The 72089-nt window shown below is 43.4% G+C and overlaps 2 protein-coding genes across 2 annotated transcripts; both read left to right on the top strand.

The window, feature by feature from the left end:
- Positions 1-24861: 24861 nt before the first annotated feature.
- Nlrp9 (NLR family pyrin domain containing 9) lies at positions 24862-49374 on the top strand. The gene is made up of 9 exons (XM_012952019.2): positions 24862-25145; positions 29368-30903; positions 34803-34958; positions 37241-37408; positions 41462-41629; positions 44787-44957; positions 45507-45677; positions 46484-46654; positions 49224-49374. Exons 1-9 carry the CDS (start codon positions 24862-24864, stop codon positions 49372-49374), a joined length of 2976 nt encoding a protein of 991 aa, XP_012807473.2.
- Positions 49375-49611: 237 nt separating this feature from the next.
- On the top strand, positions 49612-61824 carry LOC101610406 (vomeronasal type-1 receptor 4-like). Its single transcript, XM_004671795.3, has 2 exons — positions 49612-49646; positions 60867-61824. Exons 1-2 carry the CDS (start codon positions 49612-49614, stop codon positions 61822-61824), a joined length of 993 nt encoding a protein of 330 aa, XP_004671852.3.
- The last annotated feature ends 10265 nt before the right edge of the window (positions 61825-72089 follow it).

Here is a 72089-nt window from a genome sequence, read left to right as displayed (position 1 = left end):
TGTATGTTCAGGTAGCTATAGCCACCTGATCTTCAACAAAAATGCCAAAAATACTTATTGGAGGAAAGATATCCTCTTCAGCGAATGGTGCTGGGAAAACTGGATATGAATCTGTAGAAGGATGAAAATAGATCCTTATCTCTCTCCATGCACAAGAATTAAGTGCAAACGGATCAAATACCTTAATATCACACCGAACACTTTGAAGCTGCTAAGTGAAATAGTAGGGGAAACCCTTCAACATATTTGTCTTGACAAAGACTTTCTGAATATAGCCCTAATTGCTCAGGCAATAAAATGACAGATTAACCACTGGGACCTCATAAAATTACAAAGCTTTTATACAGCAAAAGATACTGTAACTAGAGCAAATAAGCAACCTACAGAATGGGAGAAAATTTTTTCCAGCAACACATCTGATAGAGGATTAGTCTCTAGGATGTATAAAGAAATCAAAAAGTTAAATAATAAGAAATCAAAGAACCCAATTAAAAAATGTGCAATGGAACTAAATAGAGAGTTATCAAAGAAGAAATACAGATGGCATATAAACATCCAAATAAATGTTCCACATCCCTAGTCATTAGGGAAATGCAGATTAAAACTGAAATTGAGATTCCATCTCACTCCTATCATATTGGCCACCATCATGAAAACCTGACCATAAATGCTGATGAAGATGCAGTAAAATAGGAACCCTTCTACACTGTTGGTGGGAATGCAATCTGGTCCAGCCATTGTGGAAATCAGTGTGGAGCTTCCTGAGACAGACAAAAATAGATCTACCATATAACCCAGTTATAGCACTCCTAGGCATATATCCTAAGGACTCATCTCATTTCCTTAGAAGTACATGCTCAACCATGGTTATTGCCACTCTATTCACAATAGCTAGGAAATGGAACCAGCCTAGATGTCCCTCAACCAATGAGTGGATAATGAAGATGTGGCACATTTACACAATTGAATTCTACTCGGTGGTAAAGAAAAATGAAGTTGGGCTGGAGAGATGGCTTAGCAGTTAAGCGCTTGCCTGTGAAGCCTAAGGACCCCAGTTCAAGGCTCAGTTCCCCAGGTCCCTCGTTAGCCAGATGCACAAGGGGGCGCACGCGTCTGGAGTTCGTTTGCAGAGGCTGGAAGCCCTGGCACGCCCATTCTCTCTCTATCCCTCTATCTGTCTTTCTCTCTGTGTCTGTCGCTCTCAAATAAATAGATTTAAAAAAAAAAAGAAAAATGAAGTTATGAAATTTGTAGGAAAGTGGATGGATCTGGAAAGGATTATACTAAGTGAGGTAACCTATGCCCAGAAAGCCAAACATCACATGTTCTCTCTCATATGTGGATCCTAGCTACAAATGATTGGATTTCTGTGTGAGTAGGAATAAAACTCAGAAACAGAGGCCAGTAAGATTAAAAAGGGATGTGATGGGAATAGAAAGGGCAGGGATTTAACAGGATGGTATTGTATATATGTAAGTAGAAGAACAGATTAATGGGGATGAAAAGGCCTAAGTGAGGCCAGGGGAAGAGATTGAGTAAAGGAAAGGTGGAGGGAGGGCTAATCAAAATCTAAGAGGATATAAATAAGTTATATGGAAACCTACTTTTTTGGACAATGGAATACTTAGGAGTCACAGATTGTTACTAGAAAATTTTCTTTGCCAAGGATGGTGTTGCAGTCAGGTTCGCATTGCTGGTAGAAATCACCCAACCAAAAGCAGCTTCTGGGAAAAAGAGATTTATTTTGGCTTACAGGCTCGAGGGGAAGCTCCACGATGGCAGAGGAAAACGATGGCATGTGCAGAGGATGGACATCACCCCCTGGCCAACATAAGGTGGACTACAGCAACAGGAGGGTGTGCCAAACACTGGCAAGGGGAAACTGGCTTTAATACCCATAAGCCTGCCCCCAACAATACACTCCCTCCAGGAGGCATTAATTCCCAAATCTCCATCAGCTGGGAACCTAGCATTCAGAACACCTAAGTTTATGGGGGACACCTGAATCAAACCACGACAGATGGAATACCTTCCAGTGAGTTGTTGAGCAGGGAGGTCCCTGATGCCCCCAAAACATTACAGGCCATTGCCGAGGCCCTTGGCTTCCCATCAGGAATAGATGGTAATACCCTATTGCTGAAGACTCAACATACTTGGGCTGCAAGATCACTGAGAAATCCTGCTGGAACTGAGCTGAAAACCAACTCCACGTGGACCAGCTGACAGAAAGCTGGAAAAAGGCATGCTGTATGCAGTTCAACGGGAGAGAGAGATCACCAGTGACAATACTCAACAGTGGACATGGCAAGCCTTATATTTGACCAAACAGGCCAAATGAGTCAACTGGTGCAACTCTGGCACATCTGTTATGGAAGACCTATCCACCCTCCAATTTGACTGGAGGCTACATGGGAGGGAATCCATACCTAATACTGAAAAACCTACAATAGGGGTAGTCATGAATCCTAGGGGTGTAACATCTGCTGCTGTCTGGCTAAATGTATATACTATGCCCATCAAACTGTCCAGTAAGCACTTCTCTTAATGTTTATACCCTTATATTACTGCTACTCTCACTTTTGGTTTGATAAGCTTCACTTTTCAGACAGCAGTGACTTCTGGGATGACTCAAAAGGCACCACAGGGCTGAGAAGTGGCAGGAGTGCTCAGCACTGAAATATCTCGATCACACCTTATAAGGCTCAGGGTCCATTGTGGAAGAGGTGGCAGAAAGAATGTAAGAGCCAAAGGAAGAGTAGGACTCCTTACAACGTGCTCCTCCAGACACAAAATGGCCTGGATATCCATGACCTCACAGTGCCTGATACTACCTACACAAGACCATCATAATAGGAGAAAAAGATGATGACATCAAAATAAAAGAGAGACTGACTGAGAGGGGTAGGGGATATGAAGGAGAGTGGAATTTAAAAGGAGAAAGTGGGGGCAGGGAGGAAATTACCATGGGATATTGTTTACAATCATGGACTTTGTAATAAGAAATTTTTTTTTTCTGAAACTAAGGGGCCATTTACATAAAAAATACCACAAGTTCACTTACCTATCTTGATAGGATCATTTGATTTTTTTATTGCTTGGTTTTTTGAGTTTTTACATATTCTAGATATTAATTCTATGCCAAATGTATAGCTGATGCTGTTTACATTTTCTCCCATCCTGTTGCTGGTTGAGTTTCCTCAGGTGTACAACAGCTTTATGGTTTCAAGAGATCTCATTTGTTGATCATTTGCCTTGTTTTCTGGATTACCAGAGTCCTGCTCAGAAAAACCGTCTCTGTGACTAAATCTTGAAACTGTTTCCCTATTTTTTCCTCTAGCCATTTCATTGATTTTTGTGCAAGGTGAGATTCATTCTGCTTCCCTATAGGACTGATTAGGTTAACCTCTGTGTGTGTATCTTTGGGGGATTATCTAGATTAGGTTAAGGTATGGGAAGATCCACCTTATCTGTGCACAGCATCATGCCATGCACTGGGAACTTGGACTGTATAAAAATGAGAGAGCTGGGATGAAGAGATGGCTTAGCGTTTAAGGCACTTGCCTGAGAAGCCTAAGACCTATGTTCAACTCTCCAGATCTCATGTAAGCCAGATGCACAAAGGTGCAGCAAGCTGAAGGTCTCACATGCCCACTAGGTGGCACAAGCATCTGGAATTCAATTTCAGTGGCTGAGGCCCTGGCTCGCCAATTATCTCTCACTGTCTTACTCTTGCTTGCTCTCATTCTCTCTCTAAAATAAAAAAGAATCTTTTAAAAATAAATAAAAACAAAAATGACAGAGCTGATTGGGCACCACATCCATTGCTCTCTGCTTGCTCACTGTGCTGAAGGTAACCAGTAGCCTCAAGCTCCTCCCACCGCGCCTCCCCCACCATGATGGACTGTGACCTGGAACTGTCAGCTGAAACAAACCCTTCCTACTGCAAACAGACCTTTGTCTGGTACATTGTCCCATCCATGAGGATTGACTCAGGCGGGAATTCTCGGGATGATATAGCCAGGACTCTTCTATTCAAAACTTGTGGTAAAAGTGAATATAGATGTTTCTTACACTCAGAAACATGGGTGTGAGCTTTGATAATTCATGTAGCTACTTCATAATGAGCTTTTAGAGGGAGTAGACTAATGTCATTCCCCTTATATATGCAACACAGTCAAAATTATTGCTCCTCCAGGGGCACCAGTAAATACTGTCAGGATACAAAGTTCAGACTTCATCTTTCCCCCCAATCACCACAGGTGTTTATGGATCCTGGTTTGACCACACCCTTGGATGGCTGAAGAAGAGAGACACAGAGTCCTTCTTATTAATGTTCTATGAGGAGCTTCAGCAGGTAATTCCATTTTATGTGCTTCCTACATCTTCCACCTTCCCCTCTCCCTTCACAGACTCCTGTGAAGTTCTCCAGACAGAGACCAGCATGAAAGGCATCTTGAGGTCACGCTTGAGATCCCATCTCTTAGAATCAGGCTTCCATCCATGGCCTCAGAAAGTTCTCCACTACTCTGTTAGTCAGTCTTCCCTTTCCTAACCCTGACCAGGAATAGGAAATTACTGAGCTGGGATGAAATAGAAAGCATCTGGAGTAATGCGTCTCATCATTTTTGTGGTTTATAAATGAAAAATCTGTGGCACTACAGACACGTGCATTCTAAATGTCCTCTCACTGAGGACGAGACATCCTCAAGGAATGAGTTCAGGATGGCACCTGGGCACATCTTCTCTGAGGCTCTAGGTTTTGCACAGTCTCCAGCATCACACTATGTGCTCTTTAGTGGAAGCTGTGACACAAAACTGATTCTAACCTGACAACACTTGGCCTCCTCAATACCTCTGATGTCTTCAAATTGGAGAACACCTAAAATGTAAAGATACTCTGTTACTAATAACCTAGGCAAAACTATTACACATGAACTAGGAGACACTGTTCAAGGCTATAATCCTAAAAGTGGAATAGGGGCTGGAGAGATTGCTTAGTGGTTAGGGCACTTGCCTGCAAAGCCTAAGGACCCGTATTCAATTCCCTAGTACCCACGTAAACCTCTCTGTCTCAAATAAATCAATTATATACTAGAGGTGGAATAACCAAATGAACAAGTCAAGCAGACCTTAGGGAGTGGCCTAAGGGGACTCTAAAATCAGATGTTGTTCTATTTATTTAGTTATTTGAAAGACAGAGAGAGAGGGAGACACATAGAGAGGGAATGGGTGCGCCAGGGCCTCCAGCCACTGCAAACGAACTCCAGATGCATGCACTATGTTGTGCATCTGGTTTACCGGGTATTGGAGAATCGAACCTGGGTCCTTAGGCTTTGCAGGCAAGCGCTTTAACCACTAATCCATTTCTCCAGCCCCTTGAAGGGTTTTTATATGAAGCCATTATGAATTCAGTCACAGTAGGCAATGATCTCACCATTTCTCTATCCCAGATGTGTGGATCTAATGCAGTTCCAGTGCTGGATAGCTGACCATGGAAATTTCAATACCTTTTTGTAACACTGAACTGGTGTTTGGGAAGTGCCCACCCATGTCTATCATCCATTTATGAGCCTCCTTTCTAGCCAGATGTGATCAGGTGTCTTAGTTTGGCCAGTGGAAATTGCAAGTAAAGTGACATCACTACAGCACCGAATTCATACATGGAAAGGGATTTCTTCACTGTGATGTATTCCTCCATGTACAATGGACAAGACAAGTGAGAACAATGGTTAACTATATAGCCATTAAATACATAAGAGAGTGTTAGAGAGCATTAAACTAGCAATATCCACCTCATCCAATATGTGGCATGGGGGGTGTGTAGCGTAAGTGTTGGACATGCAGAGAAGTAAGTTTTGTGAGTGTATGTTATCTAAGTTTGTATTAGCTGCTCCAGAAAAACCCTTATAACAAGTTAATGCATTAGGTACTTTAATCATCTTCATTTTACATAGGGGTATAGGTCTTCTAATACTGGCAGAAACCATGAAAAGCAGCAGGTGTTAAACCTTAACTAGAACTCGAGTACCTGGACTGGACTGGTAACCACCCTGTGCTGATCCTCTCTGTTCTCCAGGACCTCAGAGCCAGTGTGCAGAAGATCTGCCAGTTTCTTGGTAAAAAGTTGGAGCCAGAAGAGATTGACTCTGTTTTACAAAATAGTTCGTTCCAAGCCATGAAGGGCAATAGAGTTTACACCTACTTCACAATGAGAGGTCCAAGCCATGGCACCACCATCAAGATACCCGTGTTGAGAAAGGGTGAGGAGAGCTGGTGTGGAGTGTCACGCGCAGGACATGGAAGCAGCTGTGTCTGAAGCTTGACATCCCTGTATTCTATGTTCACCTTTCACGGGACCTCTGATATATTCATCTGTTACAGCATATCCACACAGATTCACATAGTGGTTCAGAATCGCAGACAAGATATCAAGAAATATCTTTGGTCCTCCATGGCTTCACATAAAGTTGTCGGAGTGGCTGCTTCCTAGTTCATTAGATGATGGATAGTCATTCTAATATGTGTTAACATCTCTGAGAGTGTGCGGATTACAAGGGTTGACTCTTGCAACTTATTTTGTTTTTTTGTTTTTTGATTTTTCGAGGTAGGGTCTCACTCTAGCCCAGGCTGACCTGGAATTCACTATGGAGTCTCAGGGTGGCCTTGAACTCATGGCAATCCTCCTACCTCTGCCTCCCGAGTGCTGGGATTAAAGGCGTGCGCCACCACGCCCGCCTTGACTCTTGCAACTTATAATAGCCAACAATCATTGTGAAGTAGACAGACACAGAGAAAAAATTATTTATTAGATTATTCTATAAAGAAAAGAACTGGGCTGGAGAGATGGCATAGTGGTTAAGGGCCTTGCCTGCAAAGCCTAAGAAATCTTGTTCAGATCTCCAGGTACCACATAGCCACCTTCAAAGTGATACAAGTGCACAATGTCGCACATGCACACAAGGAGGTGAAGTTCATTCACTGCAGGTTGAAGGTCCTGGCATGCCCCTCCTCTCTCTTTCTCCTCTCTCTCTCTCAAAAAATAAAAAAAGAATGTAAAAAAAAGAACTATCTACTGACAAATGCAACAACTGGCTGGACCTCGAGGGCTGCGTGCTGTGTGAGTCAAGCCAACACCAACACACATGTTGTAATTCCATCCATTTAACATTGTCAAATTGACAAATTCAAATCCAGAGAGAGCTGGAGAAACGGCTCAACAGTTAACAGTGCTTCCTGTGCAAGCATCAGGGCCCGAGGGGGCCTGAAACCAAGTCCCCAGAAGCACTGAGGTCAGTTCCCCACAACCCATGTTCTGGGTGAGGCTACACATATTTGTATTCCCAGTCCTGTGGGGAGTAGAGATCAGAGAATTGCCAGGGCTCATGAACATGTCAAAGCTGCAGAGTCAGATACTCATCTCAAAGAAATAAAAACATGAATGATGGAGAGGCACACCATACATTTTCCTCTGGCCTGCATGGGGCCCTGTACATGCACATACATGTGCATAAACACACACACACACACACACACACACACACACACACACACACATCACATCACACCTACTATGCACATCCCCCAAAATACAAACCAAAAAAAAAAAGAAAGAAAAGCCAGAGATGGACATACTCTTGGTGTCCAGGGACCCAGGGTGTTTGGGCTTGTCAGCATAGCTATAATTGAAATGTGACAACATTGCAGTGATCTGTATCATGCTAATGGGTTATACAGGTTTCAAGTTCACATATGGGACAATATAACAGTGAATAAGCCTACTTGATCAATATCAAATTTCTATTCAAGATATGGTTCTGTAGTTTCATCCAATATAATATTGATGGATAGCTGGGTTAAGGTACATGAGACTTCTGCGTTAGTTTTTTTATTTCTTTCTTTTGAGGCAAGCCCAATAGACTGGCATTTTTACATGTATGTGAGAGAGAGAGAGAGAACTGGCATGCCAGGACCTCCAGCCACTGCAGTCAAACTCCAGATGTGTGTGCTCCTTTGTGCTCATGTGTGTGCTGTGTCGTTGTGCATCTGGCTTACATGGGATCTGAAGGATTCAACATGAGTCCTTAGGCTTTGCAGGCAAGCACCTTAACTGCTGAGCATCTCTCCAGCTCTCTTTTATGGTTTTTCTGAGTCAGTCATCACATGGTTAGACTGGCTTATAGCTTGTTAGGTGGCCGAGGATGCCCTTGAACTCCCAATCCTATGCCTCAACCTCCTAAGTGCTGGGATTACAGACATGAGCTACCAAGCCCATTTCATGCAGTGCTGGGGGACAGAACCAAAGGCTTTATGAATGCTAAGTAAGCTCTCTCCAAACAGAGCTACACCCCACACATCTGGAACTCACCATGTAGCTATACCTCAACACTTAAAATGTTTATGCCATTGTCTCATATTCTATTATGTGAACTACTTCATTATCACTTTGCTAACTCTGACTTTTCCAGATTTGGAAATGACATTCAAATGGGAGACATACATTTCTTAGTATTTTTTTTTATTTTTAAATTTTTATTTGTTTATTTATTTGAGAGGGAGAGAGTACTAGAAGCAGAGAGAATGGGTGCACCAGGGCCTGCAGCCATGCATGCAAACTCTACATGCATGTGCCACCTTGTGCTTCTGGCTTATGTGGGTACTGGGGAATCGAACCCGAGTCCTTTGGCTTTTCAGGCAAGAGCCTTAACCTCCAAGCCATCTCTCCAGCCCCCGTTTCCATTTTTCTAAGTCAGTAAGTGGCAGGGCTACAATTTTCAGTGTAATTGCACTGATACTCATAACCACACCAAACCTTTACCTTTAACCCCCTCAACTCCTTGCACTTAGGCTTTTGCTAAGACACGTGGCATAGAGAATTGTAGACTGCGTTATGTGAATCTGGAAAATGCTGACCGGCCTGACTAGGCTGGGCTGACACAGACTGGCATAGCCTTGCCTGCATGTCTGGAGGTTTCCTCATTGTTCTGATGTGCTTTCTTCCCTGTCTGTTTGACAGGGATTTCTGGAGACTGGAAGAACTTCTTCACTGTGGCCCAGAGTGAAGTCTTTGACAAGGTCTATCGGGAGAAGATGTCTAGTCTAGATCCTGGGATCTTCCCTTGGTCCTGAGCGTACAACTCTCTTAGGGTCCATGAGCATTATCTACTTTTGTTTTTATCCTATCTACATCTTCAAATTACCTGGTGGTTTAATTACTGAAGCCATCAAGAAATCACTTATTTTCAGTGTTTGAATCTTACCTGAGTAGAGTTCGAGCAGTTTATAATCATCACTAAAATGAAATTAAAAGCAGTTAATAAAATTTTAAATTTTGAGGTTATCTTTCTTTTATTAATATTTTATTTATTTATTTATTTGAGAGAGTAAAAGAGGCAGACAGAGAGAGAAGGAGAGAATGGGCATGTTAGGGCATCCAGCCACTGCAAATGAACTCCAGACACATGCATCCCCTTGTGCATTTGGCTTATGTGGGTCCTAGAGAATCAAACCAGGATCCTTTGGCTTTTCAGGCAAATGCCTTAACTGCTAAGCCAGTTCTCCAGCCCTGAGAGTATCTTTCATATCACTTCAATGATAACACTATATTCTTTGTATGGAGGGGGTGAATACAAAACTCTTTGGTTTCATGTGTTGAGTTAGAAGCAGGAAAAAGAAATATAATCATCATGGGCTGGAGAAGATTGCTTAGTGGTTAAGGCACTTTCCTGCAAAGCCTAATGGTCCTGGTTTGATTCCCAGTAACCATGTAAACCAGATGCACAAGGTGGCACATGTGTCTGGAGTTAGCTTGCAGTGGCTAGAGGCCCTAGCATGCCTATTCATTTTTTTTTTCTCTCTCTCTATCTATCTACCTCTCTCTCTCTCTAATAAATAAATAAAATAAAAACATTTAAAAACAAAAGAAATATATGATCAAACCATGAACATTACAGTTAACAAGCCTGATGCTAGGACTTGGGGGTTTAGTCTACAGAATGGCCCCACCGTGTACATGAGCAGTGAGGTGGCAGAAGTCTGGTCCGCTGAGAATAGAACCTGACTGCACGTCATTTTCCATAGCCACAAAACAATGACAAATTTACTTGCAAAGAATATAAATGCATAGGCATTTTAACAGTATTCTTCCAATCCACTAACACAGGTTATCTTTCCTTTCACTCATGTGTTCTTCAATTGATCTTGTGACTGTCATAGGTTTGGGTACAAAGATCACTCACCTTCGGAACGGGAGATGGCTCGGTGGATAGAACACTTACCGCGCAAACATGAGGGCCTGAGTTCATAACCTCAGCACCCACAGAAAGACCATTCACCTTTGATACTCAAAGTATCTGTAAATTTCATTCTTTTTGATTATAAAGATATTTTCTCTATATGTTGTTCAGAGCCTTCATCATTAGCGTATAAAACTCAGCCCTTGGGGCTGGAGAAATGGCTTAGCGGTTAAGGCATTTGCCTGTGAAGCCTAAGGACCCATGTTTGACTCTCCAGATCCCACCTTTAGCCAGATGAACAAAAGATGAGGCAAGCGCTAGGTCTCACATGCCCACTAGGTGGCGCAAGTGTCTGGAGTTTGATTGCAGTAGATGAGGCCTTGGCACACCAATTATCTCTGGCTTTCTTACTCTTTCTAAAGTAACAATAAAAAAAAAAAAACCCAACATTTGGTTTTCATTCAAATGTCCACACTACTAGTGAAACTATTCTTTGACAGCCATGTATCAACTGCTAGAATCTGCGGAGAGTGGCTATTTACCAGATCAGTGTAATCCTGTAATTACTAGTTTCAGTGGAAAGAAAGAAAGGAACCTTTAAAAAGTGGAACAGAAAGACAGAGTTGAGTCAAGGAGGACATGGTGGCACACGTCTTTAATCCCAGCACTTGGGAGGCAGAGGTAGGAGGCTCAGTGTGAGTTTGAGGCCAGCCTTGGACTACAGAGAGAGTTCCAGGTCAGCCTAGGCTAGAGTGAGACCCTACCTTGAAAAACAGAAAAAAGAAAAGAAATAAAGAGTCATGTCTATTCCCCAGGGCTTAGTGTGTACTCTCCCTCAAGGGCAGAGTTAAGTACAATTTCAGGGGTTAGAACAACAGCTTAGGACAAAGAGAGCCTCATAAAATTTACACAGTATTTTCAGTTCCAGATAATTTAAAGACAAGAAGAGGAGGATGAGGATAAAAATGAAGAGAGGGAGGAAGGAGGGTGAAAAGAGAGAGAGAGAGAGAGAGAGAGAGAACAGTGTACTGCAGTTGCACAGGCAGAGAGGGCTAAGGCCAAAGGAAAACAAGAGACTGTACAAGACCCTCAGCAGAGGATCTAATGTGGCAATGGAGGCCATGGACACTTAGAATCCATTGGGACTAAGAAGGAATATTGAAAGCTACCAGAGAGGTGGATGGTGCTGGAATATCTCTAGTCTTAATAGTCAAGTAAAGAAAGGGTTTTTGCAAAGCGGTGAGAAAGCCCGGCGTCTGTCCCAGAGGAACTGATTTGATTTGGGGAGCTCTCCTGTCCCAGTGAAAGCAAGTGCCAACAGCAGACAGCAGAAGACATGGCTTGAGGCAGAGATGCTCAGAAAAGTTTGCGCTGTATGGTCAGTTACAGACATTTTAAAGAGCAGGAAAAAAAGTGTGTGGAGCCCCAAACCTGGTACGTGGTAGCAGCATTGGCAGATTAAGGAGAGATTCCATGAAAAGCCTCTCTTCTTTTTAAATATTTATTTTATTTTATTTATTTTTGAGAGCAAAAGAGAAAGGAGGAGGAGGAGGATGCAGGTTCAATTCCCCAGTCCCCACAAAAGTCCTCTCTTCTCAGCACAGGGCCATTCAACCAGGCAGCCCTAGACTGCCCTCTCAGAAAGTCACCCCACTAGGTTGTTGGCTTCGACCCACACCCACTGTGAACCACACTCTCAAGAACTCCGAGCGAGTATCATTGAGTATATGTGACACGTGGCTGTCAAAACACCTCTAGACTACAGGGAAGAATCTGAAGCCTGCAACATTGTGATTTAGCGAGGCTGGAGTCACAGTGCGCAGGAGAACACAGACTCGGGTCCAGGCGCTGTTCTGGACATGGGCGAGGGTCAGCTAAGGTTGGAGCCAGGATTCACAACATGACCATGGAGATGGGGACAGACTATGTGACCAAACCTCACAGAAAGACTGCTCCGGGGTGTACAGGGATTTGGCAGCTCAGGAAGGAAATGTCAAGAGACGATGATGGTAACCAGCAAGCAAGGCAGACTGCATTCAGACTCGGTGCCCATCCGGCTCTCTGCCCTTCACCCGATTCTTCCTTAATTCAACATGCAGTGTCGACGTATCATGGCTGCTCTGGCCTGTTATCTTCTTGTCTGCCTCTTCTGCATTTTTCTCTTCTCGTTTCTCAATTTTCTTTTGCATAGGCTTCCCAAGGAACATAAGCTGATCCGGTTTACAGGATATCCATGCCTCAGCTTCCCGACACACAGGACTGTTTTAACCTATCTAATTACAATTATTGACTTACTGTTTCATTCCATCTTTAGGCCAAAATTGTCTCCTCTCTCTCCCCTTGTTCCTACTGTTCTCCACTTCTGTTTGGTTTTTCTCCCTTCTACTTTTTCTCTACCAACCCAATCACCAAACGTAATTGGCTTATTTCCTTTTCACTCGTGGCCACAGTAACTAACATCTTTTCGATTATTTATTTGCAAGCAGAGAGAGACACAGAGAATGGGAGCTCCAGGGCCTCTAGCCATTGCAAATGAAGTCCAGTGACATGCACCACTGTGTGCATCTGGTTTTACTGGGGAATTGAACCGGGGTCATTAGGATTTGCAGGCAAGAGCCTTAACCAATTTGCCATCTCTCCAGCCCATAATTAATATCTCAATGCACATGGTTCTATGTGTCCATTTACTTTCTAAAGTGATTGAAGTTTAAGGCATGATTGTTATTTGTTTTGATTATGACTACATTTTCATAGTGGCCCTACTCTTTGATAGTGATTATTTTTTCAAACAGCATTCTTTTTGGTAAGCACTGGGGATTTAGACTGATGGCCTGAGCACCTGCACAGCAGAGTAAAATGATTCCTTGATCCTACTACAAAACAATCCCTTTTGTACATTACAGATAATGCCACTGAGAGAATAAAGGTGATTTAAATTTTAAATTGGGCTGGGCGTGGTGGCGCACACCTTTCACCCCAGCACTGGAGAGGTGGAGGCAGAAGGATCACTGTAAGTTTGGGGCCAGCCTGTGACTGCATAGTGAATTCCAGGTCAGCCTGGACGAGAGTGAGATGCTACCTCAAAAAAAAGTAAATCAATCAGGAGATAGAGAGATGACTCAGCAGTTATAGATGCTTTCTTTTATTTCATTTCTTTAAAAAATGTTTATTTTTATTTATTTATTTGAGAGCAACAAACTGAGAGTGAATAAGGGAGACAGAGAGAATGGGGCGCGCCAAGGCCTCAGCTACTGCAAATGAACTCCAGACACATGCGCCCCCTTCTGCATCTGGCTAACGTGGGTCCTGGGAAATCGAGCCTCAAACCAGGGTCCTTAGGCTTCACAGGCAAGCGCTTAACCACTAAGCCATCTCTCCAGCCCTAAAGATGCTCTTGCAAAGCCTGACAGCCCAAGTTCAATTCCTCAGTGCCCTCATGTCCCACATGAAACCAGGTGCACAAAGTAGTGCATGAATCTGGAGTTTGTCTATAGCAAGGCTCTGGTGAATCCATTCTTCTCTCTCTCTTTCTCCCCCTTCCTCTCTCTCCCTCCCTCCATTAAAACAAGTAAAAAATTTTATATACCGAGCTAGTGCAAGAGCTCAGGAGAGAGAGAATTGGTGCACCGGGGCAACAGCCACTGAAATCGAACTCCAGACACTTGTGCCACCTAGTGGGCACGTGTGACCTTTCACTGGCCTCACCTTTGTGCATCTGGCTAAGGTGGGATCTGGATAGTTGAACATGGGCCCTTAGGCTTCACAGGCAAGTGTCTTAACCACTGAGCCATCTCTCCAGCCCAAGATAGATCTTTTTAAATGTGTGAGTTGTGGTCTAGTTAAGGATGAGGGAGTCAGAATTTCAAGGGAGGGTGTCTAGACCCATTGGTCATGAAGATCTTAGCATGACATAACTCACTGTGTCTCTGAACTCAATCTCAGTAGGGAAAATGGGAGCCACACCTTCCCATCTACTTAACACAGGACTATCTAATCCCCACTAGGTTTAAGGTTTCGAGGGAGTCAGAACAGAGAAATAGCTAAAATTTGGGTTGGCCATGCCAGAATGTCCTCAACTCTAGTTTCCTTCCTGATGGTCTTGAGTTTTTCCAGAAACATACGTAGTAATGACCTTCTTTAGAGGCCTATTAAGAGATGCCAATCATATGCTATAGTCCCCTAGCAGTGAGGATTCAATCATATGCTGTAGTCCCTCAGCAGTAAGTATCCAATGGTATGCTGTAGTCTCATAGCAGTAAGGATCCAACCATATGCTGTAGCCCCTGGCAGTGAGGATCCAACCAGTTGCTGTGCTGCCTTAGCAGTGAAGAGCTCACATCATTAGCTTTCAATTGATATTGGGGAAAATGATTACAGTAGTGATGAATAACGTCGACTGGAGTGAAGGTGGGGCAGAGTTCACACAGGATTCAATAATGAAAGTACTATGGGGTGTTAATAGGCTCTTCAAGTTACAGCTCCTGTACTGTATAAATGTAGCTAGTATTCAAGAATGTTCGTCAATCTCCTCATACACCATTTTTAAATGCTACTATGAAATTGAAAAGATGGACAAAACAGCCCTTCCTCAGAAACCTTACAGTATCAGGGAAGTCAGATGTTCAGATTATCCACTGAGCATTTGCCCCTACCAGTCTGCAAATTAGGTCTTCCCTCATTAGTAAGGGGGTATGATTGTTCACAGAAACCCTGGCTTTATAATAATCATATTACATTATGTGATATTATAATATTGAGGTTATGAACTGGGCATGGTGATGCATACCTTTAATCCCAGGAGGCTGAGGTAGGAGGATCACCATGAGTTTGAGGCCAACCTGAGGTAAAGTAAGATCCTGCTGGAGAAAAAAGGGGGGGCCTAGAGAGACGGCTTAGAAGTTAAGGTGCTTGCCTGCAAAGCCAAAGGACTCATGTTCGATTCCCTAGCACCCCCAAAAGCCAGATGCACCTCGTGCACAAGAGCTTGCTCACGGTGGCTAGAGGCCCTGGTGTGCCCATATTCTCTCTCTCTCAAATAAATAAATAAAATATAGAATATTTTCTAAAAGAATCAACAAAAAGATTTTATTAGCAGCAATGATTAGTAGCTGGAGGCCCCAGCAGACAGCACTTCCAACAATGCCTAATGCCGATCACTTATACCTGTGGAGCAAAGGGCAGGATGTACCGTTTCACTAGTGATCAGAGCCCCAGCAGCCAGTGGGAGGGAGAGAGTCTACAGCCAATCAAAGAGCAGCCTCCTGTTTTTATTCTTACTTTCTACAGCTGAGCGTTGATGAGTTCCAACCTCACAGGACTGGGTCCAGGGTAGGTAAAAGACCTTCCTCCTACATGAACTATCTTTTCTTTCTTTTCTGCATGTTTTTCCCGTCTTTCATCTTTCTTTCTCCCTTCCCCCATTCAGGGCTGACTAGGTGTAGAAAAGAATGTGGTCCTTCTTGACTCTGATATCCATAACGGTGTCTATAATTCCACACAGTTAATTTCACTGTCTTAATCGCACCATTGCCTACTTGTTCCCTTATTTGCTTAAAGGTGTGACAGGAAGAGGAGTTCCAGGAACAATCACACCTTTGTCTCTCTTCCTGCAAGGAGGAATTCTAATTTTTAAAAAATGATGTAAATTTTCAGAGACTATGCATCTAGCACATTCAACCTCTGTTTCCCAATTCTAAATTGGGTGAGAGAAAGACATCCTTCTCAGGAGGAATTGGGGCACTATATTCACTTTTTAAACTTCACTGAAGACATAGATAACCAGAAACTGGGGCTATTAAAGGATTGAAAGGAAATGGTAGAAAAACTGAAACTCTAAGGTTGGTTGGTTGTTGGTTTTTGGGGGTAGGGTCTCACTTTTGTCCAGCCTGACCTGGAATTCACTATGTAGTCTCAGGCTGGCCTCAAACTCAGGGAGATCCTCCTACCTCTACCTCCCGAGTGCTGGGATTAAAGGTGTGCACCACCACGCAGGGCATGTTTTGGGTGGGTGGATGGATGGTGGTCTTCAGACTTGGTGGGTTGCCCGTGTGACTGTGAGATGCACAGAGCCTAGGGAGAAGTACAAAAGCAGCCGGAAGTTGGAGGGAGTTAAGCTGGAGGCCTATTGCTCTGGTAATTTGGCTGGTGGCTTTGAATTAAAGCCCAATGTTCTGGGGTGGACAGATGGCTCAGTAGTTGAGAAACTTACCTGCAAGTGGGGTTTGGTGGCACCTGCCTTAAATCCCAGCATTCAGTAGGCAGAGGTAGGAAGATCACCCGGAGTTCAAGGCCAGCCTGAGACTACACAGTGAATTCCAGGCCAGCCTGGGCTAGAGTGAGACCCTACCTCAGATAAACCAAAAGGAAAAACAAAATTTCCTTTCTTGTGATATTATTACTCGTTGTTGGGATAAGTCACAGCTATTTATGAACTGATGGGTTTCTAGGCTGTTTCTAGCTGTCGGCTGTAATTAACAGTGGCACTATGACTCTTGCTGTACAATGAGAGGGGTTGTTTGGACATGTGATTCTGTGCCTGTTTTGTTCTGCCACCAGAGGTTGTGAGACTCATGAAGGGGTGGCCTGCCACCGCATCCGGGGCTCCTGCTTTGCTTCCGCCACAAGTACGGAGTTCATCACCCAACAGGTGAGATGTCGCCTTTGGGTTTCATTCAATGTTGAATCCCTGTGCTGTAGAATGAACTACTTAATTAATTACACCATACCATCACTTACTTATTCCCTTACTTAAGGATTTTTCCTTTTAAAACCTTATTTAAGATCCTGAAGCAATCATTTGCTCAAGCAAATCTTTGAGCACAGGTGTAAAGGCGGTTTTGGAATGGATTGCGGGATAAGAGGAATGTTTGCTTACTGCTTACAGTGCTTCCAAGTTTCCATCCAAAATATGCGTTTACACATGCATCTTATGCGTCGCATACCTGTTCCCACATATGTTGTCATGGAAGTTCTACAACTTAATATGTTTATTCCAAAATCTATATAAAATGAACCCCTTTTGAGGATTTTTCTATATCGGCCATCAAAATGTCTTTCATGAACTCTATTCATTTCAACATGTCCTTTTCAGAATTTATAATTAACTTTGGCATTTGGGTGGCAGAGGTAGAAGGATCGCCAGTTGAGTTCAAGGCCACCCTGAGACTACATAGTGAATTCCAGGTCCGCCTGGACTAGAGGGAGACTCTGCCTTGAAAAACCAAAAAGTGATGAGGATGATAATAATTAACTGTGGTTTCCTATGTTTTTGCCTTCAACTTAAAAAAAAAAATTTCTGGTTTTTTTTTTTTTGTTGTTTGTTTGTTTGTTTTGTTTTTTTTCCTAGGTCGGCTCTCCCTAGCCCAGGCTGACTCGCGACTCTGTGGCCCCAGGCTGGGCTGACACTCAAGGCAGTCCCCCTGTCTCAGCCTTCCTAGTGCTAGAATTGAAGGTGTGCACCGCCATGCCTACAACTTGCTTTCACTTTTTAAAATCTATATTTTTATTGATTCATATGCATGCAGAGAGACAGAGAAGAGAATGAATGAATGAGTGAGAATGGGTGTGTCAGAGCCTTTAGCCACTGCAAATGAACTCCAGAAGCATGTGCTACTTTGTGCATCTGGCTTTGCAAGGGTACTGGGGAATCAAAACAGGGTCATTAGGCTTTGCAGGCAAGCGCCTTAACAACTGAGCCATCTCGTCATCCCTTGCCTTTATTTTTGTAATTTTTTTTTTAAATTTTATTTATTTATTTGAGAGTGACAGACACAGAGAGAAGGACAGATAGAGGGAGAGAGAGAGAATGGGCGCGCCAGGGCTTCCAACCTCTGCAAACGAACTCCAGACGCGTGCGCCCCCTTGTGCATCTGGCTAACATGGGACCTGGGGAACTGAGCCTCGAAGCGGGGTCCTTAGGCTTCACAGGCAAGCGTTTAACCGCTAAGCCACCTCTCCAGCCCTATTTTTGTAATTTTTGTTGTATCTTCAAAATGACACAATGGTTGCTGATTTAGAGAATGTTTCAGCACATTGTTTTCTGATTTTTTTTTAAATGGTTGCTATCTTAATAGATGTAAGGTGGTTTCTCATTCTAGCTTTGATTGCCCTAATCATTAGTGGTATTGAACACCTTTGCAAGACCTTATTGGTTACTTGAATATTCTTTGAAGAAATATCGCTTCAAAACTTTTGTCCCCCTCGCTCTTTTTTATTAAGTAGAAACTTTGTGTGGACAAATCATGTGTTAATATCATTCCCCTCCTCCCTGCCCCCATTCCACCAGGGGCCCTCCTTGGTGGGCTTGCTGTCATTCACCAGGGATTCCGCGTGAGGAGTTGTAACAGCAGCTGTCTGTCACTGTGGGGATGGGGCAATGCCTCTGGGTATTCCCGCCAACCCTGTGGCTCTTCGCATCTTCCTGCCCTCTCTTCCACAATGTTCCCTGAGCCTTGGAGGGCGTGTTCTAAGTTTACTGGAGTGTTGAGAACTCAGAGTTCTGGAGTTCTGCTTTGGTATGTTTTGAGTGTCCTCAGTGGTTTTTAATTTCAGGAGTTAAATTCAAGATAGTAATTCCTATATGATTCTACAAATAGTATCTCCTCCCAAAAGATACCCCATAAGAAAAGGGGGAAATATGATATTATCCTACTCACAAGAAGCACTTAAGTTAGCTAAAATCCTAAAGACAGTTGAAAAGATCTTGGGCTGGAGAGACAGCTTAGCAGTCAAGGTGCTTGCCTATGAAGCCTAAGGACCCATGTGGATTCCCCAGAGCCCACATAAGCCAGCTGCACCAGGTGGCGCATGAGCTCAAGGTCACACCTGCACACAGAGGCACACATGATGGAACTTTCTTCATTGTATTCAACCATAAAGGAGCATAAAATTATGTCACTTGCAGGAAGATGGGTGAAGCTGGAGATCATCATAAGTGAATTAAGTCAGACTGTGAAACATGGGCATGGTCTCTAATTCGCAGATCTTGGGTTTTACGTAGATACATAAGGCCATATATGGATATATGACATGAACGTTGAAGGGAGACTGTCAAGGGGAGCAAAGACAATGAGCCAGGAAGGGGCAGAGGAAGGAGAGGGTATGGAGGGAGCACGGACCACGCATATTGTATCCCTGTTTGTAAATGTCCTTATAGAGGCCATTAATAGGTACAATGGATATATGCAAATTTAAAAATTAAAAAGATGAAGTAGACTGATTGTCAGGGGATGAGAAAGGGGAATGTGGACTTAGTTTCACTTCCATTGAATTTCAGTTTCTGAAGATTAAAAATGTAATGGAGGTGGATGGTAGAAAAGGTTGTCCATTATTACCTTTACATCTTTGAACTGCACTCTTAAAAATGGAAGTTTCGCCAGGCGTGGAGGCGCACACCTTTAATCCCAGCACTCGGGAGGCAGAGGAAGGAGGATTGCTGTGAGTTTGAGGCCACCCTGAGGCTACATAGTTAATTCTAAGTCATCCTGGACCAGAGTGAGACCCTACCTTGAACCCTCCCCCCACCCTGCAAAAAAAAAAGAAGTTTCAAGTCATGGTAGCATGCATCTTTAATCCAGGCACTCGGGAGGCAGAGGTAGGAGGATCACCGAGCGTGACATCAGCATGGGACTATAGAGTGAATTCCAGGTCAGCCTGGGCTAGAGTGCGGCCCTATCTCGAAAACATCAAATAAAAAGGGTTTTCCCTTTCTTCCTGTTTTTTTTACTTGACCCTGGGCCAATAGGCTTTGCAAGCAAGGACTTTTAACCACTGAACCATCTCCCCAGCCCTGACAATGACAATTTCTTAGGACAGAGTTGCCATGAAGCAAGGAAGGACAAGAATTTTTTTCTTGCTCTGGTTGTGGTTACAGTGGATTTACTTTAAGTTCAATAATGTACATGTGTGGCAAGTTAAGAAGTTTTACAGCTACTGGTTAAATGGAAGCCATCCTAATTTGTTTGCTTTCTCGCTTTCCTTCTCTCTTTCTTTCTTGTTCCCCACCATTTGTTTCATTCCCTATGAACCCCTTTTAAAGTCTATTATTATTATATCAAACCCTTTTAACTTCATTTGTTTGAATGTACCCTCTGCTGAGTCTGAAATGTTTTGGATAGCAAACAGTGGATATTTTTCTTTCTCCCTCCCGCCTTGTCTTCCTGCCCTGTAGTCTGTCTGTATGACTTTGCTTTGTGTCTCAAATCCCTTATTCTGCCCTGTGGATTCTTATATTTGGTGTTTTGATCCATTCCCATAATTCTTTCTTGGTCCCCAAGTTCCTGAATGGTGTGGTCCTGCTTATTAACTTTTTCCTTATTGATGTCTGAATGTAGCCTATCCTTGATGCCATTTTCCATTCCTGGTATTCTTACATCTGCTTGGTCATTGTGTTGATGGTCTCCACTTGTAGATTTATGTAACTTATTCAGGTTTCATTTTATTTCAGTTAGCTTAAATGTGTTGTTTGGTTTCAGAATCTTTGTGGTTTTGGTTTTTTGTTTTTTTTTTTTTTTTGCTAAATTTATTTCTGTTAAAAAAAAAAAAAAAACAACTTTTAATCAGGCTGGAGAGATGGCTTCATGGTTAAGGCATTTACCTGTGAAGCTTAAGGACCCAGGTTCAATTCCCCAGTACCCACCTAAGCCAGATGCACAAGGTGTTGCATGTGTCTGGAGTTCATTTTCAGTGGTTGAAGGCTCTGGTGCACTCATTCTCTCTCTCTGCCTCTGTCTGTCTCTCTCAGAATAAATAAAATAAAATTTTTAAGAAACAAAAAAATTATTGACATGAATTTCTTCTGTAGGTCTTCTAATTTATTTGCTGGGTGTAGTGGTACCCACCTTTGTGAGAGAATCCATGTGCCAGGGCCTCCATCACTGCAATCAAAGTCCAGATACGTGCGCCCCCTTGTGTGTATGTGCGACCTTGCTTGCTTGTGTCTCCTCTGGTAACTGGCTCATGTGAGACCTGAAGAGTGGAATAGAGGTCCTTAGATTTCACAGGCAAGCACCTTAACCACTAAGCCATCTCTCCATCCCTTATCTAGGTCTTGAATTGACTTGGTTAGTTCATTCATCTTCTCAGTCATTTTTATGGTCATAGATAGGTTTTTAAGTTGGCTTTAGGGCTGGAGGATGGCTTAGCTGTTAAGGTGCTTCCTGCAAAGTCAAGGACCCAGGTTTGATTCCCTAGGAGCCATGTAAGCCAGATGAATATGGTGATGCATGTTTTTGGAGTTTGTTTGTAGCAGCTGAAGGCCCTGATGTACCCTCTCTCTCCCTCCCTCCCTCCCTCCCTCTCTCTCTTTCTCAAATAAATTTAAAAACAGAATTTAACTACTTTATAAAAAAAGTTGACTTTGAAATTCTTTGTTTCAATCACTTCAGTGTCTTTGGGTGCACTTGCTATGAAGTTAGTAACTTTAAAAAATATTTATTTGCAAGCAGAGAGAGAGAAGAAAGACAGGCTGGATGGGCATACCAGGGCCTCTAGCCACTGTAAATGAACTCCAGATGCATGCACCACCTTGTGCAACTGGCTTTACATGGTCACTGGGAAAATTGAACTCAAGTCCTTAGGCTTTGCCAGCAAACACCTTAACTGGTGAGCCAAATCTGCAGCCCTGAAGTTAGTAATATTTTGAGGAGCCATCTTGCTTTGCTTTTCATAGTTTCTGTGCTTTGACTTGTGCAGCTTGTCCTTCCCTTCACATTGTATGGTCTCCACAGTTATTCCAGGCTTCCTGCACACTCTCCTGTCTTGTGACCCAAGCAGAAGTTGACTGTCATTTTCCACTTGAACCCTGAAGTGTCCCTTGAAGCACAGAGCACAGATACCTGGCTGAGTTGGTACTTCTCGGTAGTTGCACCTCAGACTCTGGATTGGATATTCCACATGTCTGTGGCTTCTCCCCATTCTTCGTTTAAAAAATATTTAGAGAGAAATTGTAATGCCAGAGTGTCTTGCCACTACCCTTTGTGCATCTGGTTTTTACATGGGGAACCCGAGCTACCAAGCTTTGCAAGCAAGTGCCATTAACCACTGAGCCACCACTGCAGCCCCTCTACCCATTCTAATTTTAAATATTTTTGTTTATTTGCAGACAGAGAGGGAGGGGGGAGGGGAGGAGAGAATGGGTGCAGCAGGGCCTCTAGCCACTGCATATGAACTCCAGATGCATGCACCACTTTGTGCATTTGGCTTTATGTGGGTCCTGAGGAATCAAACTCAGGTTGTTAGACTTTGCAGGAAAGTACCTTAACCACTGAACCATCTTTCCAGCCCTCCTCTACCAATTCTTAGTAGGGGTGTAAAAAGTTAATAAAACTTTAATGATTGCTGAGGAGATGGTGCAGCAGTTAAAAGTGCTTGCTTGCATAACCTAAACTGCCTCATGTTCATTTTCCCATAACACCCATGAAAAGCAAGATGCAAAATGGCACATGAGTTGATGATCCCAGCGTACCTACGGTGATGGGAAGTGGACTCGGGAGAATTCAAAGCTCAGACTTGGTAGTAGAAGCAAGAGACTGTCTCACAGAAAGTGGGGCACTGTCACCTCAAGGTTGTCTTCTGACCTCCTCATGCTGTGGTGCACACACATCACAATTTAAACGTCTTTAATGATCTTGAAATTTCCTCTGCCCATTTTAACTTCTGATTAGTCATTTAAAAAGATTTTAAATTGAAGGCATGACTCCCTCGTTATATGGCATTTGGGTTGTAATCAACTCAAATGAGATATTTAATTCTTCATAGAATCACATACTTTCACTAAGATGCAGTATTACATCTTTTATATACAGCAACCTGAAGAAGCAGGGGGGGTTATTGCTTGTTTGTTTTATTTGGTTGGTTTTTCAATGTAGGATCACACTCTTGCCCAGGCTGACCTGGAATTCACTCTGTAGTTCTGTAGCAGGCTGGCCTTTAACTCACAACAATCCTCCTGCATCTGCTCCCCAGTGCTGGGACCAGACGTGTGCCACCACACCTGGCAGGTAGTATTTTTTTCATAGATTTTTTTTTTTTTTTTTAATTTAGAGCACATGCAAGAGACAATTGGTGGGCCAGGGACTCAGCCACTGAAGCCGAACTCCAGATGCTTGTGCCACCTGTGGGCGTGTATGACCTTGCGCTTGCCTCACCTCTGTCTGGCTCACATGGGATCTGGAGAGTCGAACATGAGTCCTTAGGCTTCACAGGCACCTTAACCACTAAGATATCTCTCCAGCCTGAGATGCAGTTTTTGTTCAAAAATTTCCACCATGATTTACTTTACTTCCACTTTTCTCCTGTTGATTCTTTTGGGGACTTTGATGCTTTAATCTCTGGATTTTCTAGAGGTATGAGCACTGACTCAAGTTGCCAACTTTTCTCTAAACATGGTGCACTTGCCTTCCACGGTGTTTGAAAAATATTCCTTGACTCCTCTGGCTGCCCTGAGTGTCTTTTCTCAGTCATGGACAAGAGTATATACACCAGATATAGTGCCAGGTTAGTTTAGCCCTTTTCTGTTTTGGTTTTATTTTCTTAAGAAATTTAGGGCTGGAGAGATGGCTCAGTGGAAAAAGCACTTGCCTGCAAAGCCTAAAACCTGGATTCAATTCCTCGGTACTCACACAAAGACAGAAACACAAAATGGTGCATGCATCTGAAGTTTGTTTATAGTGGCAAAAGGCCCTTGTGTTTCCACTCCCCCTTTTTCCTCTCTCTTTTTCTCTGCTTGCTTGCTCGCTCTGATTAAAAAATAAAATATTAGCTGGGCATGGTGGTGCATACCTTTAATCCCAGCACTCGGGAGGCAGAGGTAGGAGAATTACCATGAGTTCAAGGCCACCCTGAAACTACATAGTTAATTCCAGGTCAGCCTGGACCAGAGTGAGACCCTACCTTGAAAAACACAAAATAATAATAATAATAATAATAAGAAGAAGAAGAAGAATAAATATCTTTTGCTGGGCATGGTGGCACACGTCTTTAATCCCAGCACTTGGGAAGCAGAGGTAGGAGGATTGCCATGAGTTTGAGGCCACCCTGAGACTACATAATGAATTCCAGGTCAGCCTGAGCTAGAGTTATACCCTACCTCGAAAAACCAAATTGTGTGTGTGTGTGTGTGTGTGTGTGTGTGTGTGTGTGTGTGTGATCTTTTAAAAGAAATATGCAGTACAAAACATTCTGTTGGAATTTAATAGCAGCCCTCATGACAAAGTCAATATTCAGATCTGAAAAGTGTCACTAGAGATACACAGTGGTAGGTAGAAAAGTAGAAATGACCAGTTTCCCTTCTTTCCTTGGTGCTATGAGAAACTACACCACTTTATCACAGGGTCATTTAGTTGCCTGCCGCACTGACAGCTGACTTCATGAAAAGTACATTGTAATCAGTAGCCCTGGATCCATGTGCTTTATACCAAGGAGCTGAATGATAAAACTTCTTCCCCTTGATAAAACTGGGCTGATATATTTGAAAGAAGGAATACTGCTGAGCCACTTTAAGCCTTAGAGACTTAACTCTGTAATTTTACCATTCTTCCCCAGGTGCTATTTATTCCTTCATATTGAGGATTAATTCCCCCCACCCCACCCACACACACACCAAGAAATTCACGTTCAGTCCTTGGTGGAGATGGCCGAATCATCACCTCGTCATTTCACACTGGTGGACTTCCTGAACGAGCTCAATGATGAGGAGTACGGGACATTTAAGACACTCCTCCACCAAGAGGCTGCAGTGTTTAAAATGGAGCCAATTCCCTGGTCTCAAATCAATGAGGCTTCAAGGGCAGACCTGGCACAGAAATTGAAGGATCATTACCCGGGATGGCAGGCATGGGAGGTGGTGCTGAGCTTGCTTCTACTGATCCATAGGAAAGATCTCTGGATAAAAGTTCGGAGACTGGTCGCAAGTAAGTACAGAATGGAGAAGTGACCCATGGAGAAAATTAATTTCCTAGAAGCTGTTGTTGTTTAGTAAGGTTTTGGACCCATTTTGAATTGATTTTTTATTTTAGTACAGAGTGAGTAAGAAGGATCTAAATTCATTCTAAAAGTGGATATCCATTATTGAGAGTAGTATTTGTTGAATAGGCTGTCTTATTTACAATGTGTGTTTTTGAGAGCTTTTTCAAAAATTAGGAGGCCAAAGTTGTGTGGCTTTATTTCTGGGTCCTCCCTTCTGTCCCACTATTCTACATGTGGTTTTTTTTGTGTGTTATTATTTATTTTTTTGAGCTAGTACTATGCTGTATTTGTCCCTATTACTCTATAGTATAATCTTAAGACAAGAATTGTTCTCAGGCTAGTGAAATGGCTCAGCAGTTAAGGTACTTGCCTACAAAGTCTAAAGACCCAGGTTCGATTCCCCAGTAGCCATGTAAGCTAAATGCAGAAGGTGGCACATGTGCCTGGCATTTGGTTGCAGAGGCTAGAAACCCTAGCATGCCATGCTCATTCTCATTCTCCCCCCCCTCTCTGAAATACATATATACATTCATACATAAAATATATTTTTTAATTTTTTAAAAATTATCCCTAGTATTGTAAGTTCTGATTAGAATTGCTTTGGCTATCTAATACCCTTTGTTTCCCTATTAACTTTATGATTTTATATTTGCAGGTAGGGTCTCACTCTAGCCCAGGTTGACCTAAACTCACTCTGTAGTCCCAGGCTGGCCCCACAGCGATCCTCCTACCTCTGCCTCCCAAGTGCTGGTATTAAAGGCATGCTCTACCATGCCCAGCCTAGGGTTGTTGTTTTTTTCTGAAATTTTTGAAGTATCCTTTTCAAAGATCCAAACTTATCAACGCAAAACTAGTACTAGTTCTGTGTTTTCTGTGTGTCCTTACCTGGTTTAGCTGCAAGAGTAACTTCACAGAATGAGTTCAGTTGTGTTCTCAAACTGTCACACAAAATAGAAAGGAAAAGAAGTATATTGATTCTGGTCCTTCCTTTAAAAAAATGAAGAATATACCAGTGAATACATCCAATCCTGGACTTTGCTTTCTGAGGAGACATTTCTTATTGCCTCAATCTCATTGCTTAGTAAGGGTCTGCCTAAACTATTTAACATCCTCTGGGTTTAATTTGAGTGGGTGATACTAGTTTAGGAGTTTATTCTTGATTTTCCAGCTTTCTGAATATAAAAGTATTCTTTAATGCATGTGAATTCTCCTGGAGTCTGTTGCTCTAATTTTCTTAATTTGGAACTCTCTCTGGTTTGGTTAACTTGGCTAGAGATTTGTAACCTTGGTAATTTTTACAAAGAAGTAACTCCTCCTGTTTTTTTTAAATTTATATATTTGTAAGCAGAAAGAGAGAATGGGTGTGTCAGAATAGGTCTAGCCATTGCAAACAAACTCCAGAAGCATGTGCCACTTTGTGCATCTGGCTTATGAGGGTACTGGGGAATCAAACCTATGTCCTTAGGCTTCACAGGTAAGCACCTTAACTTCTAAGTCATCCCTCCATCCCCTCTTTTTGTTTATATTTGTTGCCCAGGCTGACGCAGAATTCACTATGTAGTCTCAGGCTAGCCTCAAACTCACAATCCTGAGTGCTGGGATGAAAGGCATGCATCACCATGCCCTGAAAGAGTATTTTTTTTTAATTTTTTTATTTATTTATTTGAGAGCGATAGACACAGAGAGAAAGACAGAGAGAGGGGGACAGAGAGAATGGGTGCGCCAGGGCTTCCAGCCTCTGCAAACGAACTCCAGACGCGTGCGCCCCCTTGTGCATCTGGCTAATGTGGGACCTGGGGAACCGAGCCTTGAACCGGGGTCCTTAGGCTTCACAGGCAAGCGCTTAACCGCTAAGCCATCTCTCCAGCCCTGAAAGAGTATATTTTATATACTTGTTTGTAGAGCAGTTGCTAACCCCTGATGGGTGCATGGCCCCTAAGAAGTGACAAGCCAAAGACTGGCCTTCTCTGGTTTCCCTTCCATTTCATGCACTCTTTCCTGTTTTCAGTGAAAATAGCACGGGGCTCATGCCCAAGAGAACTACGTACAAAGCCTTAAAAAAAAAAAAGCCAGACATGATGGCACATCCCTTTAATTCCAGGACTTGGGAGGCAGAGGTAGGAGGATCGTCATGAACTTGAGGACACCCTGAGAATACATAGTGAATTCTAGGTCAGCCTGAGCTAGAGTGAGACCCTACCTCAAAAAACCAAAACAAAACCACCAGTACATTTTGCTTCTGCTTACAGTTCATGAGCTAAAAATGAGGCCCATGTTAACTTACGAGCAAGCAGGGAGGGTCTCAACACCTAACTTCCATCATTAGGATACAGTGTGTCCAGGCAGGAGGAGAAGCTATGAGACTATACCAGGATGCTGGGCCCATGTCGTATGATGGAGTTGACAGATGTCCCTTCAGAGAGTGGCTTAGGAATATTTTAAGACCCTTCGGTTCTGTGTTGAGAAAGATAGCAAGGTGAGGAGTGAGGAGCTCAGGCAGCAAAGTGGGTCTTGCATTAGCAAGTTTGCCTTTGAGATAGAGCTCTGCTCAACTTAGTAGGGAATTGGCTAGAAATAGAGTCTTAAGGGAGCTTGGGAATTGAGGCTCATCTGCCCTTGTATCCCCTTCATGTGAACATTCCCAAATCCCAACATGAAAATGTCCTTTTTCATCGGGAGTCCACATTGGATATGTTATTAGGATGATGCAGCCATTTTTTGTGGTGGAGGCAGTGTGCTTGGGTTGTTGTGATAGTGTATTTTCTATACCAATCTCTTACCAACTTCGATGCACGCTTCCTCAGATAGTAAATGGTCTTTGTCTGGATTTAAGCCAGAGGAGCCATTCTCTTCTAGCTAATTGCTTTGATGTGAAATATACGTAGTAAAAACACATTGGAAAAAAATTCTGTAATTAAACATAGTGAGCCCAATGTAATAGAAATAACCTAGACCTTATAGTTTCAAGTGAAGTAGATATGAAACTTACAGCCAACCATAATCATTTATTTATCCATCCAACCTCAAGTCATATAAGATTTCCACACTTTTCTGTGATGTGGGAATGAGAACATCTTATTGAGAATGAGGCACATTTAGACATTTAAGATTTTTTAATGTAGATGCTTGCAGATGTGCATGGAGGCCAGAAGACAACCTCGGGTGGCATTCCTCGGGAATGCCATCTACTTTCCAGGCTTTCTTCGGCTTGGACCTCACCAATTAGCTCATAAGCCTCCGGAATCAATGGTCTGCACAGTTCCAACACTGGTTACAAGCACATACCACCACACTCAAATTTATGTGGGTCCTGGGGATCAAAATCAGGTCCTCATGCTTTCAAGCTTTCACGGAAAACACTTTACTGTCTACAATGTCTTCTCGGCCAAAAACGGCAACATTCTAAGCCCTAATTCTTTCTTTCTTTTTTCCTGAGGTGGGGTCTCGCTCCAGCCCAGGCTGACCAGGAATTCACTCTGTTGTCCCAGAACTCATGGTGATCCTACCTCTGTCTCCCAAGTGCTAGGATTCAAGGCATGTGCCACCATGCCTGGCATAAACCCTAATACTTTTTTCTTTTTGGTAGCATCATGCTCTATTTTAGGCTGACCTGGAATTCACTGGTTAGTCTCAAGCTGGCTTCAAACTCACATTGATCCTCCTATCTCTGCCTCCCAAATGCTGGGATTAAAGGCGTACACCACCACACCTGGCAGAGAGAAAATGGGTATGCCAGGGTCTCTAGCTGCAAATGAACTTCAGATGCATGCACTACTTTGTGCTTCTGGCTTTATGTGGATACTGGGGAACTGAACCTGGGTCATTAGGCTTTGCAGACCATTTCTCCAGTCCCCCCCCCACACACACACACACCACCAATTCTTGATAGACTTTCTGCAAATGAGAGCTCTTATAGATTCTCAGCTAGAAGGTATGGAACCCTACTTTTCCAGTTTGGTAAGTAACACATCTTCATGCTTTATAGTAGCTGTTACTTGAGGTGAACATCTAATTTTACCACTATAGGCAAGTATCAAATAGATTGTAGCCTTTAGTAAAGTTAACCATCATGGTCATCCAGACGTGTCACTTGTCAAACATGTGTTTATAGCTGTAGGAGTCATTCTGAGAAGTTAACTGCCTTGTATTCTGTTCTCACTGACCCAGGTAGGCCAAGCACATACAAAGATCATGTGAAAGAAAAATTTAGACTCCTCTGGGACACAGAAACTTGTCTTCAAGTTCCAGAACATTTCTATAGAGAAACTATAAGTAATGAGTATCAAACATTGAAAAATATATTCGATCAAAAGCCTGGACCAGTCACCGTGGTAGTAAAAAGTGTCAAGGGAGCCGGCAGAACTACCTTTTTACTAAAAGTGATGCGGGAGTGGGCATCAGGAAATCTACTGGAGAGCTTTAAGTTTGTTTTCTTCTTCTACGTCTATGAGATGAATTCTCTTGCAGAGACGAGCTTATTAGAGCTCATCTCCATGGACTGGCCTGAGTGTTCACAGATGGCCAATGAAATATTTTCCCAGCCAGAGAAAATCTTGTTCATCATGGAAGGATTTGAAGAACTGAAATATGACTTGGAACTTAGGACCAATTTGTGCGCTGACTGGAGCCAAAGGCAGCCGACACCAATTATCTTGAGCAGTTTGCTGCAGAGAACAATGCTTCCAGACTCCTCTCTGCTGCTTGAGCTAGGAAAGACCAGTGTGCCCAGAATTTATTTCTTGTTGCAGCATCCAAGGGTTATATATCTGGAGGAATTCCCTGAGGAATTAATACGCAGCTATGTTTCCCATTTCTTCTATGATAGGGAGAAAGCAGCAAGGGCCTACCAGTTTGTGCAAATGAATGCACCGCTCTACCAGGCATGCAGAAATCCACAGACATGCTGGATCGTCTGTCATAATATAAAATGGCAGCTCGAGAGGGGAGAGGGCCTTAGAGTTTACGTGGAGACAGACACGAGTGCCTATGCATGTCTTCTAAAGGATTTATTCAAAGCAAAATGTGAAAGGTATCCATGGAAGCAGAACAGAGCTCGCATGAAAAGCCTGTGTGCCTTGGCTGCCGAGGGCAAGTGGACTCAGACACTGGTATTTAGCTCTGAGGATCTCCGGCGGAATGGCATATCTGAGTCTGATACCCTGGTGTGGCTGGACACAAAACTTCTCAAGCCCAGAGGTGACCGATTCGTGTTTCACAACTTGCGATTGCAGTCATTCTGTGCCGCCCTGTTCTACTTCCTCCTAAAACCCACAGAAAATCCCAACCCAGCTATTAGAAATATAGCTCAGCTTTTATCCGCAGCTTGGGCTCATGGCCAAACCCACTTGCACCAGGTAGGATCATTTATAGTAGGACTGACCAGAGAGAAAGTCATCAAAATGCTAGAACCACTCTTTGGTTCTCTACTGCATAAAGATGTGAGGCGGGAGATGGTCCGATGCCTTAAATGTCTAAGTCAAGAAGAGACCATGAATGCACAGTGTTTCCAGGACTTGTTTGACAGTTTGTTGGAAAACTCGGATGACAGACTCATAGCACAAGTGGGGAATTTATTTGAAGAGATGTCCATTAGTATTCATAGTGTGGATGAACTGACACTGTGCTCACACTGTCTGAAGTATACTCGATTCCTAAAGAAACTTCGCCTGCATGTAGAAGAGATCTTTTCAGATGAATCTCAGACAGAGTAAGTATACCAATGAACCTCTTGTTTTTCTTTGTTCTTGTTGTTTTTATTCAAGGCGGGGTCTCACTGTAGCCCAGGCTGACCTAGAATTCACTGTGGAGTCTCACACTGGCCCCAAAATCACAGTGATCCTCCTACCTCTGCCTCTCAAAGGCTAGGATTGAAGGTGTGCGCCCCCCACAGGAGAGAGGAGGGGGAATCGGGCAGGGTCTCCAACCACTGAAAACTACAGATGCATGTGCCACTTTGTACATCTGGCTTTATGTGGGTACTAGGGAATCAAACTCCAGTCGTTAGGCTTTATGGGCAAGCCCCTTAACTGCTGAGCCATCTCTCCAGCCTGTTCTTCTTTTTAAGATTTTTTTTTTTTATTTTTAGAGAGAGTGAGAGGGAGGATTGCAGGGTCTTGGCCACTGCAATAGAATTCCAGATGCTTGCGCCACCTAGTGGGCATGTGTGACCTTGTGCTTGCCTCATCTTTGTGCGTCTGGCTAATGTGGGATCTAGAGAGTCAAACATAGGTCCTTAGATTTTGCAGGCAAGCGCCTTAACTGCTAAGCCATCTCTCCAGTCCTCTGTTCATTTTTTTTTTTTTTGAGAACTATAACTTATGGACATCCTACAATTTCATTGTTCCCACAGCTTTATCTTTTTTCTCCTCTTCCCTGCCCCCATTCCACTGAGGATCCCCCTGTTTGAAGATATTCCTTCCTCTGTTTTGTTGTCTTATTTCTTTTGACCACCTCCATCTTCTGTCAAAATATTGGTGGGCTCAGGCTGTGCAGGTCTAACCACCACAGCATCATGAATGCACTAGTAGGTTCCTGTGGGTCGGACAGTGCCTTATAGTCCACCTTCCCACCCTGTGGCTTTCACATGCTTTTTTTTTTTTTTGGTTTTATGAGGTAGGGTCTCACTTTAGCTCAGGCTGACCTGGAATTCTCTATGCAGTCTCAGGGTGGCCTCGAACTCACAGTGATCCTCCCACCTCTGCCTCCCGAGTGCTGGGATTAAAGGTGTGCACCACCACGCCCAGCTTGCTTTCACATTCTTTTCACCCCCCTCATCTACAATGTTCCTGAGACTTGGAGGACATGAGAGGGGGGGGAGATCCTCAAGGGTTGAGTAGCCTTCTATTGTCCCCTTTGAGTTTTGCGTCTCCTCAGTCTACCATCATCTCCCTGGAGAAGGCTCACAGGTTAGCATTGAGAGCAGCACTCACATCCAGTCCCCTACTTCCTCCGCAAATGTCCCCTGAGCCCTGGCGGGTGTGATAGAGATGACTCATCCAATGCTAAACACTGGGCTTTGTCTTTCTTGTCATTTTGAGTGTTGGATCTCCTTGGTCTTCACCATCATTGAGGCCTTTGCCGAGCAGACCTGGCCATCCTGGCTCCCAGACAGTCTACACAAGCCCTTGTTTCTTTTCTTTCACTTTTTATAGACAACTTTCGTGTAATTATTGTATTTAAGTATATAATAAGGCGATAATAATTATATGGAAGTTGTCAATATAATTATATAATTATTTTGTCCCCTCTTCACATATAATTATGGAAGTTGTTAATAATCCACTTCCACCGCCTCCATTTCCCCATCCCAAGTCTATCCTCCACTGAAGCCCTTCCTTTTATTATGTCATTTTTTTCCCTCCTTTTATATAGGTATAGTCAGCCACCATGAAGTATTTTGTATTAAAATATTTGAGAGGTGGGGGGCAGAGAGAGAAAATGGAAGGGCTAGAGCCTCTAGTCACTGCAAATGAACTCCAGACACATGTACCACCTTGTGCATCTGGCTTATTTGGGTACTGGGAAATAGAACCGGGGTCCTTAGGCTTCACAGGCAAGTGCCTTAACCACTAAGCCATCTCTCCAGCCCCACCATAAAGTCCTAACCAGCAATGGACCCTACAAACCTTACAGCTGGCCAGCCAGGCCAGGTGTGCCCACTGGTGTAATGGTATCATGTCTGTTATGGGGGAAACTAACAACTCTCTGATTAGACTGGAGGCCTGCTCCGGAGGAAAGAATCCATGCCTGGTACTGAAAACCTAGTCACAAGCCTATAGCTGGGAGGTCATAAGCTGCAGGGGGGAAACTACCGTTGTCTGGCTAAATGCATATATGATGCCCAACAAACTTCCATCTAAACATATATGCTTATTGCCATACATTAATGCTACTGTCACTTTTGGTTCAAGAAGCTTCTCTTTTCAGATGGTGGTGACCACTGGGGTGACTCAAAAGTCCCCATAGTAGATATTTCATAGATGAATGCATCGTGCTGCAGTTAGAAGGGCTTCCTGTTGAGACTTTGCATGACCATTTGGGATCTGCGTGACCAGAGCAACATCTGAAGGGCGTTTTCCATCTGTACAAAGGGGAATGAACATTTATATTAACTTCACGGAGCCCGTGTGAATGGATATGCAGGCAGTGTCTTGGAAGTTTAGATGTTCCTTCCCTTCATGCACAGTGTGTGGGGCAGGTTTTGGTGATGACATTGCAGGGGGGATTCCTGGGCACCTGTGTCTCATTTGTGCTGTGCCCATAGCCTCTTCCCTTTGCTGCCCTTGCCATATGCAGCTTCTCTGGGTTCGGGCTAGCAGCTCAAACCTGATCTCTCAGATGCATGACGCCTGTCATGATAATGCTTTCCAATGCAGTTTGCTATCCACTGAGGGGGTCTCCAACAATGTGGGGGAGTGGAGACAAAGTAAAGTTGAAGAACTTCTCCAGGGCCACATAACTAATGAGTGGTACCACGGGAATTCAATCTCATCTTGGACTTGACTCATTTCTGTTTTTGCTATTTACTTATTTTAATATTGTACCTTTATTTGCAATAAAGAGGGATGGAGAGCAAGAATGGACACACCAAGGCCTCTAGCCCCTTGTGCATATGGTTTGCACGGATACCAGGGAACTGAACATGGGTTCTCCCCTCATCTGCTTGTTCTTACGTTCTTTCCAATGCCCTTTTCCATGACATTCCATGGACCTTGGAGGAGCAGTTTAGATGTCCTATTTAAGGCTGAGCACAATGTAGTCACTTATTCCCCAGAAACCTTACCTGCTTGGCATCCCTGCATTAACCTATGCCTGTTGTAGTAAGAAATGCGGGTGATCAAGGCTTCAAGTAGTACTGATCTATGGGAAGAAACATGATATTTAGGAGGTGGTCTGACACACCGTGCATTTGGCATACATTGGTAGATTTCACCCTGTGGTCCACATCCATAGCCACAAACTTTTGGCAAGGTTTACAGTTCTGGCCATGTATTCTCCGCTATGGAGTGAGCCTCAAATCCAATAGGAATCCAGGTTTACTTTCTTTTTTTCTTTTTCTTTTTGATATCTTGAGGTAGGATGTCACTCTATCCCATGCTGGCCTGGATTTGATTCTGCAGCCTCAGGCTGGCCTCGAATTCAGTGATCATCTTACTACTGCCTCCCAACTGTTAAGATTAATGGCATGTGCCACCATGCCCAGCTTGGGGTTCTGTCTTGTTTTTTGAGGTAGGATCTTAGTCTATCTCAGGCTGACCTGGAATTCACTATGTAGTCTCAGGGTGGCCTTGAACTCATGGCGATTCTCCTACATCCCAAGTGCTAGCATTAAAGGCATATACCACCATGCTCGGTGGGTTTATGTGGGGGTTTTTTTGTTTGTTTTGTTTTGTTTTGTTTTTCAAGATAGTCTCACTCTGGTCCAGGCTGAGGGTTTATGTTCTTAACCAACATACTATGTTAATTTATTTTACCTGGATAAACTTCTCCCTATTCCAGGCTGATGTTCTATCAGCTTTTTTTTTTTTTTTTTTCTGAGCTCATTTGGGGTGTATCTTGAAGTTAATTGAGCTTCTGATGAATAATGATGTTTTATCCCCATTACAGGGCGGTTAAGAAATTTTGGAAAGACCTGTGCACATTATTCAGAAACAACAGTAACCTCAAGACATTGGAATTGGACCACTGCACTTTCAATTATCACTCCTTTACAAGTCTCTGTGAAGACCTATCAATGTCTGAATACCATCTCAGGAGCTTGACGTAAGTTGGGTTTGTTTGTTTTCTCCAGTTTTTGGTCTGATAGTAATCTGCCCTTTAGAAAGAAATCCCCTCAGACAGAGTTTATAGGAGGAAGAAGGGAGATTGATTGAAGCTTACAGAGCAAGGGGAGGTTCCTCAGTGGCAGAAGAAGCTGGCCCACTTTCAGAGGTCCAAGCAGACAGAGAGGGGAAAGCCCCGTGGACCCCAGCACCACAAGCAAGCCCATATGAGGGACTCCAGGCAGAGCTCAGGCACTTTGCATATCTTTAGACTGGAATTCCAAATCCACCCCACACCCCAGGGCTGGGCTCTAGGACCTGTCCACTAAGGGGCCTAATGATGGGGGGAGGGGGGAATGTCATTGGCCCCTGATGTCACCGGGGCAGGAGGATTTGGGGACAGCAGGGTGAGTACTACAGCAATGAACACCCGGAAGACAGTCTGATGGGTAGGGCTTTGTCTCACTTATTCAAAAGGAGGTGGGTTTATACACACTTGGAAAGGTTGAGAAGGCACATACAGACTGTAAAGTGATTGGACACATAGGTTTATGGGTCGCTATCTAATTGGCTGGTGTTGGAAGGCAGAAGTTGTGAGGGAGAAGTTGCAAGGGAGAGAACAGAAGCCAGAGGAAAAGCTTCGGGACTTCAGCATCATAGTGGATGGTTACAGCAGCAGGGAGACTGCTTACTACCATATAAGGGTCTCTTAGGCAGCTGCCACAAGGTCAGGAACTCGGGGGAAGGGAGCAGAACCTTAGACTGTGGAATGTGCTTTGGGATGGGGGGAGGGCCCACTGGTCCCCTTTCCTCTAGGTGAAGATGAGACACACTACAACCTTGCGAGAAAGGAGGGCCAGCTCGGGCGCCAGGATGGGCTTCTGACCGTAGGGCTGGCTGCAATCCCACAGCCCAAGGTCCTCAGTCATCTCCAGCAGCCCAGGCCAGCTTTCTCACAGTCCCAGCCTGTGACTAGCAATGGCCGACAGTCCACAGCGACCCTTCCTCTAGCCAGGTGGCTGAAGATCCAAATTACAAGCTCTTAATAAACTCCTGAATCAATTGGGGTACATCCATTCAAACCACCACAAGGTAGATCTTCCCAGTTGGGCATGATGGCTCACACCTTTAGACTAGGGAAGCTGAGTTAAGATCACCATGAGTTCAAGGCCACTATGGGCTACAGAGTGAGTTTCAGGTCAGGTCCTGGGCTAGAGTGAGACCCTGCCTCAAAGTAATTCTTCCCTTCCCATCTGAATGAACCTAATTAAGATAATTCCTTATAGATATGCAGAACTTAAACTAATCTACACAATCCCACACAGGTGATTCTAAAACCTGTCAAGTTGGCAATTAATATAAACTATCACAATGTGTACATGTTAAATAACAGTATGTTGTGAGTATAAATGTACATGCATATTAAAATAATAGCCAGTGTGAGTTAACTGTTCTAAACAGTATGAAATTTACTTGATTAAACATGACATCTATTGGTAATCATGAGGAGACTTGACCAGGAAGATGCTAAATAGGTTAGCTAGGGAGATGGCTCAGTAGATAAGGTGTTTGTTACATTAATATGAGGACCTGAGTACTCAGCTGAAATGCCAGGCCTGGTAGAAAGGGCTTTCTGTATTCCCAGCACTGGGAATCTTTGGGGCTCACTGGCTACCTACTATAGCTAAATCAGTGAGCAAGTTGAGGGCCTGGAAGTGACTAAAAGCATTTGCTTATAAGGCCTGGTAGCTGGGATTCAGTTCCCAGTACTCATGTAAAACCCAGTGCACTAAATGGTGAATGTTTCTGGAGTTTGTCTGCAGTGGCAAAAGACCCTGGCACGCATGTTCTGTCTCTGTCTCTTTCTGCTTGCATATACATAGCTATTTTTAAAAAAAATGGTCTCTTTCCTTGGGGACATACAATCTGGGATACAAATACAAACATGAGCATTTAGATTGTACTAGAATCTCAAAATGCAAACAGGTGCAAATATAGCTTGGCCTGTGCTCAGAAGGCTTGACCAACGTTTAATATGGGATAAGTCCAGCTCAAGTAGGTTGCAGTGCTCCAGGTGTTGCATAGAAATGCGGAAGCTTGAAAAGAAAAAAATCTCTATCTTTAGACTTGTCTGGTATCCGAAGGTAACAGTGACAATTCATGGACCAGAGAATCCCTGAACAGTGTGTGTGGCTAAGCAAGGGAAGCAGAGAGGATTTATTTGAGAGGTATTTTGCTTTCTTCCTCTTCCTGGTATGATGCAGTATTACGCATTATTTGCAGGTGTAACTTTATGTTGAACTTTGGAGGCGGCCTGAAATTATTTAATGCAACTCTTCCCACTGGCCATTTGAAATACTTGAACCTGTACGGCACTGATCTCTACCTTAGTAGGATTGAGAACCTGTGTATGGCCCTGCAACACCCCTCAAGTGGTGTGGAAGAGCTGATGTAAGTCAATATTTTGTGCATTATGAGGGTTCGTTTTATTTATTTTTTTGGAGGGAGGTTCTCACTCTGGCCCAGGATCACCTGGAATTCACCCTGTACCCCAGGCTAGCCTCGAACTCAAGCGATCCTCCCACCCCTGCCTCCTGAGTGCTGGGATTAAAGGTGCATGCCGCCACATGTAGCTCCATGAGTGTTCTTTTAAGGATTATCTTGGGGGGGGGGGGATTAAAATCTTAAATCTCTTGAAGCACATATTGTACAAAGTAATAAGCTCCATCAGGATGCTATTTTTAATATTTGTGATAGAGAATGGGCACACCAGGGCCTTTAGCCACTGCAGATGAACTCCAGACACATGTACCAACTTGTACATCTGGCTTTATGTAGGTAACTGGGGAATCGAACTGGGATCCTTAGGCGTTGCAAGCAAGTACCTTAGCCGCTGAGCCATGCCTCCAGCCCCAGCTTTTTTTTTTGTTAATTTTATTCATTTATTGGAGAGAGACAAGAGAGCATGAGTGCACCAGGGTTTCCTGCCACCGCAAACAAATGCCCGATGCTACTTCATACATCTGACATCACATAGGTACTAGGGAGTCGAAGCCAGGCTGTCAGGCTTTGCAAGCAAGTGCCTTTAACCACTAACCCATCTCTCATGTCCCACAACCAGCTTTCTGTATGGTCGCTGGAGATGAAACTCAGATCTTCATGTTGGTTCAGCAAGCTCTCTCACACTGAGCCATCTCCTCAACCTCAGGGATTGGGTTTGTTGTTGTTGCTGTTGCTCACTTGTTTTTGTGGGTTTTTTTTTTTTTTCATTTGTTTTCTGAGAAAGAGAAAATACGTGGACCAGGGGCTCCTGCCACTGTGTGTGTGTGTGTGTACTCCAAAAGCGTGTATGACTTTGTGCATCTGCCTTTATGTAGGTACTGGGGAATCGAACACGGGCCATCAGGCTCTGCAAGCAAGTATCTTTAGCTAGGTGGGGTTTTTTGTTTTGTTTTTCGAAGTAGGGTCTCACTCCTAACCCAGGCTGACTTGGAATTGACTATGAAGTCTCAGGGTGACCTTGTACTCATGGCGATCCTCCTACCTCAGCCTCCTGAGTGTTAGGATTAAAGGCATGCGCCGCCACGCCTGGCTGGTAGGATGCTTCTCATGCATGTTCACTATGTACTTTCAGCATATTCACCCACCTTCCTCCTGTGGTCTCCTTCCCTTCTGAAACTGCCTCCTTCTATTTGACGACCCTGTTAGAAGTTTTTGTTCGTACATATTGTTTGTATACAATAGTGGGTTTCAGCATAGCATTCTCAGGTCTCCAGTGAATCTAGTTCCTGTGAACCCCCTCTTCGCCCTGTACCTCCTCTTCCCAGTCCCTCTTCTACTCATCGTCTTTCCCTTTGAGGTAGGGTCTCGCTTTAGCCCCGGCTGATCAGAATTCGCCATGGAGTCTCAGGCGGGTCTGGAACTCGGGGATCTCCTACCTAGGCCTCCTGAGTGTTGAGATTAAAGGTATGTGCCACCACATTCACCTCATCTCTATTATTATTATTTTCCCCATTTTCTTTTTTTCTCAATTTTTATTAACGTTTTCCATGATTATAAAAAATATCCCATGGTAATAGCCTCCCTCCCCCCCCCCCGTCCCCTTTCATATCTTTTTTTTTAATGTAGCTAATACATGAGAAAAATATGTGGAACATTTTTATCTAAATATGGCTTCTTTTCTTACTATGACTTCCAGTTCCATCCATTTTTTATCCTAAAAATGATGCAATTTTATTCTTTATGGCTGAATAATACCCATGTTAATATGTAATATGTACAACCATAACCAAATTAGATAACTATGAAATATGAGCCAAAACATTGAATCTGGTAATTTTCCCTTAGTGGAGAGAACAATTAGGAAAGTATTGCCTCAATAGGGAAATAACTGACTTTAAGTGTGTGTGTGTGGTGGGTGTGGGGGGTTTGGGGGGGTGTTGTGTGTTGGGCGTGGGGGGGGCGTTGCGCGGTGGGCGAGGTGTGCGCGCCAGGTGTGCGCACGGTGTGTATGTGTGTGTGGGCGTGCTGTGTGCGTGGTGTGTGAGGTGTACTGTGGCGGTGTGTGGCGTGCATTATGTATATGGGCATGCGTGTCGCCATGACATATGTGTGGAGGCCTGAGAACAACCTTACCTTGGCGCGTTGGCGCTCTCCTTCCACTTTAGACAGGGCCTCCCACGGTTTTGTTTTCCGGCTCCATGTGCACTATCTAGCTGGGCTACCAGCTTCCCAATTCTGACTCCGTCTCCCATTGTCGTCAGCTTGTTGGGGTTACGGGTGTGTGTGCCACTTTGTATCTGGATTTATGTTGGTGCTGAGGGGATCGAACTTGGGCCAGCAGGCTTGCGAGCAAGCACTGTGAACTGATGAGCAGTCTCTCCAGCCCCCAAGAAACGGTTTTAATTATGAATCAGACATTTAGCCAGCCGTGCACTTAAAAAGAAACCTGCATATACAAGCTCCTGTTGGCTATGATGAGGCTTAATGCATGAAAACAGAATGTACATGAGTTCCTCAGTCTTATGTGTGGTGGTTCAATGTCAGGCCTAAAGAAAATAGGAGTTTATAATAGATGGTTTTATGGAAATGTCATCTCTAGAGCAAACCAGCAGTGTTCTTAAAGAACCTCACATTAGTATTGGGGACCTTAAATGAACCTCACATTAGTATTGGGGGTAAGAGGTCATCACACCCAGGTCTTAATGATCATCAACACAAATCAGTTGTCCCTTGGAAGGTGTTAATGTCTGGAGAAATATGAGATGGTCGGAATTGGATGGTTAGGGCCCTGCTGGCATATGGTGTGGGGACTGCTCAGGGGTGTGTTGACTCTCATAGTACAAGGCAGCCCCGCAAGAACAGTGCTGAGAGGGGGAGGGGCGGGGGAGACGGCTCAGTTGAAGTGCTTGCTGCTCAAGCATGAGGACCTGAGTTCAAGCCCAAACACGGGTAGGCATCGGTCTGAAAATGTTTGGATTGATTTTTACATGTAAAAGTTTTTTCCACATTAAGAGATTTCCAACATATTAGTTTCTTACACATTGTAAAGATGCAGTTCTATTATACCCTGGCTTCAAAACTTAGGCGTTAGACGCACTGTCTTCATTTGGACCAAATATGAGAGAAAGAGAGAATGGGCACACCAGAGCCTCTAGCTATTGCAAACGAACTCCAGATGCAGACGCAATGTGACTAGCTGGCTTCTTGCTCCTGTTCCGGCGCCCTTTCCACCACGACAGAACACATCCCCTGGGACTGCAAGCCAGAATGAGCCCTTTCCTTCCTTAAGCTGCTCCCTGCCAGGTACTTGGACACAGGGACGAGTAAAGTAACTAATATAGAAATTCTATCGGTGGTCACTCTTGTATATATCATATAAAGCCTTAAAAATATTTAACCAGGTGTGGTGGCACATACCTTTAATCCCAGAACTTGAGAGGCAGAGGTAGGGGGAATCGCTGTGAGTTCAGGTCCACCCTTACACTGCATAGTGAATTCCAGGTCAGCAGTGAGACACTACCTCAAAAAAAAAAAAAAAAGAAAAGAAAAGAAAAAGAAAGTGTGTATTTAAGAGAGAGGCAGATCGAGAGAATGTGTGCCAGAGCCTCTAGCCACTGCAAATGAACTTGAGATGCATGTGACTTTATGTGGGTACTGGGGAATCAAACCTGGGTCCGTTGGCATTTGCAGGCAAATGCCTTAATTGCTACGGCATCTTTCCAGCCCCAAAGCCTTTTTTAAACAAATCATTTTCTATTTTATTTATTTATGTACAAGCAGAGAGATAATGATAAAGGGAATGCTAGGGATTCCTAGCCACTGCAAATAAACTCCAGATGCATGTGCCACTTTGTGCATTTGGCTTTACGTGGGTACTGGGGAATTGAACCTGGGTTGTTAGGCTTTGCAGGCAAGTGCCTTAGCCACTGAGCCATCTCTCCAGTCTCCTCCCCATTTTTTTTTTGTTTGTTTTTACTAACCAATGATGTGTGTCTCATGTAGGCTGGGGAAGTGTGGCATCTCAAGTCAAAGCTGTGGAATCCTTGCTTCTGTCCTCATCTTCAAGAAGCTGAAGCATCTTTCACTGGTAGACAATCCCTTGCAAAATGAAGGAGCAATATTGTTGTGTGAAGCCTTGAAACACCCAAACTGTGTCTTGGAGACATTGATGTGAGTTGGCCTGGGGGTGTAAGGCTTAAGGAGATCCCAGAGCTGCACATAGGTCTATTTTTTCATATGAGAGAGAGAGGGAGGAAGAGATAATGAATGAATTGGTTCAACAGGGCCTCTAGCCACCACAATCAAACTCCAGACACATATACCCCTTGTGTGCATGTGTGTACCTGCATCAGTTTGTGCATCTGGCTTACGTGTGACCTGGACAGTCGAACATGGGTCCTTAGGCTTTGCAGGCAAGAGCCTTAACTGGTAAGCCATCTCTCCACTCAATGGGTTATGTAAGAGACTGTGGAATGTGTAGTCAAATGCATTCATTGCTACGTGCCTCAGTTGCTTTATCAAGAAGCAAAACGTGAGCAAAGGCACCATGAGATTAAAATCAAAAGAAGACAGATTAGCTCTCATATGTATTTATTGTGAATATCTTTTATTAATTTATTTACAAGCAGAGACAAAGGGAGGCAAAGATGGACCTACTGAGGCCTCCTGCCACTGCAAATACATTCCAGATACTTGTGCCATCATGTGCATCTGGCTTTATGTAGACGCTGGGGAATCAAACCTAGGACTACAGGCTTTGGTAGCAAGTGCCTTTAACTGCTGAGCCATCTCCCCAGCCTGGTATATCTTATTTCTCATTTTTAGATTGATTTTTGGGTAGGCCTTTAGAAGAGCAATACCTATAGTGCACATATGTAAGAAAGTAGTTCATTCGGATTCCTTTCTGGTACAAGGCTTTCCATGGTCTGCTTATTGCCAGTTCAAGACGTTTCTTCTTACTTGCTAATTTGTTCCATGACCATCCTCTTCTGCCAGTGTTGAAGGCTCCCATCCAAGTACTGACCATGGCCCACCCTCCTTAGCTTCTGAGACCGGGGACATTCCAAGTAGTATGGCTGTAGTTGAATGCCATTTGTCATGGTAGCAGAAGAGAAGGTTCTCTACTTACCCAGAGGAGCCACACAAGTGACTTGTTAATTCAAACAAATACTTTAAAATGGGGGACCTGCTCAAGGAGATCCAAGTCCGTCAAAGAATATGTGGACATAAAACTGTTTGTATCAAATACAATCATGCATGTGTATGTAAATTTGCACATTTGCATCTCATACACATTAATGCCTATAAAAGACAAGAGTATGAAAGTATTGGCCATTGTTGAGATACCTGTTCATTAAATAAAACCAATGCAAGTTAACTACCCATTCTCCAAAATCCTTTGATTTTGGAACATTTCCATATTATAAAATGTTTTAGGGGCTGTAGAAGTGGATAAGGTGCTTGCCAAAAGAGTCTAATGACCCCCATTCAGTTTCCCAGTACCTACATAAAGCCTGATGTACAAAGTGGTGCCTGTGTCTGGAATTCATTTGCAGTGACTGGAGTCTCTGGCGCACCTGCTCCCTCTCCCCCCCCCACTCCTCTCTTTTCTCTACTTGCAAATAAATTAATTTTAAAAAGCTGGGAGGGGGTTCTGGAGAGATTGCTTAGTGGTTAAGGCACTTGCCTGCAAAGTCAAAGGACTCAGATTCGATTCCCCAGGACTCAGCTAAGCCAGAGGCACAAGGGGTTGCATACATCTGGAGTTCAGGTGCAGCAGCTGGAGGCCCTGGTGCACCCATTCTGTCTCTCTCTTCCCCCCCTGCCTATTTCTCTCTCTCAAATAAAAACAGTGAAAATAAATTTAAAAGTTTTCATGATGAGGACAAAGTCCAAGCATAAAATTCATTTAAGCATCACATTCACCTTCTCGTGGCCTTGGGGTAGCTTTGTACAACATTTTCAGTGTGCTTTGACTAGGACCTGATTCATGAGGTCAGTTGTAGAATTTTCAAATAGTAGCATTGTGTGACACTGAAGAACTCTCATGCTTTTTTAGGACTAGGGACTTTTAGTTTCTTCAGTTGGGACTTTTTAATCTGTGAAATAAATCCTAGAGCTAATAAATATTGAAACTATAATTGTCAAGAAAAGGGAAAAGGCCCTGAATAGTAAGAAATTGAATGCTGTATAAGTACAGGTAGCAAAGAAATGACCTATTATAAGACAAAAGTATTTGGTTATTAAATTACTGTCTGATGTTATAGAATAAACTGAACTTAAGGACACTGAGTGACTAGTAGTTATAATGAGCTACAATGATCATGAATTCTTTCAAATGTATTACTTAGCAATTTAAAATACTAGGATCTTGGACTGGAGAGATGGCTTAGCAGGTAAGGTGCTTGCCTGCAAAGTCAAGGACCTCAGTTCATTACCTCAGTACCCAGGTAAAGCCAGATTCACAAGATGGAGCATGCAACTGGAGTTTGTTTTCAGTAGCTAAAGGCTCTGGCATGCCTGTTTTCTTCCTCTCTCTCATAAATTAAAATATTTTTAAATACTAGGCTCTCTATACAAATAATAGATTTCAAGATGAAATGGTATGTTAATTAAAATGAAATATAAAGAAGAAAATATAATTTAGTAATTTAAAAATGCTAAACCAAACTTTAAAAAAAATCTACCATTTTCAATGGATACCCCACTAAAACAGGATTCTGTAACATGGACTAGTTTGTGATATGGGCAGAAGGATTTGTTTATTGCATAGTTTGCAAAGTTAGCAGAAATCAACTTTCACACTTGGAAAAGTCTGTGGTGCCAAAGCTCATGAAAAGTAAACCTTGGTACCTCAAGTTTTGATGCCAGGTAGAAATTCAGTAGAGGAACAACTGGAAAGATTTCACATGAGGCATCGTGCTAGTTACTTGAACTCATTGTTGTAAATACCTGACAAGAAGCTACTTAAAGAAGGGTTTATTTCAGCTTACAGGTCCAGAGAGTGGAATCCGTTTTAGCAGGGAAGGCATGGCAGCAGGAGTGGGAGGCTGCCTGGTCACATCATTCATAGCCAGGAAGCAGAGGACAAACAGGCAAACAGGAAGTGGGGCCGCAGTGGCTGTATAAAGCCTCAAGGCACACCCCCAGTGACCTCCTTCCAGTTCAGCTGTGGTTCCTTAAGGTTCTACAACCTTCTCGATCATGCCAGCATCTGGGAATCCAGTGTCTAAACACGTGAGCCTATAGGGGACTTCTTACATTTAAACCACTACAGGCATTATGTAAGTGTTATTAAGTGAGCTGACATTTGTGATTATCTTTGCAGGTTGTCATACTGTGGTCTCACCTCTATTGTCTGTCAGTACATCTCCCAAGCCCTTGTGCACAACAGATTCCTCACTGTCCTCGATCTGGGGGCAAATTTCCTGCAAGATAATGGAGTAGCATATTTGTGTGAAACACTGAAGAGGACAGACTGCAACCTGAAGGAGTTGTGGTAGGACTGGCGGGGTTCTTGTTCCCTGCTGGGGCTTCTATTTTGGACACTGACAGTCAAAAGAAAAAGGAAGAGGAGTGTAGCAGACAGTTTCAGGTTCGCTGAGATGAACTTCCAGACCAGGCACAGTTATGGAGGAAGGGATTTATTGAAGCTTACAGATCCAGGGGAAGTTCCATAATGGCAGAAGAGGCTGGCCTGCTTTCATAGGACAAAACAGAAGCACAGGCGTATCTTTAGATGGAAATCTCAAACCCACTAGGACACCACCTCCAGCCAGGTCATTATGCAAACCACAGTCCATCTTCCAAAGGCTCTTGCAGCCTATCACTCAGGGCATCAGGCCCTGCCTCACGCTGCATCTCAGCAGTGGCTCCTGGAACCGTGTGGGTGGAGCATATGTGGGGTGAGGGAATACAGCACTAATAGCATCTCAGAAGTATGTAGGCATCTCTTGGTTAGCACCAAGAAATAAAAACAAGTTAAACTGCTCATATTGGATTTCATGAGTTGGTATATTTGTGTGTGTGTGGGTCTGTCTGTCCCCAGGCTTCCAGGGTGTTATTTCACTCAAATGTGCTGTAAGAACATCTATTCTCTTATTATTGGCAATGAAAAGCTAAAGACTCTGAAACTTGGGAACAATGAAATACGTGATGTTGGTGTCCAATGGATATATGAAGCTTTGAAACATCCTAGATGTAGATTAGAGAGTCTTGGGTGAGTATATACGGAATCTCATTGTGAGGAAGGCCCCCTATTTGCAGAGAGAGCTGGGTCAATAGGCTTTAAAAGAATTTTGTAACCCATAAATCTCATGAGCTAAAATGTGTTGTGCCTTATGGGAGAGAGGGTGGGAAAGAGTGCTTAGAAACATCATCTTGAAGACGTGGAGTGACCCTGACATGGCCTCACAGTGACTCATTGCCTGCATTATCAACATTTCTACATGGATAATGGAGGAGGGCAAAAAATACATAATAATGGAGGGACTAGGTAGAAAGAAGAGGGGGTTATTGGAAAGGAGGTGAAAAGGAGGAGCAAAAGGCAGAAATGGAAGATCAAAATATATTATATCCATGTATGAAAATTTTCAATTCAAAGGTAGATAAAATAAAACCTTACTCTATGGGCTGGAGAGATGGCTTAGTGGTTAAGGTGTTTGCCTGCAAAGTCTAAGAACTCATGTTCAACTCTCCAGGTCCCACATAAGCCAGATGCACAGTGGCGCATAGTCACACATATGCTCAAGGGGTGCATGTGTCTAGAGTTCAATTGCAGTGGCTAGAGGCCCTGGCATGCCAGTTCTCCCCCCCCCCCACCCCATAAAAAAGGCAGTCTGTTGGGCTTCTCAAAATAAAATTTTTTTAATGAAACTGTAGCTTGCTTAGTCTTGATTATGGATGTTAGGGCTGCTCAGGTATTCATCCTAGATAAGACTCACACATCTACACTTTAACATCTCCTCAGAGGCATGAAGCTAGCAAGTAACAATCCTATTCCCCTGGTGTGTTCCCTTGTCACAGGCTGGACATGTGCCAGCTGACCACTGATTGCTGTATATCTCTCGCCTTGGTCCTCACTACCTGCCAAACACTGAAAACCCTGAACCTCAGCTGGATAACCATGGACTATGATGGGCTGATGATGCTGTGTGAGGCCCTGAGCAATGAGAACTGTGCCCTGGAGGTGCTTGGGTGAGTGACTTCAGAGCAAGACTGTCCCACTGTGCTTTGTTCAACCTTGGCTCCATTAACACTGTACTTGGGAGTTCTCTGTCTTGGGTTGCTGCTGGTATACTTGGGGATATTGAGCTCCAACCTTGATTTCTTTATCAGCTCATAAGATGCCAGGAGCATCGACCTCTATCTGGGACCACCTAACATTTTCAGACGTTTTCAAATGTCCCCTAGGAGACAATAATTGAGAGGCACCATTCTACTACAAACATGGCCGCCTGCATATATGTAGCCCCAGCTCATAATCTGGAAGGTTTTGAAATAGCTGTACAAAACCACGAATTAGGGACACATTCACTGTAAAACAGCAGTGGATACAGTTCTGAATGTTCCAGTGGCACTTAGAAAACATTAGATAGATGTGTACAGAATGACATTTGTGTCTTTTGGGAGGGTTTGAATACATTAACACAGAATAGCTTGATCATAACCCCTTTCCATTACTCTCCCCTATTCCCCTATTCCCCCCCATTTTTTTTTTTTACATAGAGCAAGAGCAAGCAACTTGGTGTGCCAGGGCCTGTGCCACTGCAATTGAATGCCAGACACTTTCGCCACCTAGTGTGCATGTGCAACCTTGTGCTTGGCCTCACCTTTGTACATCTGGTTTACATGGGATCTGGAGAGAGATTGAACATGAGTCCGTAGGCTTCGCAGGCAAGTGCCTTAACTGCTAAGCCATCTCTCCAGTCCCTGCCCTACTTTTTACTGAACCCTGACTCAGACCAAAAAAAAATCTCTCAAGCAGTCAAAATAGCCTTTGTGCTGCCTCACAGGGTGGAAACTCCTGGCAGAGACAACCCAGAGGGGAACTTGTCTGTTACTAGGAAAAGTATATCCATTCATGTTCAAGGTTATAGGTAAAAGTTCAAATAATAGTAGCTAGTTAAGGAACTTAAAATGAGTATGTGTCAGGGAAGGCATATCTATTATCAAGGTTGTGGGCAAAAGGTAGGTAACTAACTATGGAGCTTAAAGAGAGCACAGCTGGAGTTGTTTCTAAAAGCTCATCAAAGGAGTTCATACTTGGGAGTATCTATACAGAAGACTGTGAGGAATTAGTTGCCAATCCCATATGTGAGGGTGGCAAGAAAAAAAATATGCCCAATATGTCAGCCTTGTTAAATTGTCTACATCAAAATGTCGATAGGCATATTATACAGATCTTGTGAATGTAACAAGGTCATAAACGCACCAACCAGTTCATGTTCCAAGGACAGTGGCCCCAAGTCCCCCCCACCCTACGGCTCTTGCATTCTTTCCACCACCACCCTCTGCGTATTCCCTGAGCCTTAGAGGGCATGATAGAGAGGACCCATTTACACTGAACTTGAAACAGCCTCTTCTTTTCAGCACTTTGAGTTTTGAGTCTCCTCAGTATCTGCTGCCATTCACAAAGAGAAGCTTCTCTGGGGAGTCGTAAGAGCAGCATTTGATACATTCTTTCCACTGCCTTGTGTGCAACGTTCCCTGAGCTCTAGTGGGTAAGACCAAGATGCCTGACCCAGTCAGTGCACAACACTAGATAAGGAAGATGTGCTGAAGACAATGCCGAATGAAAGGGTGGCTCGTGTCTTGTGTCTGGCACTGGAGGAATAATATGCAAGAACAAGTGAGATGTTGGAAGTGCTGGGGTGTTAATACAGAGTGGTAAGATGTGTGGGAGTTGCAAGCAATGCTGATGAGTGAAGAGGCAGAAAGGCCAGGGGCTGAAATTGGAAGCCAGATCTGAAAGCGCTTGGCAGATCTCTAAGTTCCCGTAAGTATGTCATCTCATCACAGTAACCCATAAGGATACTCCTGTTTCCTTGGGTTATCTATATGAGCATGGATGCTCACAGAGGAAGGGGTGCTATTGCCTGAAGTAATGTGGCTAGGGAGTTGTTCACTTATAACTGGAAGGTAGGCCTGATGGCTCCAGACACTCAGCTCTTGACAACCAAGCCTATTGAGTAGAACTGCTCCCAAGGCGACCTTAAGGAGAATTTTGAGTGGCATTGAATAGGTATGTAGGGAAGGAGACAGCCAAGGAGCCACAGCAAGTACAAGGAATATTAAATGTGTCTAGGTATCCCAACATGCAACAAGTAAAAATGGTCATTTTTGCCTAACTTCAGTATTGTTTAACTTAAGCCTTAATATATTTTTTTTTTTTCTGAGGTAAGGTCTCACCCTAGCTCAGGCTGACCTGGAATTCACTATGCAGTCCCAGGGTAGCCTTGACCTCAGTGATCCTCCTACCTCTGCCTCCCTCCCGAGTGCTGGGATTAAAGGCGTGCACCACCACGCCTGGCTCACCCTAATATTTGGATGTGTGCTTTCTATGGACTTCCGCTGTGGCGTGTGAGTGAGCAGGTTTCTACTTTCCAGGAGCCAATGATGCTTTTCTCTACACACTCAATACACTGCTCTCAGTCATGTCTGGGGAAGGATGAAAAGGAGGAATAGGGATAATTTTTCAAAAGCAGACCCGGGGTCCTTACAACTGATTGTGTGTAAGGTAAGCAAGACTTCATCTTCCCCGCAGGCTGGACAAATCGGCATTTGGAAAGGACGCTCAGCTGCTCCTGCAAGCCGTCGAAGAGAAGAAAGCCTGCCTGACTATCCAGCGTCACCCCTGGCTTGAGGAGGAGTGCAGGATGAAGGGGATTCCGCTGATGGAGAGCACCCAGAAGTAGTTTTTGTCACAAAGGCTTCCCTTTGCCACATTTCTCCTTTGTCCCTAAATTTCACATCACAGTAGTGGTAGGCTATGACTTCAAGATTACTTTTTCCCAATGTCCTATCTCCTGTTATGATTCCCACCCTACTTGGCAATATTTAAAAATAACAAAAACATATAATAAATGATGAGCGCATTGGAAGGCAGAGATTTGTGTTCTTTAAGGGATGTCTTGGAATGTTGGAAGCTGGGCATGGTTGTGGATGCCCACAAGCCCAGCCATGAGTGGTGCAGAGATAAGAGAATCCCCTGGGCTTGCTGAGCAGCCAGTCTATGGAAAAATGGCAAGCTGTCAGGCACAGTGAAAGATTGTGAAAGGAAATAAATGGCTACCAATAGAGGACACCCAATGTCATCCGTTGGCCTATGCATGCATGCATGTGTGTCTGTGCACACACATCAGCGCACACACATACACCATACATATTCCACACCACAAACACTATACCATAAACACACCCCCAAGAGAGTTAGAATTCCAGCCTACTTTGCAATATTAAATTAATTTACAAATGTTACACATGTGGGAAAGTATAGATTGATTTTTCTCTTTTATTTTTTTAAAATTATTTATTTATTTATTTGAGAGTGACAGACACAGAGAGAAAGACAGATAGAGGGAGAGAGAGAGAATGGGCACGCCAGGGCTTCCAGCCTCTGCAAACGAACTCCAGACGCGTGCGCCCCCTTGTGCATCTGGCTAACGTGGGACCTGGGGAGCCGAGCCTCGAACCGGTGTCTTTAGGCTTCACAGGCAAGCGCTTAACCGCTAAGCCATCTCTCCAGCCCTTTTATTTTTAAATATTTTTATTTGTGGGCTGGAGGGATTTCTTTAGCAGTTAAGGCACTTTCCTGCAAAGCCAAAGGACCTTGGTTCGATTCCCCAGGACCCATGTAAGCCAGATGCACAAGATGGTGCATGTGTCTTTCAAAAAAAAATAAAATAAAATAAAATATCAAAAAATACATTTATTTGCAATCAAAGAGACAGAATATGGGTGCTCCAGGGCCTCTAGCCACTTCAAACTTAAGATGTACACACCACTTTGTGCAATTGGTTTTACATGGGTGCTGGTGAATAGAACCTAGGTCCTTAGGCTTTGCAGGCAAGTACCTTAACTGCTGAGCCATCTCTCCAGATGGATTAGTGTTAATGGATGCTTTGTAATGTTGGGGCTTGAATTCAAAAGCATGTGGTCCTCTTCTGCTACAGGAATGACGTGTGTCTGCACTTAACATCTCTACATCTGCCATCCAGCCAAACTGTCTATTGTTTGTTCAGATGAGCTCGTACCATAGACTAGAATGTGTGAAGCATGAAGATGAATATATAAAATCTCAAAAGATTAAAATTCTGAATATGCAAATTAGGTAAAAAGTCATTTTGAAAATTCTTAGGAGCTGGAGAGATGGCTTACCAGTTAAGGTGCATGCCTGTGAAGCCTAGGGACCCAGGTTCAATTCCCCAGGACCCACATAAGCCAGGTGTACATGGTGGTACATGCATCTGGAATTTGTTTGCAGTAGCTAGAGGGCCTGGCATGCTCATTCTCTGCCTCTGATTAAAATTTAAAAGTACTTGAGACACACACAGAACATGCCACAGGTTATTTTGTACAATAAAGTCAGCAATAACTTAGTTTTGCCAGCAGGTATACAAATAAACCATAAAGTGAAAGGTATGGATGCCTATCACTACAGGTGGTAATTACGTGCATACAAATTTTAACTGCGTTAATCTGAAATACCATAATGGAAAACCTAAATATTTTGACAAGTTCTATTAAACCCATGATGTTTCACCATTCCATGACATTACCCAGTGAGCTGATACATTTATTGACATTTTTTGAAACTTTGACAACCTCCATACCTAAACATAATGTACCCTGATCAGAATCCTTTTCCAGCACCTCATTTAACCCCCTTTACTGAACCCCTTCTTTCCAATTAGTCCCTCTTCTATTTTTTTTTAAAAAACATTTGAGAGGACGCAAGATATGGAGAGAGAATAGACACGTCAAGGCCTCTAGCCACTGCAAACCAACTCCAAATGCATGTGCCGCCTCGTGCAGCTGGCTTATGTGGGTTCTGTGGAATTGAACCTGGGTCCTTTAGCTTCACAGGTAAGTGCCTTAAGCGCTAAGCCATATCTCTAGGCCCCATATATACATTGTTTTTCATGGTAGGGTCTCACTCTAGCCCAGGCTGACCTGGAATTCACTATGTAGTCTCAGGGTGACCTCAAACTCTCGGCGATCCTCCTACCTCTGCCTCCTGAGTGCTGGGAGTAAAGGTGTGTGCCACCATGCCCGGCTCCCTCTTCTGTTTTGTGACATTTTTACCTCCTAGTATGCAGGTCTTGTGTAGGTAGTGTCAGCTACTGTGAGGTCATGAAAGCAATGGCAACTTTGTATCTGAAAGCCAGCATGGTAAACACTGCTCTCCATCCTCTGACTTATATTCTTTCTGCCACCTCTTCTGCCATGGTCCCTGAGCCTTGGAGGATGTGATAGAGAGTTCTCTCAGAACTAACATACGCTACTATTGACAACTTTGATATATGCATATGTGTGTGTGTATATGTGTGTGTATAATTTCTCCCAGCAACCATTAACTGGTAGTAGCTCCTCAGAAAGAGAATGCCTTATGCCCTCCTCCACCAGGAAGGAATGTTGAAGAGCCCAATATTGTACAGGTCTTGTGCAGATAAGTCACTATATATATATTTTATTTTTCAAGGTTTTTTTTCAAGGTAGGTTCTCTATCCCAGGATGATCTGGGATTAATTCACTATGTAGTCTCAGGGTGGCCTTGAACTCACATGATCCTACCTCTACCTCCTGAGTGCTTGGATTAAAGGTGTGCACCCAGCACATGCAACATGTATCTATTTTAATCATCCATTCCTGTTCTCTTTCCCCACTCTCCCTCCTCCCACTGGACCCTTTCATCCTAACTACTTCCTCTTTAATATCATGCGTGTACCCCGCTGAGTTTAATTAGGGTTGCTTGCACAGGCATGCATGGAAGGTTATTTACTGGAACATGTGCAATTTAACTGCCAGTGACTAAAGAAAATATCCCCCACGCCCCAGCAACCGCTAACTGACATAGCATCTCAGAAAGGAATGAAAGCCTTGTGCCCTCCTCCAAGATGGGATGTGGAAGAGCCCAGCATTGTCCTGGTCTTGTGCATATACCAGTCACTGTGAGGTCATGAATGCACGGGCCATTTCATGACCACAAAGCAGCATTCCAGCAATCCTCCTCTTAAATTTTCTGTCCTCTCTTCTGTAATGTTCCAAGAGCCTTGTAGGGGTTGATATAGATGGCTCACTCATCACTTATCCTCAGCACTATTTTTAAATATTTTATTTTTTTTTATTTATTTGAGAGAGAGGCAGAGGCAAATAAAGAATGGGCACACTAGCTCTTCTAGTCACTGCAAATGAACTCCACACACAATGAGCCACTGTTGCAGTCAGGTTCACACTTCTGGTAGAAAAAAAACCAAGAGCAGCTTGTGGGAAGGGGAAGGTTTATTTTGGCTTACAGGCTCGAGGGGAAGCTCCATGATGGCAGGGGAAAACGATGGCATGAGCAGAGGGTGGACATCACCCCCTCACCAACAGAAGGTGGACAGGAGCAACAGGAAGTGTGCCAAACACTGGCAAGGGGAAACTAGCTATAATACCCATAAGCCCACCCCCCAACAATACCCTGCCTGCAGGAGGTGTTAATTCCAAAATCTCCATTAGCTGGGAAGCTAGCATTCAGAAACCCTAAGTTATGGGGGACGCCTGAATCAAACCACCACACCCACCATGTGTATCTGGCTTAGGTGGGTACTAGGGAATCAATCCTGGGTCCTTAGGCTTCACAGGCAAGCGTCTTAACTGCTGAACCGTCTCTCCAGCCCTTTCAGCACTGCTTTTTGTTCTTCCCAGTAGACACTGCTAACTGTAAAAACAAGAGGCACTGCTTGGACCAAACCTGAGAGCAGCAATAATGCATGGGCCTAAACATAAAGATTCAATGGACAATTTCATGAGAACAACATATCCATTCAGCCAAATAACCATAGCAGCTTCTCTCTTAGGGCTTATGGCCCTCTCCAGCCATAAGCCTTTGACTAGGTTTTCAGTATCAGTCATGAATTCCCCATGGAGCGGACCTCAAATCCAATCAGAGAGCTATTGTTACCCCTGTCTCAACCTCCACACTGCTGGAATTACAAAATATACTACCATATTCACCATCTCTATATTGCTTTTGAGGATTGAACTCGGGTCTCCATGCTTGTGAGGGGCTCTCCTATGTCCAAACACCTTTAAATGCTATTATATAATTTTTTAAAGTTTCATTAATTGTAAAAAGGAGTGTGTCATTTTCACACATTGGTAATGAGCTTTGATCATATCTATTCCTCTTTTTTTAATTTTTTTGGCATATTTTTATTTATTTATTTGAGAATGACAGACAGAGAAAGAGGCAGAGAGAGAGAGAGAGAGAATGGACGCGCCAGGGCTTCCAGCCTCTGCAAACGAACTCCAGATGCGTGCGCCCCCTTGTGCATCTGGCTAACGTGGGACCTGGGGAACCGAGCCTCGAACCGGGGTCCTTAGGCTTCACAGGCAAGCGCTTAACCGCTAAGCCATCTCTCCAGCCCTCTACTCCTCTTTCCTCTTCCTCATCTCATTCCTCCTGCCCTTCCTCTTCCCGTTGAGTCTTCATTTGACTTTGATGTACTTTTTTGCCCTAGATTCCACATACGCAAGAAAATATGTGACAGTTCTCTTTGAAGTCTGCCATACTTAGCTTCACACAATAATCTCCAGCTCTGTGTATTTTCCTGCACACAGCATGACTTCATTTTGCCTTATGTCTGTATAATATTTCAGTGTGTCTATTACACATTTGCATTATCTATTCATTCAGTAAGAGACCCACATCGATTTTATATCGTGCCTACTGTGAATGGTGTCACAACAAACATGGGCAGTAAGTCTTATCTATTGCATGCTGCTATGGATTCTGTGGGATACATACCCAGGATTGGTTTGATTAGCTCCTGTGGTTTATTGATATTTTCATTCTGTGATGAGCCTGCCTAGTCATTTCCTTAGTAACAGCACTAACTTCTACTCCTACTGATGTGTAAGGGTTCTTTACCACCTGTATCCTTAATGTACTATTTGCTTGCTTTTACATAATGGACCCATTTTTATTCAGGTTCAATGGGACATCAATGTAGTTTTGTTTTGCATTTCTGTAATCCTAAACATTTTTCCTGTATTTATGAGTTAGTTCTACTTCTTTCTAAAAGTCTATGTTCAGTCATCTGGCCATTTGTTAATTGGGTTATTTTTTTTCTTTTAGTGTTTGGTGTCTGAGTTCCTTGCATGTTCTAGATATTAAATACTTGACCAATTAATAGGTTTTTTAACCAAAAAAAAAAAAAAAAAAAACTGGGCTGGAGAAATGGCTCAGCAGTTAAGGCACTTGCTTACAAAGCTTAATGACCTTCGTTCAATCCCCCAGTACCCATATAAACCAGCTGCATAAAATAGGGCATGCATCTGGAGTTTGTTTGCAGTGGCTAGAGGCTGTGGGACATCCACTCATTCTCTCTCTGTCTCTCTCTCTCCATCTCTCTCTCTCTCTGCTTGCAAATAAATACATTGTAAAAAACAAGCAAACAAAAAACTTCTGGGCTGTGGAAATGGCTTAGCAGTTAAGGTGTTTGCCTGCGAAGCATAAGGAACCTGGTTTGATTCCCCAGGACCCATGTAAGCCAGATGCACAAGGGGACACATGCATCTGGAATTTGTTTGCAGTGGCTAGGGGCCCTGGTGTACCCATTCTCTCTTTCTATCTGCCTCTTCCCCAACCCTCAAATATTTTTTAAAAAATCTTCTGCCTGCCATTGTGGAGCTTCCCCTTGAGCCTGTAAGCCAAAATAAACCTCTTTTTCCCAGAAAAAAATAAAAATAAAACAACTTCTGTAAGCTGTTTCTCCTTATGTTAATGAGTTTTTTGTTCTATAAGGGTTTTATAATTTAGTTCAGTTTGTCAATTTTGCTTATCATTTTCTGAGTCATTATGACCCTATTCAGGAAATTATTTCCTACACTGAGATCTTAAAGTATTTCTCCTGGTTTTCTTCTATAAGTTTTCAAAGATTTAGATCTTACATTAAAAAGTCTATAATCCATTTTAAAATGATTTTTGTGCAGGATAAGCAATAGGGATATAGTTCAGATTTGCTTTTGTAAACTCACTCATTTATTTATTTGACAGAGAAAGATAGAGAGAATGGGTGCACCAGGGCCTTCAGCCACTGCAAACGAACTCCAGACACGTGTGCCCCCTTGTGCATCTGGTTTACGTGGGTCCTGGAGAATTGAACCAAGATCCTTTGGCTTTGCAAGCAAACGTCTTAACCGCTAAGCCATCCCTCCAGCCCTAAATTTGTTTTATACATTATTTTTTGTCAGTGTGAATTCACAAAAGTGTATATCCCAGTGTAGATAGACGTAAACCTGTTGACATTTTCTGAGAAAAAAAAATAAGAGGTAGTCTTTTTGCGTGTTTGAACTTATAAAAGACAAAACATCAAGAAATAGCAGCTATGAAAGTAGAAGGGCAGTATAGTGAGGATGGGAAGGTTTAAGCAAGGATGGGGATAGGGAAATGGGGAAGAGGGAGATCTAGGAGAGGGTTAACTAATGCTAAGAATTTCTAAGATTCTGCTTGGCATGAGGTACTGTGATTTATAATTACATTTTTGCTATCGGACAGATTTCATGTGGTGTGGGGTCTTTACAACAGTGGATATTTATTTTTTCAAGCATTTTTATTGACAGCGAGAGAATGAGTGTTCCAGGGCTTCCTGCCACTGCAAACAAACTAACATGCATGCGCCACTTTGTGCATCCGGCTTTAAATGGATAGATACTGTGTTAGTATAACCTAAGTATGCTACATACACGTGTGGTGATGTCACCTGACGGCCCATCATTGTCTACAATTACCACATGCTGATATTTAAGTCACAATCACGTCCTCTGTGGCAAACCTTTCTCTGGTGTCTTAACAAATCCCTCTTCTGCTAGAATTTATTCAAAATCTGATCAGATTTCTGAGTTGAGTAAAGAGGAGGCAGAGTGTGTGGAAAGGAGGAAGGTATAGTCTCTGCAATAAGATCTTCTTGGAGCTGGTTCTCACTGCAGAACAGAAGCCAGTATGCTCTTTCCTATACTGAATCCCCTAAGTGAGCCACCCAGAGGGAGCTTTAAGTCTGCCATCTTACCCAGAGGTCTAACGTCTCATGTTGTAAGGAATAAATATGTGAGATTTTATTTGCTAATTACAATCAATGAACTTCAATTGTATGTTTTTGTTTATTTGTATTCGTATGTGGGGTGGGGGTTCATGCTACCGTGTACGTGTGGAGGTGGAGGACAACTTCCGGGTGTCTGTGATCCACCTTATTTGAGATAAGGTCTCTTGCCACTGCGAATGAACTACCAGAGAGAAGATGAAAGAATGCCTGGCCCTACTAGCTTCAGATTCTTCTAGGTCTGCCTCCCATTGTCATAGGTATCTTGGGACCATAGATCTATGCACCACTTTGTGACTGCCTTTAGGTGGATGCTGGTGAATTCAACATGGGCTGGCAGGCTCTGCAAACAAGCTCCTTGAACCACTAAGCAATCTCTCTAGCCCCCTAAATTCCCTCTCTCTCTCTCTCTCTCTCTTTCTCTCTCTCTCTCTCTCTCTCTCTCTCTCTCTCTCTCTCTCTCTCTGTGTGTGTGTGTGTGTGTGTGTGTGTGTGTGTGTGTGTGTGTGTAAAATTATCTGTAATCCCATCAGTGGAGCCCATGGCTGCATTCAAGAAAGGCCAATCCTCGACCATTCAGTTGTAGACTCAGACCCAGTATTATTGACATAAACTAAAAATTCTTATCCCTACCTGTATTTTATTTTATTTTTTTTTTTTAGGTAGGGTCTCACTCCAACCCCGACTAACCTGGAACCCTGGAACTCCTTCTGGAGTCTCAGGCTGGCCTCAAACTTATAGCAGTACTTCCACGTCTGCTCCCTGAGTGCTGGGATCAAAGGCTGTGCCACCATGCCCAGTTTAATTCTTGCTTTTTTTGTTTTGTTTTTTCAAGGTAGGGTCTCACTCTAGCTCAGCCTGACCTGGAATTCACTATGGAGTCTCAGGGTGGCCTCGAACTCATGGTGATCTTCCTATCTCTGCCTCCCGAGTGCTGGGATTAAAGGCGTGCACCACCAGACCCAGAAATTCTTGCATTTTTTTAAAATTTTGTTTATTTATTTGAGAGCAACAGACAGAGAGAGAGAGAGAATGGGCGCACCAGGGCCTCCAGCCACTGCAAACGAACTCCAGATGCGTGTGCCCCCTTGTACATCTGGCTAACGTGGATCCTGGAGAATCGAGCCTCGAACCGGGGTCCTTAGGCTTCACAGGCAAGCGCTTAACCACTAAGCCATCTCTCCAGCCAATTCTTGCATTTTTGAGACAGGGTTTTGCTGTATAACACAGCCTGGAATCAAAATTATTAATTATTTGAGGCTGACTTCAAACAAGTGATCCTCCTGTCTCCTCCTCCTCCTCTCAAGTTTTGGGATTTCAGGCCTGTCAGTTATCTAATCTTGTGACTGATTACTTAGTCCCCTCTTGTCTGAGCATCCACGATTGCTTCTTTCCATGGCAAGCTCTCCCGAAACCAGGAATCATACAGCAGGTCTCTGAAGTGCATAGAAAGTGGGGCTCCACGGGTGACACAGAAAGCGTGTTAGGATCCACTGTGGAGAGTAAGCTGGCCAGCTCCTCTAGCCACTGCAAACGAGCTTCAGATGCATGCGCCACCTCGTGCATCTATCTGGCTTACGTGAGACCTGGAGAATCAAACCTGGATCCTTAGGCTTTGCAGGCAAGTGCCTTTTAACCGCTAAGCCATCTCTCCAGGCCTTTGATCCACTTTTGAATACACCTTTCAAACCCTTCACTCCAACACTGATTCAGACCTTAGATTCTTCCAAATGATTCATAGGCAACTTTCTTTAACCTCTGCCCAGCTGCTCATTAAGCCTTCACTAATTGCCAAACCTCGCTAATCACCAGAAGTTGGTGATGATGATGTGTTCCGGGTGTAAAATTTGCTCTTCATAATGCATGCCCCAAACTCTCCATGCAGACAGTGTCACTGACACCGCAGAGGATATGATAATGGGCCCTCTGTGGGAGACCAGATCAAGATATCTTGTTCTTTTTATGAGCCCTGGAGCCCTGGGTGCACATGGTTTGATAATTGCCTGAGCACATCTCCACAGAAAATATCGGCTAGGTAAGCACTGCCTTGCATTCTGTCTCAGGAAAATAGGACGCGGGGCTCTTCACTGAGAGAGAAAGTCAACGTTGTATCTCTGTACATCTGGCTTTATGTGGTTACTGGGGAATTGAACCCAGGCTTCAGGCTTTGCAAGCAAGTGCCTTTAACCACCGAGTCATTTCTGCAACCCTCAGTGCTGTATTTTGACAGCGCATTTGTTCCGGTGCTAGCCTGGGGTCCCTGTGAGCATCCCCGTCCTTACTGTAACTGGGCAGGTGATATTCTCATAGCTACTTTGTTTTCTGAAAATTCACTTCTCCCTTCTGTACTTCACAATGATTTCTGTATCCTACATTGATAATTGGGATTTGAGGGTTGGAGAGATGGCTCAGCAGTTAAGGTGCCTGCCTGCAAAGCCTAACTCTCAGGTTCAATTCCCCAGTACTCATGTAAAGCCAGATGCGTAGTGGTACATGGTTCTGGAGCTCAATGGTAGTGACTGGAGGTCCTGTTACACTCATTCGATTGCTCTTCTCCCTGTCTCTCTCTATCTCTGCTTGCAAACAAAATATTTTACAAAATCGCACTTTTCTTTTTGTAAGTCATTACAGTTTGACTAGAATGTTGTGTCTAACTCCCAGAACCTTCTATTTCACTGGTTAGAACTTAGTTGAAAATTACATTCAATGGGACATTTCTCCATATATGATGCTTTTAGCTGTTGTAAGGAGCCTGCTTTTTCTATGTGAAACACAGAACCAAGCAAAGATGCAGGAAAAAAAAAAATGCAGGCACTTCCAAGAGACTTTTTTTTTTTTAATTTATTTATTTATTTGAGAGCGACAGACAGAGAGAAAGACAGATAGAGGGAGAGAGAGAGAATGGGCGCCCCAGGGCTTCCAGCCTCTGCAAACGAACTCCAGACACATGCGCCCCCTTGTGCATCTGGCTAACGTGGGACCTGGGGAACCGAGCCTCGAACCGGGGTCCTTAGGCTTCACAGGCAAGCGCTTAACCGCTAAGCCATCTCTCCAGCCCGAGACATTTTTTTAATTTTTTTAAAAATTATTTTATTTAAGAGCGACAGACACAGAGAGAAAGACAGATAGAGGGAGAGAGAGAGAATGAGCGCGCCAGGGCTTCCAGCCTCTGCAAACGAACTCTAGACGCGTGCGCCCCCTTGTGCATCTGGCTAACGTGGGACCTGGGGAACCAAGCCTCGAACTGGGGTCCTTAGGCTTCACAGGCAAGCGCTTAACCACTAAGCCATCTCTCCAGCCCTTCCAAGAGACTTTTAAAGTAATCTGCCCATGCAAAGGTTTGTTATACTGGCTCTGACTGTGTGTGCCTGAGGGTAGCTGGAGACAACCCAGGCAGTCTCCCGGGCCTGACTTATGAGCATAACAGTTATGATACAGAAAATTACAAAAATAAAATTCTTTCACCAAGGATGATTTTTTTTCTATACTTTAATAGACTCTCTGGGGACATCCAGGGCCATCTGTGTGATGAGAACCTTGGTTTCTGAAATATTTTGCATTCTATCCCACCAATGAATAAAGGTACCTGAAAAGCTGGCAGTTTCTCCCTGCTTTTTAACTCAGTTATTTAATTTTATGAACAGCATATGAAAATACACTTTGTAGTTTTCTTTAACATTATATGTCATGATGAATGACACTGAATTCTAGTGATGGTGCAGTACATCCTTGTCAATTTCCTTTCACATGTTCATATACAAAACATATGTCTTATGGCGCTGCTAATCATTGTTATTGACCATTGAGATGTGACACTAAGTTTAGAGAATTTCTGTTCTGATGACTCCTAAATTATAAAACAACATAGCAATAGGACAAAATTATGATGTAAGCCCTTATTTTCTGAATGAATAACAGTGCAATGTCTTCAGGTGCATCTCCTAGGGTGGGGTACAGCACTACAGGTTTGCGTCTTGGGGAGCGTCCCCAAATTAATTTACAAGTCCATACAATTGAAAAGTATCTTTCTTTTGTTATTTTATTTGCCAATAGAGAGAGAGGGACACAGAGAAGAAAAGAATCTTATTAGCCCCATTGGCCAGCCTGCTGTGCACGCCAGCCCACTCTGAAATGCAGTCCACGTCTTCTCAGAACCAAGTCCAGAAAACTCCCGAAGAAATGATTCTACACATCCTCATGCTTTTCCAGACTGGCATGGGGACTGTGGCCAACGTCATTCTGTTCTTCTATAATTTCTCTCCGATCCTGCTGGGCCTCCCCCTGAGGCCCACACAAGTGATTTTCACCCACATGGCTGTGGCCAACTCCTTGATTCTCCTCTGCACTGGGCTTCCACACACGATGACTTTTGTCCTAAGAAGGCAGCTGTCCGCTATGCAGTGTAAGCTTGAGTACTACATCCATCTGGTGGCTCGAAGCACCACCCTATGCTCCACCTGCGTCCTGAGCACCTACCAGTTTCTCACTCTCATTCCTGGCAAGTGCGGCAGGGCAAGAGCCCCCAGGGCCACTGGGTATGCCTGCTGCAGCTGCTGGCTGTTCAGTCTTTTAAGTAATATCTATGCCCCAGTGAAGGTCACGGGTCCACAGAATGCACTCAACGGCACTGACTCTAAAAGCAAGTGGTTTTGCTCTGTTGCTAGTTTCAGGGAGGCCATGGTTTTCTTGCGCATCACCCACGATGCTGTGTTTATTGGCCTCATGGGCTGGACCAGTGGCTCCATGGTGCTTCTCCTGTACAGACATCACCGGAAACTGCAGTATGTTCACACTCCCAACCGTGATCACAGTGACACCCCAGAGACCAGAGCTGCCCGCACCGTCCTGACACTGGTGGTCACCTTTGTCAACCTATACGTTCTAGGCTGCGTGTGCGCTTTGCTTCACATGTCCTCCGTAGGCACTCCTCTGTGGCTGGGACACGTCTGTGAAGTTCTCGTTGCAAGTTTCCCCACCATTTCTCCCTTCCTGCTGATCCTTAAGGACCCTCGGACCCCTCCTCTCACATTCTTGAGCTGCTGCATACCACAGCCAAGGTGACGAGCATAGGAGACAGGCTTAATAATGGCCATACATACTCTGGGCAGAAAAAAACAATAATTCCAAATAATGCTAAAAATAATTCCCTTTTGCTTTCTCTTTCTCCCTCTCTCTCTCTCTCTCTCTCTCTCTCTCTCTCTCTGTGTGTGTGTGTGTGTGTGTGTGTGTGTGTGTGTGTGTGTGTGTGCGCGCGCGCGCATATAAGGTCAGAAGATAAATTCAGGGATTTTTTGTTTTGTTTTGTTTTTTGAGGTAGGGTCTCACTCTAACCCAGGCTGACCTGGAATTCACTTTGTAGTCTCAGGCTGGCCCCAATCTCATGGTGATCCTCCTGCCTCTGCATCCCAAGTTGCTGGCATTAAAGGTATGCACCACCACACCCAGGTATTTATTTTTCTTCTGATAACGAGAGAGAGAATGGATTGTTGCACCAGGGCTTCTAGCCACAAATGCGCACCACTTTTGTGTGCATACGCGACTTTGCGCACTTGCATCAACTTGTGCATCTGGCTTTCAGGTGACCAGGAAAGTCAAACATGGGTCCTTAGGCTTCTCAGGCAAGCACCTTCATCACAAAGCCATCTCTCCAGCCCCATAACGTATTTTGATCATAATCCCCTCCAATTACTTTCTTTTAACCCTCCCCAGTCTCCGTCCACTGAAACCCTTCTTTTTATTCTATTTTTATTCATTAATTAGAGAGAAAGAGACATGAAAAGAAGGAAGAGGGAAAGAAACAGAGAGAGGATGGGCATTCCAGAACCTTCAGCCACTGCAAACAAACTCCACATGTGTGTACCCCCTTATGCATCTGGTTTACGTGGGTCCTGGGGTGTCAAACCTGGATCCTTTGGCTTTGCAGGCAAGCACCTTGACTGCTAAGACATCTCTCCAGTTCTTTTTATTCTATTTTTATTTATCCTAAATCATTGAGTGTTAACCAGAAAAAAAAAGTTCAACATATTGCTAGTCTCACATTTGGGTAGGTTTTCTCTGACTTGCCTTAAGAGATTTTTCTGGTTCAGAAAACTATTAAGAAGCATAAATGTCAGGGCCCAGGGAACATTGAGAGGAAGTGGAGGATTTCATATGAATTCTGATCTCACTGCTAGCCAGAGAACCTTCTCTATGCACATGGCAGTAGACTCGGAGGAGACTCAAAACTCATCAGAGCATAAAATAAGAGATTGTTAAGAACTCAACACAGAAAGAGATTTCTGACCCACTTCCAGGCTCAGGAAACAGTGCAGAAGTAGCAGAAAGAATACAAGAGCCCCAGGGTGAGAAGGCATACTGTGGGGCACCATCTTCCTGACAGTAACCAACTGGCATGTTGATGACATCACAGTGATTCCTGACACCCCACATTACCTTCACTGTTCTGAACCCATAACCATATTGACTTAGAGAACAGAGGAGGACAAAAGGAATGAGATAACAAAACAGGGGAAGGACTACCTTGAAAGAGGGGATATCTCAGTGAAAAAGGGTTTAGGGAGAGGGAATAAAAGAGAATATCATGATAGGAACACAACCAAATTACAGTTTGATCATATATTAAAAATTCTAATTAAAACATATTTCAAGAAGAGCCAGGTGTGGTGGCACACACCTTTAAATGCCAGCATCAAGGAGGCAGAGGTGGGAAGATCACCATGTGTTTGAGGCCATGCTGAGACTACACTGTGAATTCCAGGTCAGCATGGGCTAGAGTAAAAACCCTACATTTAAAAAAAAAATTAAGAAGGGTTTAAATGTCTGGAGAGGTGGCTTAGCAGTTAAGGCACTTGTCTAAGAAGCCTAAGGACCCACGTTTGACTCTCCAGATCCCACATAAGCCAGCACACAAAGGTGAGGCAAGTGCAAGGTTGTACGTGCCCACTAGGTAGCTCAAGCATCTGGAGTTTGATTACAGTATCTGAGGCCCTGGTGCACCAATTCTCTCTCACTCACTAAAAATAAATAAATAAATGCATAAATATATAAATAAATAAAGGGTATAAAGATACCTTACTTGTACCTGTCACTTGAAATATGTCTTTTTTTATCATTAAAACTCAAAACTAAGTTCTTTGTTTTCTATTTGGCCTGTTAGCACTTTTTTCCTATTTATCTGCCCTGTTCCTTGATTGTAGTTTTTAGTGCCTTATTATGGGAGATTTTGGTCTTTTTAATATTGTAGTCTTAAATCAGTGGTGTGAAAACATAACTGTTGTGGTGTTATTGTAGCCACTTGCTGTGGGCAGGTGAATCGTGCCATTCTGGTTGAACAACTATTGAATACATCACAGAATATTCTGGAGTGGCAAAATAGGTCTATATCACCTCCAACATGAAATGTGCTGTAATTCTGTTGACTCAGCAGCAGTGAGTATGAACGCAGAGACAAGTTGGCCTTCTTACTCTAAGTTTGTTGATAATAAGAAATGCATTGTGTTACTTCTGTGTTGGTGTTTCCCACACGAATCAACTTTCCTGAAGCATGAGGAAATTGTGCATCTCTACACTTTGGTTTAGAATTCATCCCTCCTTTCTGTTCCTGAAAAAGGCTATGCATTCTCTGGTGACAGCTAGCATCATGACCTCCAAATGACATAATTCTTAATGAGAATAACTTCATTTTTAATATTAGTATTTAATCACTTGAGAGAAAGAAAAGAGAGAGTGAGGATAGGTACACCAAGGCCTCTCGGCCCTGCAAACAAACTCCAAATACATGAGCCACTTTGTGCATCTAGTTTTACATAGGTCCTGGGGAATCAAACCTGGGCAGGCAGGCTTTGCAAACAAGGGCCTTTAATGACTGAGCCATCTCTCCAGCCCTAAATTATTCTTGTATTTCCTTAAGTGTCTTGTTTGCTCCTAAGAGGTTCAGTGAACCCAGCATGAACTCATGTGGGCACCATGTGATTTTTAATAATTTTAATGTATTTATTTCCATGTATGTCTGTGGATGGATGTGCAAGGGGTTCTTGCCACTGCAAGCCAACTCCAGAAGCTCACACCAGTTTTTGTGTCCAACTTATGTAGGTGGATGAGGAACTGAACCTAGGCTGGCAGGATTTGAAGCCAATATTCTTAACCACTGAGTCATCTTCCCAGTCCCCCAAGAGCTGAAATTTTTCTCTCCAAACTAAACCTCAAAGGTCCCTGTAGCAGACAGCTTCAGGTTCACTGAGATGAACTTCCAGACCAGAGACAGTTATGGAGGAAGGGATATTTATTGAAGCCTACAGATCCAGGGGAAGTTCCACAAATGGCAGAAGAATCTGGCCTGCCTTCACAGGACCAAGCAGAGAAAGAGAAGTACAAGCCAAAAGCCACACAGCACAGCACACTTTGCATATCTTTAGATTGAAATCTGAAACACACCACCACACCTTAAGATCCACCCAGTGACATTGTCTCCAGCCAGGTGGCCGCAGAATGCAAACTACAAACAAATAAACAACTGAATATATTGGAGGCCATCTATTCTGTTCAAACCACCACAGCCCCAGTGAGACTTGAGCTTGCAATCCTTGGTTGACATGAAAGGTGCTCTAACCCCTGAGCAATAAGACCTGACTCCAAGTGATTTTGAGCCTAGACACTTAGCATGGTATACATGGGTAAGATAACAGAGCCCAGCAAGGACTCTGAAATAATGTTCAGAGTCAAAAACTAAGGGCAATATAAAACAGTCTTCCAGTTCAATGGGTCCAGTCATCCAAGTTTAGTGTTTGATACTAACTGAAAGAGCTTAATGCCTTCCAAGGAAAAGTTCTCAAGGTCATGACTTCTCTACAATATACTTGCTGCACATCATGCAATACAATTCCTTGCTCACTAAGGATATTTCCTCCACTTAATAGAACATCCAAGGACACTTTAATATAGTCTGAAGATCCAACCAAGTGCTGACTTTTTGGAAGATATTTTTCATCTAGTCATCACAGGGAATTAAGTTGAGTTCTCAAAAGTTAACAATATATTCTCTTGTAACTTCAAGGAGTTTGAGAATCTTGTGATTTGACACAGGTTTTCATTTTTACATTTTGTTATCATATTAATTCACCATTATTACAACTTACTCTAGAGAAGAGATTCACTTTCTAGATCAGAACTGGGACTTTGTCAGTATCAATCTGTTCTTCCACAATGTCCATCGAATCTTGGGTTGGCATTAGTTTGAGGTCTACACAGTTATTTAGTCGATTAATGTTTTGCTGTGAATTCAGAAATGTAACAGGCATGTCTTACCCAAAAGAAAGCCTTCCACCCCATCCTTCTGATTTTCCATTCTTTTGGCTACCTCTTCTGTGAGGTTCCCTGAGTCTTGGGAGGGAAGGGCTTGGATGTCATGTTTGAGGTTGGGCATATAGTAGTCACTTATTCTCAGCCATTTTGCCAGCTATGCATCTGTGCATTAACCTGGTTACTGTTCCCAGGATTGTGTATTCATAACGTTCCGGGAAGAAGCGTAACTGTAACGGCTGGTCTGCTTCTGTTACCACACTTGCCTCTGAAAAGCCCCTACCCTGTGATTTCTATGATTGCGCCCTCTCTAAAAGGAGCTGAGAAGCTGACCCATGGCTGCTCTGTACACACCCGCCTTAGGGAGGCAACCACCAGACTGCTCTATTGTGCACAATTAAAATCCTGCTTCAACTTGGCCATAATTTGTGGTTGGTGGTCTTTACTCCCGCAAATTCTGGGTTAACAGTGACTAGATCTCAGTATGCTGGAAAGGGATATGCAACATGCAGCTTTGGGGGGAGGGGAATAGTCATCAATGGTCTTAACCAGCAGTGGATCCTGCAAACGTTACAGCTGGCCAGCCAGGCGCAATGGTGACATGTCTCCTAAAAGGGAAATAAGACATTCTCTGATTGGACTGGAAGCCCACTCAACAGGAGGGAATTCATGCCAGATAATGAAAACCTAATCAAAAGCCTATGGCTGGGGAAATCATAAACTCTGGGGGAGGGGAGAACTGTAACTGTTGTGTGCTACAGGCACGTATTATGTCCACAAAACAGCCCTCAAGACACTTGTGTTTATGCCCATATATTAATGCTATTCTCACTTTTGGTTAGAGCAGCGTCTCTTTTATGATGCTGGTGACCACTGGGGTAAGTCAAAACTCACTACATGGTGAGAACTGACAGTGACGTGTTCAGAACCTAGTGGGACATCACATCCTCCAAGGTTCAGATACCACTGCAGAAGAGCTGGTGGAAAGAATGTAAGAGCTGAAGGAAGGGGAGGAGTGATTACAGTGCTGTCTTCCAGACACAAAATGGCCTGGATATTGATGACTTCACAGTGGCTGGCAACACCCACACCAGACCTGCATAAAAGGAGGGAGAAATGATGACATAAAAATAAAAGAGGCAGGATGGAGAGATGGCTTAGCAGTTAAGGCACTTTCCTGAAAAACCAAAAGACTCCAGGTTCAATTCCCCAGGACCCACGTAAGCCAGATGCGCAAGGTGGCACATGTGTATGGCGTTCCTTTGCAATGGCTAGAGCCCCTGGCAACCCATTCTCTCTCTCTCTCTCTCTTTCTCTCTCTCTCCCTCCCTCTTTCTCATTCATAAATAAATAAATAAATATAAAAAAGAAACTAGTTGGAAAGAAGAGGGGATTCTGGGGAGGAGGAAAATGAGGACGGTAGGAGGGTATTATGATTATGGTATATTGTGTATATTTATAGAAGTTGTCTACAAAAAGCTTTTAAAGGGCTGAAGAGAGAGATCAACAGTTAAGGTTCCTGTCTGCAAACCCTTAAGACCCAAGTTTGGTTCCAATTACCCATGTAAAGTCAGATGCACAAAGTGGCACACGCATCTGGAGTTCATTTACAGTGGCTGGAGGCCCTGGCGAGCCCATTCTTTCTGTATCTTTTATCTGTCTCTGCTTGCAAATAAATAAAAATAGTTTTTAAAGAGCTAAAAAATAAGCTTCTGTGATTGAGGCTTCAAGCAGTACTTATCCTGGAAAAAATATAGTTACTTCTCACTTTAGGGATCCTAGACCACTCAGCCCCACCAGCTGAACTTTTGCAAAATGCTCACAAAATGCTAAATATAGAAGACAAATATAAAGGCAGCCATTAATAACCTATTCATTAGCTGTTCATTAGCAAATTTTATGCAGCCTCCAAAATTATTTTAAATGTCAATCTGATGTTGGTGCTGTCTTAGGGATATTTAAGACTGTCTACATATAAAATTATGACCTTAGAATATCTATGACATTATTGAGAAAAAAACGATTCCTCCTCTGCCAACAGAGCTATCCAAAAGAAATATCTTTTCTTCAGGGATATTTGAGAGCTTGTATAGACTTTACATCAAGGTGAGTCACCAAGCTATGTGAGTATATAATTCAAAATGGATCTAAATAAATGTTTCTTTATGACATACAAATTTGTTACACAGATGAAGACAAGAATGCTGAAGATGGGCAAGGTGATTTCTACATTGTTTATTTTTATGCATTATTTATTATTATTTTGGGGGGTTTTATTTTTTTTTTGTTTATTTTTATTTATTTATTTGAGAGCGACAGACAGACAAAAAGAGAGAGAGAGAGAATGGGTGCACCAGAGCCTCCAGCCATTGCAAATGAACTCCAGATTCACATGCCACCTGTGCATATGGCTTACATGGGTCCTGGGGAATCAAGCCCCAAACCTTGGTCCTTAGGCTGCACAGGCAAGCGCTTAACCACTAAGGCATCTCTCCAGACCTTATTTTGGTTTTTGAGGTGGTGTCTCACTGTAGCCCAGGCTGACCTGGAATTTACTATGTAGTCTCAAGATGGCCTCGAACTCATGGAGATCCTCCTACCCCAGCCTCCTGAATGCTGGGATTAAGGGCATGCACCACCCAGCTTATTTTATATCGCCATTTTGCTTACAGCTCTTCCAAAAGTCAATACTATACAATAAGCAATATGAAATAGATCATAGATTATGTAAAGTTCAATCCTCAGTCACCATTATTGTTTGGGCAGATGGAATAATGTAGAGGCTATGGAAGCCGACATCTATGAATTTGCCTATGATTGTCACTTTTTAGCATTGAAAATCAAAGCTGCTCTATCTATCTATCTATCTATCTATATCTATCTATCTATCTATCTATCTATCTATCTATCTATCTATCTGCCTCTTTCTCTCTCTTAAAACATAAGTAAATAAGAAAGCTTTAGAAAACAATCAAACGTGGACTGGGTTTTTCGTTAATCCTATTTTGGTTCTTTTTGCATTGCTTTGGAATAAACTCTTGTTTTGATGTCTGCCACATACAATATCACTTTTTTAAAATTTAATGTTGGCCCGGAATGGTGGTGCATGTCTTTAATCCCAGCATTTGGGGGTCAGAGGTAGGAGGATCACTGAGTTCAAGGCCAGCCTGAGACTACATAGTGAATTCCAGGTCAGCCTGAGCTAGAGTGAGATCCTACCTCAAAAAAAAAAAAAAAAAAAAGAAAGAAAGAAAGAAAAGAAAAGAAAAGAAAAGAAAAAGAAAAAGAAAGGAAATTAATGCTGTTAAAGGGGTGGAGAGATATCTCAGTGGTTAATGACATTTGTTCTGCAAGCTTGCCAAACTGACTTCAATCCCCAGCACCCACGTAAAGCCAGACACTAAAAGTGGCACATGCATCTGTGATCCTAATGTGCTTATGGCAATGGGAGGTGGAGTGAGGAGAATCCCAAAGCACGTGGGATCAGCTAAGCTTTCTTAATGGCTGCCCATGTTCATCCTTTGGGGCTGGGTCTTCCACTGAAGAGCTCACAGATCCAGCTAGCCAGTGAGCCCCAGGGATTCCCCATCTCTGCCTCCCCAGCACTAGAATTACAGGGGTGCACCACCATGCCCAGCATTGTAGGTGGGCTCTGGGTACCCAAACTCAGGTCATAACATGCTTGAGCAGCAATGCTCTCCCACCCACTGAGCCATCTCCCCAGTGCCTGAAAAAAGAAAACTTTTCTAGCTTCTGCTCAGCTGCCCATTAAGCTTTCAGTAATTGCCAAACATTATCATATTAATGCTTCACCACAAGTTGCTCATGGAGATGTGCTCTGGGGACAAAATTCTCTTGTCACTGAGGAGGTCCCAAACTCTCCACACAATCTCACTGACCCCACAGATAATGTGACAATGACAGCTCCGTGGGAGACAAAGTGCCCAGGATCTATAACTATGGGCTCCGGTATCCTGGGTTCACTCTGGTTGAAAAATCCCTGCACAGAGATTCACAGAAAAGACTGGAAAGATGAGTACTTTCTGTATTTCATTGCAGGGAGACAGAGTGAGCGCTCTCCAGTAGGAAAGGAACCTAGAACTGTGATTATAAGGTACCTGTGTCGAGGGGCTTGCCTTGCCTCTCTTGAACATCTCCATCCTTGCCTGGGCTGGACAGGTAAAATTCTGGTCATTTTGCACTATTGTTTAGAATCCATGACTCTCTTCTGCACCCAACACAGATTACTAGTCAATGCTCATAGTTAGAATTTTTCCCCAGGAATATTTATTTTACAATTAACTGACTTTGCCAGTGTTTGTGTTTTATCTCATGTCACGGAAACTTGTAAATTACTGATAAGGGATTGGATGAAAATTCACTTTCATATCCCATCTTTATGCTCTGCGGGATATTTCTGAACTCACATAGCACCCCGATTGTCCGTTACGTTATCTGACAGCACACAGACAATCAAAATTTAATCTAAAAATAGTCTGCGCAAAGGGTTTAATTATTATAATGTTTGTGATTTTGTGTCTGGTGTGAAGGTGTCTGGAGACAACTTAGGATCCATGTGAAAGATCTGCCTCATCAGAATTACAAGTTAAGATACAGAAAAAATGGGGCTGGGGGAGAGCTCCACAGGTATGAACACTGGATCTGCAAGCATTAGAACCTGAGCTCAATACTCAGCTCCCACATAAAATACCAGGCCTGGCTGTGCACGCTTGTAACCTCAGTGCTGAAGGGGGCAGGGCCTGGGGATTGCTGGGCCTCAGTGCTCGGCGGATCTACCCAGGAAACAGCAAGGCTCCAGGTGCAGGGAGAGATCTGGTCTCAAGGAAATAAAAGGGAAGAAAAACAGAGGAGGGTACCTGATGCCCTGCTCTGGCCTCTGCATGCACACACATGGGTTGCATTCATCTGCATACACACACATGTGCACACAATGAATACACCACATGCACGCACACACTACACATAACATACCATACATACTACACATACACACACCAAAAAAAAAATATATATACATATGTACGTATGTATATATGTATTTAAATATACTTTAATATACGTTTAAATATACTTTAAAGGTACTTAAGCAAAATTCTTTGATCAGAGGCTGGAGAGATGGCTCAGTTGTTAAAGGGGCTTGCTTGGAAAGTCTGACAGCCAGGGTTTGATTCCTCAGTGTCCACATAAAGCCAGATGCACTAAGTGGTGCATGCATGTGGAGTTCATTTTCAGTGGCAAGAAGCCCTGGCACACCCTTTCTCCCCCATTTTTTTTCTCTCTCTGTATCCATCTACCTCTATCTCTTTGCAAATAAATAAATAAATAAAAACATTTTTAAAGTTTAAAAAATATAAAATTTTTCCCAGGCGTGGTAGCACATGCCTTTAATCCCAGAACTTGGGAGGCAGAGGTAAGAGGATCGCTGTGAATTCGAGGCTACCCTGAGGCTACATAGTGAATTCTAGGTCACCCTGGAGTAGAGAAAGACCCTACCTAAAAAAATAATAGTAATAAAAATTCTTTAATCAAAGATGATTTTCTAGGCTGGCTGTGATGGCACATGCCTTTAATCCCAGCACTGGGGAGGCAGAGGTAGGAGTTTGAAGCCACATTGAGACTACATAGCGAATTCCAAGGCAGCCTGGAAAACCAAAAGGGGCAGGGATTTTCCTTCTATACTAAACAGAATCTGAGGGCATCTAGGATGGCTTTTCTATTGTCAAACTATGACTCACTGTTTGAAAACTGTTTTGTGTTCCATCACCAATAGACAGTGCTAACCTTCCTCAAAAGCGGACAGTTTATTCTCTTGCTGTGTAATTGAACCAGAGACTGCAAGCAGAATAGACACTGGTATTACACGTTGTTTTTTTTTTTTTTTGTTTATTTTATTTATTTATTTATTTGAGAGCGACAGAGAGAGAAAGAGGCAGATAGAGATAGAGAGAGCGAGAATGGGCGTGCCAGGGCCTCCAGCCACTGCAAACGAACTCCAGATGCGTGTGCCC

Source organism: Jaculus jaculus, chromosome 14, assembly GCF_020740685.1.
Source record: "Jaculus jaculus isolate mJacJac1 chromosome 14, mJacJac1.mat.Y.cur, whole genome shotgun sequence".
NCBI classification, from domain to species: domain Eukaryota; kingdom Metazoa; phylum Chordata; class Mammalia; order Rodentia; family Dipodidae; genus Jaculus; species Jaculus jaculus.
This window is presented reverse-complemented; position numbering and strand designations above follow the sequence as displayed.

What these genes read in the sequence shown, in the direction of transcription:
- LOC101610406 (XM_004671795.3), top strand. Translation starts at nt 49,612, where the DNA reads ATGGTTGTGGATGCCCACAAGCCCAGCCATGAGTG. An exon ending in CACAAGCCCAGCCATGAGTG is followed by an intron (nt 49,647 to 60,866) that starts GTGCAGAGATAA and finishes CCCATTGGCCAG; the next exon opens with CCTGCTGTGCACGCCAGCCC.
- Nlrp9 (XM_012952019.2), top strand. Translation starts at nt 24,862, where the DNA reads ATGGCCGAATCATCACCTCGTCATTTCACACTGGTGGACTTCCTGAAC. An exon ending in TGTAGATTAGAGAGTCTTGG is followed by an intron (nt 45,678 to 46,483) that starts GTGAGTATATAC and finishes CCCTTGTCACAG; the next exon opens with GCTGGACATGTGCCAGCTGA. An exon ending in TGTGCCCTGGAGGTGCTTGG is followed by an intron (nt 46,655 to 49,223) that starts GTGAGTGACTTC and finishes TCTTCCCCGCAG; the next exon opens with GCTGGACAAATCGGCATTTG.